Source organism: Anas acuta, chromosome 1 (assembly GCF_963932015.1).
Source record: "Anas acuta chromosome 1, bAnaAcu1.1, whole genome shotgun sequence".
Classification (NCBI taxonomy): Eukaryota; Metazoa; Chordata; class Aves; order Anseriformes; family Anatidae; genus Anas; species Anas acuta.
In genome coordinates this window covers 174,932,950-175,005,038 of record NC_088979.1, presented here as the reverse complement: position 1 = coordinate 175,005,038, position 72,089 = coordinate 174,932,950, and the positions used below count along the sequence as shown (strand labels likewise).

At 37.7% G+C, this 72,089-nt stretch overlaps 2 protein-coding genes across 10 annotated transcripts; one reads left to right on the top strand and one right to left on the bottom strand.

The window, feature by feature from the left end:
- Nucleotides 1-8,202: 8,202 nt before the first annotated feature.
- LOC137849636 (arg8-vasotocin receptor-like) lies at nt 8,203-19,579 on the bottom strand. Of its 2 annotated transcripts, XR_011091997.1 has the most exons (3): nt 19,461-19,579; nt 15,480-15,607; nt 11,492-11,619 (listed from the first exon to the last, which is right to left on the bottom strand). XR_011091997.1 is itself a non-coding variant. In XM_068669467.1 (2 exons), the coding sequence occupies exons 1-2, from the start codon at nt 13,605-13,607 to the stop codon at nt 11,420-11,422; spliced, it is 1,116 nt and encodes a 371-aa protein (XP_068525568.1). In that variant the 5' UTR covers nt 13,608-14,201; the 3' UTR covers nt 8,203-11,419. The 2 variants fall into 2 exon arrangements, 1 of the variants encoding a protein (XP_068525568.1); XM_068669467.1 differs by lacking the exons at nt 15,480-15,607; nt 19,461-19,579 and adding an exon at nt 12,692-14,201 and having other exon boundaries at nt 8,203-11,619.
- An 8,229-nt stretch (nt 19,580-27,808) lies between these two features.
- PNPLA8 (patatin like phospholipase domain containing 8) lies at nt 27,809-64,270 on the top strand. Of its 8 annotated transcripts, none has more exons than XM_068669463.1 (11): nt 27,811-27,993; nt 28,149-28,243; nt 29,038-29,891; nt 30,326-30,475; nt 31,695-31,846; nt 33,478-33,572; nt 38,931-39,102; nt 42,416-42,473; nt 44,799-44,993; nt 62,852-63,047; nt 63,394-64,270. In XM_068669463.1, exons 3-11 carry the CDS (start codon nt 29,061-29,063, stop codon nt 63,666-63,668), a joined length of 2,124 nt encoding a protein of 707 aa, XP_068525564.1. In that variant the 5' UTR covers nt 27,811-27,993; nt 28,149-28,243; nt 29,038-29,060; the 3' UTR covers nt 63,669-64,270. The 8 variants fall into 8 exon arrangements, with proteins under 8 accessions (XP_068525567.1, XP_068525565.1, XP_068525564.1 ...); XM_068669460.1 differs by having other exon boundaries at nt 28,678-29,891; XM_068669461.1 differs by having other exon boundaries at nt 27,811-27,997.
- The last annotated feature ends 7,819 nt before the right edge of the window (nt 64,271-72,089 follow it).

The following is a 72,089-nucleotide window of genomic DNA, read 5'->3' as shown; positions in this document are numbered from 1 at the left end:
CTTTGAATGAAAAAATGATCATTTTGACATTTCAGAGTTCTATTTCATACTTTTTTAGCTGAAACCTTTCACCGAATGTGAACCAAATGGTCTCATGAATGCTTACTGAAGCCTTCTTATTTCTTCAAGTAACCACATGCTTGACCTGCTTGACCACAAACACAGCAAATATTCAGTTCTGTCTTGTTTGGACAGTTCATCTGAACTCCACCTGCATCCAAGTCCCAGAAATACACATTGCAGGTATGACTGGTGTTTTACAAAGCTACTTCCCAGCTCCATTTTCTGCCTACCAGACATCTCTCAGGCTTCCAGCAGACTCTGCCTCTCTGCCTGGCTTCTCTGCCTTCACAGTACCTAACTGAGCTGGCTTCTAACTTCCACCATTACTTATTCTTCCTTTTTGAAGCTCTCCTTTGTAGCTGAACTGGGGCAAACACCACTTGCAATCTACCATGTTATTACCAAAAGCAATCTAGCACATTTGTAACCAAACTCAGGGATGAAACAAGTTTCTACAGTTCACCTTCTTCAAACAAAGAACAGAGACAAATCCTCAAAGAGCAAAGACAAATCCTAGTTTGAGGAGCCTCTTTTCATTTAATTGACATTCAATAAAACAAATATGGCATGTTCAGTGAAAAAAAAAAAAAAAGGTGTTATATTGGCATCCTTATTTACTATCCAGTTACTTTGATGTAGTCTGGCTTGTTATAACATTAAAAGTAGAACTAAGACAACCTTACAAGCTTCATGCTCTTGAAATTTGCTGTAGTTTCCATTTAAGAACATTTTATAAAAGAATTCATATTCTTGTTATATAACAAATTTCTCACAAAAATGATTGTTCAAATAGACATGTACAAAAAAAAAATGAGATTTGTAAGAAAGCTCATACCTGAAGCTGTTAAACTAGGTTAAATTTCTGAGGATATGCAGTCACTGGTGTCCTTGGTACCATTTCTTTTTATTCTCCATGATCATTGTATACTTTTCTTTATTTAAAGCAAATTTTCCTTTTCCCACCTGCATCAGTCCCATTGTTTTCAAGTTCAGGAAGACAAACACAACTCTAAGAATAAAAATATAGTATATATGAATTATATTTAAAAATTATGCCTGTAATTATTCTCTAGGCTTTAATAAATAAGCTGTTCTTTTAGAGACTTACATCTTAAAGGTTATGTTTTGATAATATTACATATATCTTGGCCTCTGTCTGTAACCATTTAACCATGGATATCTAAAATACACATTGTACTTCACACTGCAATGTGACTTGAAAATAGAGGAAACCTTCATGGCGTTATTTGTTCCATGGCTAGCTGATGAAGGCAGAAAGAAATGCACTCTCGTTTACTTGCTAGCATTAATTCTCAGTGTAGTGTTACTCTTTAGGAGTCATAGTTTGGTATCTTGGCTGTGACTGCTGAAAGCACAGCCTAGAAGCCTCTGCATTCAATAGCTGGTGTACATTGTGAAAATACGACAATCTATGTTAGGCAAACATTCACTCTTTCAGATTATTGCATAACAGAAAAGGATTCACAATGTCTATCAGAATATCAGATTTCATTCTGATAATGGCATGTTTAGTATTGAATAAGAAAGTGAATATTTTATGGAAGAAATAGTGTTTATCTATCCATTATATAGCACTCAATATAATCGACTTTAAAGGACTGTTTTAAAGGTCTTTTTCATAAAATGACTGATAGGGCAATAATGAAGAGAAGATATGGTGTATTTAATATTCTCCCCCTGTTAGACAAGCTAATAAATCAGTAAGGACCAGAAATCCAGTTATATGGTTGTATACCCCTTGCAGAAGAATATCTTCTGCATATGATGTATAGTGTTCCAGAGATCAGGGCAGACCCTGAGGTCTGCTCACAAGGGTTTTTCTAGATCCTTGCATTATTTGAATCCTCATGTCTTCAGCCAGACCTCAGACTAGGAATCCCAAAAAGTAGGAGTTTGATATCACCCACTAAGTACTCATTAGCTTTGAGAGTGTGATTTAGTCTTTACAATCTTATTTCTAACAGAACACTCTCAAAATTCATTAAAGAAAAAAAAAAAAGGCTCAGGACAAAAGAATTGCTAGATTATTCAAGCAACAAGTGATTTCAAACCACAGACATGAAAAAAAAAAAAAAGTATGTAAGCAGCTTAAAATTTGAATTCTCCATATGCCAAGGAACAAATTGCAAACTTTAATAGTTACTAAACAGTCTGTAGATGTTCTCAGGGGGTAGGAAAAAATTAGCACAAATGCTTCTGTAATTATGTCATACAAATTGGCATTGTTCACTGACCCTCAAACCTATTCTGCTACATTTTGCTGTTCCATAGCATATGTGTTGCAGAAAACTTGCTTGGTAACTGACTGTTTTCTACAGTCTATGCTTCCTTAAATGTATTTACTTGGTATCAAGGCAGGCTGCAAATGTGCTGCTCAATTACACAGCAACCAAAAATCTGGCAGCACACATGAGAGTTAGGTTGATATTGGCATGGAAGTGGTTCTAAGACTTACATAAACATAGTTTGGCATATGTGACACATTAAGGTGTTTGTTAATACTGTTCTAAAGACTACCCAGGATGAAATATTACCATTTTCTCCACAGACACCAAAGGAAACCACAGGTACTAATACTGACACCCCTTTGCCAAACATCAATTTGAAACAGAGATATGATAGAACTGTTGTTAATAGGGATTTTGTAGGATTCAGCAATAATCATTTTTGCACTTTATTGGATTTTTAGTCTTGTAATAAGTTGTCCACTGTAGAATAGCCTTGGACTTGAAAAAGCTTTATGAGACCCTTCCCCTCCAACTTGTCTTTATGTTGAATGTAGAATTTGTGTGTCTGTAGTTGGTTTCAGATTTTGGTTCATATTAATTTTTATTTTACTTTATTTTACTTTCTGAGCAAGGCCCATTTTCTAATTTAATTTGTCCATCACATGATACACTAAGCATTTTAATTTCTCAGTGATCATTCAATTTCTAATCATGCAGCATGCCTTGAGGGAGCACATTCGAGTGTGAAAGTTGGTGCCAGTAATGAACACTCATTTAAATCATTTTCATTCCCTTTTACACCAGAGGGGTGTGACATTTTGAAATAACTGGAATTAATAAAACTAATATTAATTTTTAGAGTTCTGAGGCATTCTGTGAAGAGTAGAATTTAAATTAGCAGAGTTTCAGATTATTTTAAGTGGAAAATTTGAAGTATTTCCATTTCTATTTTCTCATTCTCATGTAAGATATCAAGATAAATCATCATTTAACAATGATGTAAAAGTACACGGTGCTAAAGCATTAATTTTCAAGGTTAAGAAAAGGTAGATTCTACCTGTTACACTGTGACATTGTCTTCTAGCTACACAGCATAGTCTTAATATATTACCATAATATTTGGTATTAACAAAAATTTTGAAATTCCTGGAAAAAAATGATACTTTTGCACAATTTCTTTCCCTTACAAATGCAGGAGGTTGATGAGCAATTTGAATGTAGCACAATTAGCATATTTTTGTCTGAATCAACCATAAATTTCCATCCAGGACAAAAATGCATGTACAAACTTGTAATTCATTGATTTCTTAGCCTGGGAACGGAGACTATATTCTATTTATGGAGGCAAGTATGGGAAATAGCAATGTTACAACTTATGCAGTTTATATCAAATGACAAAATTAAATCAACATGTAAACATCGATTTTACATACTTGTGTAGTGTTTTTTTTTCTTTTAATTACAGAATGATGGACTTACATTAGAAACACACACCAGTATTCAATAGCATTCAAGGGACAGTCCTTTTATACCTCCAGATATAGTATAGATAATGCATATAAAACACTGTATTTCTTTTGATCAAAGTCTCAGGTTAACTCTTTGTCCTATATCAATGAATTAATTCTATCAGCCTCAACACAGCTTAAAATTCAATAGGATTAACCTCATTTTACATTTATGATATTCCTCTCATCTGCTTTGATTTACAGGAAAGAATCTTTATTAAAGGAAATTCTGAATCTAATGAATTAATACATAAGTCAGGTTTTCAGTCAGCTCAGTTCCTGCATTTCAGTGACTTAAAATGTATTTTTTATGATATTCCAGGGTAATTAAAAACAGAATTCAATAGTTTGTAGCTTAGAGACAGTCATTGATTAAACTATGAGTAAGATGAGCTTAACTGCCTCATTTTCAGCAGAACAAAATCTCTGTCATATGGTAGCTTCTACCATATGTTATAGGGAGCTTCTACTAAAAGTATCAGACAAAGGTGACAATTGTGGCAAAAAGGAGTCAAAAGATACAGACAGTAACAGTTGAATACATGTTTTGAGTGGATATCAGAGAGGTGCTTGTACTATGTTCCTATTAATTAACGTGGGATATTTATGTGCATTTAGGTTTCCAGAATGCCAGGCACTAAACTGCCTCTATCCACAAACATTCTGTGTTGTTTTCTTGGTTAGACAATGTTTGCCTTGTGTTGTGTTGGCAAAACAAAGGCAAAAGGAGCCTCTGTAAGTTATTGTCTGAAAATATTTGCATCTCCAGAAAATAACAAACCCAGAACCTGAGTTGCAACAAAGTGTTTTCTTCTCTTCTTAGTCTCACAAAATGAAGAGGGGGAGACAGGGAAGTGAAGTAGCTCGTGGCACCCAATAGGACCCCTGTATATGCTAAGGGGTCAACTTTCCATGTGTTAATCCCTTGCTTTACTTTGTTCACAACCAGTCAGATATTCAGTGCACTGTTTCATCAAAAAAGTACAATAGTTAAGGTTTTGCTTGTGCTAGTGCCTTCACTATGGGCATTCCCTGAGATAATCTGTGGTCACTTTGCCTGTTTGAGTGCATATGTCTACAGGCAGACATCCTCATTAGTAACACACGTGGTCCATTTCCAATCATCTGTTGTTGTCACTGTTAGCAGTCTAAATAAACACAATATGCTTCCAACATCCACTGTGTACCATTCGTGCATGTGCACTTTTTCTGCACCCTGAGGGGGACTTTTATACCACATCTTACTCCTTTTTGATCTCACACATCCTCATCAGAGAGAAACAGCCAGGATATTCTCCATGCTGGGCATACTTCATCTAGAATCTGCAGGAGCAGCAGCCAAGCAACCTAACAGCAGCTCCATGTGATTAAGCAATGCATTAAGCCTGTGCATACTGACATTCAGGCACTTCTGGAGCTCTAAGTGTTAGATTTTCCATCATCTCATTCCTTTAATACAGTCTACGTGTGCGTGTCATACAATCCAGTATTACTACTCTGTGGGAATGGAAAAACATATCAAGCTCAAATGTTACGGTGGAGTTTTTAATCTCTTCTTCTACAGCAAATGCAATAAACTCCAAGACACCCAGGTGCTGAGAAAAAAATGTGGATTTCTTTCCTGAGGTTTTGCTAATATTTTTTGTGAACAGATAGTTACAGCTGAACACATGCCACCTCGGAACATGAGATTGTATCAATCTTGTCAACAGAGGATTGGGAATATGAATCACATCACCAGCAGACTGGAATTTGTATTAAATGTATCAATAAGCAGCATGTTCACATCATGACTGCTTGCCAGAAGGCTTGTATTCTCTATGATGAAGTACAATTTTTCCCATCAGTAAGTCAAAAGCTGGAGCCACTTAGCATTAAATCATCTGAGGCCAGACATCTATTAACACACTTAGAGACATGGGCAAACACTTCCAGGAGACTGTGATAGCTAGCAGATAATTTATTCCTAGTCTCCCTTCAAAGGTGATGATATAGATAAAAACTGAACTCAAAAATAAGCTAAGGAATGCAAGACCAGTATCTATAAGCAACAATTTTGGTTTAATGTATACATGACCAAGTATAAAAACATGGAGAAAATTTTTAGTGTTTTGTGACAAAACTTCTCTTTGTGTAGCTTCATGGAATTCAATGGCTAGAACATTAATCTTGGAACAGAATAAACTATCCATGCTTTATTATCGAAATAAAGTAGCAACATCAGAAATAAAAGTTGTGTTTGTGATTGAAATAATGTATTCCATACTACTGCAGCTTCTGAACTGCTCTAAGTATGTTGTACCTGTCAAGTCTGTATTTTATTTAAAACTGAATGTAGGTTATATGCTGATTTCATTTAAATAATAGTTATGATAATGCTGATGCTGATGCTGATGATTACAATCATATCAGATCTTTCTCATATCTGTTATTTCTCTCTGTTACTACATCAGTTCTCTTGAAAAATAGTTACTGGGATACACGGTGATGCATCCTGTCATTAATAGCACCTATTTTCCCAGCCAAAAATTCCATAGAGCTTCAGGACAATTTTTTTTTTTTTTTCCAAAACTTCTTTTCAGGACCGTATTGAAATGTTTCCTCCACAAGGTCCCACTGATTCCTGGGTTGTTGCATCAGAATTTAGATTTGCTGCTCAAATATGAGTAATGTACAATTTTAAATATTAATCATAAGTGCTACTGAGTGCAGAACAAGGGATGCAAGAAGCATAAATCCCCAATTCTGAAGCTCTTTCAGAGTGTCACACATGATATAAAAAGCATTTGATGACTACTATAGCACTTGGGTATGTTTGCACTGCATCTCTAGGGCAACACTTGGATGGAAATTCAAGAAGTTTTAGAGTTTCATTACATCCAAAGTTCATTATGGACTGGATGATAGAATAGGCTAGTTGCTGTCACTTAATGGTAGAAGGCATATGCTTCATCTGCTGTGCTGGAAGTAAAAGAAAGCAGGAGGGGAGGGGGTGTTAGTGCTTGCTTGGTTTCACTCAAAGCCCATTATCTCTTTTGTTCCTGTAAAAATGAAGCACAAATTAATATTGATTTTACAGAGAACTTGTAAAGATGACCAGAATTTGCTTTCTTAGTGAATTGACCCTCAGAAAGCCCTCAAGTGGCAACAGCAGAAGCCTCGTACAAACCCAAAAATAAGATGCAGTGTTTATCATTTTGTTTCAGAGATGTCAAGTGAAAGCAGCCCAAGCACCTTTACAAGAGATTCAGGCAGGTAGAGTTTGGGCACAGTACTGCATATCAGGAGGCCCTGCCTGAGACTATGAGGGCACAGAGAAGCCTGTGGTTGGCACACATTCAACCAGGGATGAGAGTTCTAGGATGTCAGCTGGAATTTTGGTGTCGTAGCATAGATTATGCCAGGTTTTACTTCTGATTTTCTAACAGTGCAATTCGTCTTTGGTTCAAATCTGTATGGATCAGCCAATACAGTAGTAGATAAATTTGTGACCACTTACTCTCGTACAATTACCATTTGAAGTTTTTTCCTTTGCAATCCCATTTCACTGCATGTCTGATTCGTCTGGTTTGCAATCATGTATGCTTTCCGTAGATACCCAGGCTATTCAGGGCCAAGTTCTTAGCTTATGAAGACAAAAGAAAGTGGCTTACTCACTTATTCTTTTTTGTTTGTTTGCTTTATTTTGAATAATCCAACACTAATTGGATTTTAAGAACTGAATAACTGGATCTTCTTCCTTTCCCTTTGTCTGCTCATGATGCTATTCAGCCAAGAATAGCTAACTTGTGCCTGCTCCTCAGGATACTTTTATCCCAGCCATGTGTTTGGGAATTAGCCAATACAGCCATGTCTGCATGCCACGTCTGCCTCACATAACAAACTCTGCCAATTCTAGCTTGGGTCTGCACATTAAGCCGCCAGTCTTCCCTCAGTAACACGGAGAAAGGAAAACTTTATTTGACCTGACAATCAGCTGTTATTGTCAGAACTACACGATCAAAGTGAAATTGGCAGGACATTGCTTTGGCACGACCCTTAAAATTTGTCAGCATCATTTTATTGCAAGATTAAAGATAAATATTAATGTCCAAAACCTCTGACTTCAGTATTCACCACTTACAAGTATCTAAGTATCTGAACTGAGACAGGCAATGAAAACACAGCTGTGGTTCTGTAGAATAATAGAATTATCAAAATATACCATGAAGACAGCAAAATATGCTGTTGTGTGTTTTTTTGTTGTTTGTTTGTTTGTTTTTTTTTCCTGTAGTAAATGCACACATAATTGATAGATCACATTGTCTTGGATTCTTGTTACCTGTGTAACAAAACACAATCATTCTTAGGAATGAACTTGAGTATTTTACTGAACTGTGCCTTTCCTCATTGGTAGCAAAACCCTGACAAGTTAAAAAATAAAACAAAACAACAACAAAATAAAAAATAGATAACCAGAAGCTATACCGCACTGCATGTATCAAAAACATAGCAATTTACGTCAAGGGTATGAACTTGCAAACTTTGCATTTCTCTTTTGGAAATTATTTACACAAGAAATTGTAATGTAAGCATTGATGAGGAATGCTTTCATCTGATAACTGGCTTTTTTCATTTGCATGTGCTTCCACTGTGCCTGCAGAGACTTGTATATTCAAGTCTCTGATTCTCCTGTATGGATTAAACACCCTGGCCAGACTACAGGTATGTCTCAGAGTCATCCCTCATAATGAGACACTGTGATTCTTATTGGAAATCTGTGACATTGAATTAGAAAAGATACAGTCCAGCTAAAGAATCAAAACACAAAGAAAAATGAGAGCACAAGACAATCAAAATATAACTCCTAAGAAAACGTTTGTGCAAAAATTTGCAAAAGGAATTTTTTTTTGATATTTTAAAATGTCTTCTTTAAAAAGTAAAGAAATAACTTAATCAGGGGAAAAATAAATGGGGAAAAAAAAAAAAAAAAAAAAAGCTATCACTATGGAATTTCCATCATGGCAAGGCAAGCCATGGGGGCAGCCTGTGTCTTCTGAGGGGTTCTTCCTTGTAGAGTTCATTTTAGTTTATCTTCCCCCAAGCATAGACAAATAGGAAAGGAGTGGATAATGATCAGGATCCAGAAAATGCAGCCCAATACGCTTCGCTATAAATAAATAAATAAATAAGCAGGAATACCTGCTGTTCAAATACATCTTGATGGAATAAATGTAGAAGTGTTTATATCCTGTAGTTTGACACTATGGTACAATAACCTTTGTTTTTATTCTTAGCAGCTGGACTGATCCTTGGGAAGGGAGAGGGGGTGAAGGGGGGAAAAAGATTTAAAAAATGAGAAATAAAGCACTTGAAGGCCTAAAATATCATTGTTTTAAGTATTACAGACAGTGATCCTTCATTGATTGTTTTAAAGAAGCTGTGGCATTTCATTCAGTACATGATCAAGATAACTGAAATGTTGACGTCTAATATTGCTCTAAGAGTTTTGTAGAACACATTGAGCTAGTTATTTGAGAAATCAAGCTCTACCAAAATATTTATAAATCTAATAACAACTATATGAGCAACACAGAAATGTAAGCAGCAGAAGTTACATTTTTTCACTTTCAGAAACCAGATAGGCTGGTGTAAACTGAAATGGCTCCATGGCAGTCTGTGGATAGTACTGTGACTTATGTCAGTTCTGGATCTGGATGACTATTTGCACATAATCCGAATACCTGTTTCCATGAAAATATATACCTTTTGAGGCTTTCAATGAATTTTGCTGCAAATTCAGTGGAACTAGAACACAGGTCATTCCTTGAAGCATTTCTATTTAACCACTGGATTAAGTCAACAGGATCAACCTATCTGAGAGCTTATTTGAAATAAAGTCTTGGAAAGGGAATGGTTTAATGCAACAAATATCCCATCAGTAGTATGGATTAAATTTTGGACCTTGGTACCCCAAATAAGGAAACTGTGACTTAAGTTTGGTAATTGATCTAACTGGGAACATGTTGAGGGGTAGAATTAGTAAACATTAATTAAAGGGGGGGGGGGGGGGGCGGAATGGTGAATAAAAAATAAAAAATTTAAATTATAACAGAGTCTTTATACAGATTCATCCCATTCCTGTCTGACTCTGGCGCTATCTTCACCCAGCCTCTTTCTCTTCCTTCTTGCTGGAGACTTTTTTAGCCATCTGGACTAGGATATACCAGCTTTTTCCACCCTAAAGAACAGCAGTACCCCTTTCTGGCCTATGTGGGAACTAGAAATGAGAGGATATTCAATCATATCAGCACACATTAACCTGAAGTGTAACTATTATTATACATTGCTGTTTCTCACAATTCAATCAGTATTTACGCAGTATTAGTTTGAGTACAACTTAAAGGCTATTAAAAAAATCTTTTGCTTTTCCATTTAAATACAAGATTGAGAATGCTAGTAGTCATAAAAATGATGCTTGAATAGCACTGATATAGCATCGATATAATGTGGGCAGATGATATGCAAGCATCACCAAGAATCTCTGTGCATGCAGCTCTGGTCTCACCTGAAAGAGCCTTGCTAATATTCCTTCCTTTCTGCTCTGATTACATTGTAGACATTGGGAGGGGAATAAATAGCTACCTGCATAAACACCCACACACTAGCAAGCAAATGGTGTTTTGAAATAAAGATATGCAGATTTATTTTTACCAGAAAGGTGAAATGATTGAATTTGAACCTGAAGGGGTTCTGAGCACATTCTGTCAATGAATCACATGCCAGAACAAATAGATCTGAATACAACCTGCATAAAAATACGCAGAATGCCAAATGGGAGTGTACACTCCTAGTGCATATTTTTATTTAAGGCATTTATACATATATATATGTGTGGAGAGTTTCAGCTAACTGCTTGCACATCAAGAAATGCATGGGAGATAAAATCCCGTGTTGATGGCTTTGTAATAGGAAGCCACAAACCTGGAACGTCACTGTGCTGCTGACCTTCTGTGATTCACAACAGCATCAGACACTGAAGTAGGTGGTCAGTGTCACAAGGAAACTGAAATCTTTTTTATAAAAGGACAGTAAGCTGCTCAGAATTTTATACATGTGTATAAGGAGTTAATAAAAACAGGTATTAAAAAAAAAAAAAAAAAGACTTTCTGCTTATTTCTCAAGATTTGTCAAGCTGTCCCCCAATCACATTGGAATCACAAACAATTCAAAGTTCAATTTTAAAACATATTCAAGTCTAATTATGTCAGATTCCTTTCCAACTATGTCTCAATTTGTTGGGTTAAGTTATAGAAAATTGCTACTTAAAAACCCAGAATCACAGAAGTAGTTTATGACACAAAATATCTGAAATATTTAACGTATCTTTCTCAGTCTTTGCAAGAATTCATTTTGATAACACAGTGGTGATGGAAGTATTGATTCAAGTTTGCACAACACAGAAACTTCTGCATATGCTACAGAACTGCAGAAAAATACATTTATACAACAAAAGGCAATTTTCCAGCTTCCTTATCCACAAAACAAATACAATGGTAAAATATTGATATGTCCTGCAAACATGGCAAATGTAACAAAACAAGAAAAAACATTCAACATTTATGCAGAAGTAATGTTTTCCTCAGGGTCTCTGTCTACAAGATGAATGCTTCCTGTGATCACCGACTCTTCTTGAGCTGAGGTGTTCTCAAGCTGCTTATTTGTGCAATATGGGATGTGGCCACAAAAATACATGTAAATCCACGGGTTGGTACAACTATTTAAATTCCCAAGAAGCATGATAATGGTGAATGCTGAACCTGGAATGAAGTAGTTAAAGGAATAACAGTAAATAAAGCATTCATACAAGTAAGTAACATTTTCACAATCTGCTGCTTTCTGGTGTACCTCCTCATATATTAATATTACAGTAATACTGGGAAAATACCAGTTTTTCAATGCCATTTGTAACTGTCTAGGGTATAAAGCATATTGCACTGTATGCATTTCAGAGTTAAATAGTTCTATATAGCTCTTTTTTGATAGCTGCATTACATTTAAAAGCTATTGCTAACCTGCTACACAGACACAGACAAACACATACATTGATATAACTATATGTAGGGTAATACTCAAATTCACACTGACAGAAAGAATTCTTAAAACAAAGATCAGATTTTTTTTTTATCAGACAGAGCTATTATTTATATATTTTAGGCTAATATCTTTAAATTTTCAATAGGTGAACTTAAATAATCTCACCTACAGAGATCCTGCCTTCCACAAAGAGGCAAGTATAAGTTTGACATGATTAATCTTGTTTCCAGCATGATGTTCTTTGATATATCCACTAGGCTTTTATATACATACATATATATATATATATATATATATATATATGTATAAAGAGCTGTTTCATGACTTTGAATTGTCTTGTACTGTACTACAGAGACTCATCAACATGATTTCAATATTCAAAAAAAAATCAGATTTCTTAGAACACCACTGTTCTATACATTAAATAAAAATATTTATTTTATTACATTGAATAATTAGCTACTTCTTTTCATCTCAAGAGCCCCAAATACTGCTGCTATACCATCTGAAACCTCCAAAAGTCTGAACTAAACCCTTGTCAGAGCATTACTTTCACTGCTGTTTGTTAATCACAGAATCATTCACCACACAAAACACACTTACTTACATTGTTTTCATCACATAATATATGACGTTCTCTGTATCTAATTCGATACAGTAGATAAATAATACAGTAATTTATTTTTAATCATACCCAAATGATCACAGGTAACTTTTACACAAAAACAAAGTCCACATGTAAAGCTATGTGCTAGCCTGCTATGAAATTATTAATGAGGATGGAGAGTATCTTACCTTCAGTAATGACACTTGGGAACCACACAGACCACAGTTGTGCAATGAAGAAAGGTGACCAGCAGAGAACATACGCAACAACTGTCACCACTGTCATTTTTACAGTCTTGATCATAGCCTTTGAAATACAGTTCACACTGCTTGCTCGGGATGGCAGGACTTGCTTCTGATTTGTTACTTCATATTCATTCTGTTTTTTCACATATATATTTCTTTTGATTATTTTGCAAATCTTAACCTGGCATGTGATAAGGACAGCTGAGGGAATGAAGAATATAACTACAAAAATCCAAGTCACGTATGCCCTAGGGCCCCATGGTTGAATAAATTCAGCCCAACATTCAAAGATGCCTGGAGATATCTCAGTCTTAGAAAAGATAAATACCTGTGGTAGGCTAAGAATCAAGGATATAGACCAGCTGGTGCAAATGGGAATGTTCCACAGAGCTCTCTTCTTTTGGAAAGTGACCATAGGGTAGCAAACTGCTTGATATCTGTCCACTGTCATGACCACTATCATGTAAGTGGAGGCAAACATGCCCAGCAATTGTAGATACTTGATAATTCTGCACAAGAAATCTGGCCCTATGAAAACATCTGTAATATCCCATATAAGCTGAGGCAGTACCTGAAAAAAGGCTACCACTAAGTCAGCTATGCTGAGGTGAAGCATGAATACATACATCCTAGAGAGCTTCTTTCTTCTTCTCCACAGCACCAAAATGAGAATAAAATTGCCCACAGACGCTGTCAGAAATATCACCCCCAGTACAGCAATCTCTACTTGAGCTAATTGCTCATCTCTCTCTGGTCTTCCAACAGGATCTGACTTATTTGTCAAACTCAGGAATCTGTGAGTAGAAGGACTTTCAGTCTGATGTGTGCTATCCTGCATAGGAAATGAAAAATTCTTCATAGTGCACGGAAGCTACTCACAGTAGCTGCTACTTGCGACTCAGGTTGACAGCTGTGAAGTGCTGGCTGGCGAATAAACCAGCACAGGTTCAGGTTTCAGGATATCTTCGAGCGAATCTCTTCCTGCTTGTGTGAACCAAAGCACTGGACTTGTGTCTCGATAAAATTCTGCCTTTGCTGGAGTGCAAAAAGGCTTTATATAGGCTCCGAGTTGAGCCTTATGTAACTCCAGAGTCATCTGGTAGGCTGCAGGGACCCGAGCCAATAGCAACGCGAGCCACACAATTGGGTGAAATACATAAATAAAAGGAGAACTTCACAGGCTCGACATAATTAAATTACTCACTTCAGTCAAAAGCCGAACTTGTAAATAGCTGCGGCCAAAATCATGCTCAAATGATATTACTCATGAGAGTTCGCTCGGATATTTTTTACGCAACCCAGGAGTGTGTGCTTCAGCTTAATCAGAAGGAATGTTTGGACGTAGACGGAAAGTTGGGCCCCTGAGCTCAGATGCATCGTAACTGCACTTCTCTGGGCTCCTGGGGCAAGACCACATCCTAAATGCAGCACAGACAAAGAGATATATTTTTCCATAGCTTTTTTTTTTTTTCCTTTTGGAGGAGGGGTATCTAAGTCACCTTATAGTGAGGGGGAAGAAAAAATAATAATAATAAAAAAATAAAAGCTTTTAACTGCCCTAAAAATAATCTTATTATTTCAAGAAGGGGGTCAAGCCTTGGATGTTTTGTTTTTTTTTTTTCTCTGCAAAATGAGAAATAACACGTGAAATAAATTACTTTTACTGGGACTGTGAGTCTACTGAGAATTTAATAGGAAAATAAGTAAAATTCAGTGGGAAATCCAACTGAGGAAAAGGTTTGTACAAGGAAACAGTTTCCTAGGGTCTCTATACTACTAGTGCTAAAGGCTGAGAGGTCATTTTTCACTATCTGATCCTTTTTATCTTTGTGGAGTAAGGCATATCATGACCACAAGAATTCCATTGTTCTTCGATCTTCCAGTGTAACTTTTGCATATTGGTAGTGGCAGATAAGAATGACAATTTTGATTTAATTTCATTTGTTCTTCCCTCAGTCTGTCCTCTTAATCACAAAAAGATGGATTTAATAAAAGGAATTAATTCAATATGAAAGATAACACATATTGGTTCGCAACCTTGTCTGAAGCTAGAGCACTCATATCCTTTTGGATAAGGTCAGGGGACTGGTAATTTGAAGTTCTTCTGAAGAGGAAACTGATAAGGTTAAAAGTATACACGCTGTATGTATAGTACACTATACATCTACACTGATTTATCTTTGTGATCATGACTATGTTATAAAAGCAGCTGAAAGATGAATAGACATCTTGAAACCGAATGTGTTCACATATCAACAAGGGTAGGGCAAAATTCATAAACAGGATGCTGAACTACAAAGGTTTATAAGAGCAGTGAGATCCCTTTTCTCTCTGTCTTTTTGCCCCTTCCATCCCAGCACGGGACTGATGTTAATATCTCAAGCAAGAGTATGAGAGCAGGCAACAGACAAGCAGAACAGCTTTGGTAAACTTCGCCACTGGCGGCAGCTATTACAATCCTTATCCCAAATCTATCTGAACACTGCTGCAGCTGCGTGAGTCTACAACAGCTTTTTTTTATGACCATGTTGTAAAGGCTATGAATCGTAACAACTTAATCTAATATACTTGATTTATTATTATTATTTTTTCATAACTGGAAGCCTGTTTGTAACAAACTCGGATTGCTAAGGTTGCTTCTTTTTAGTTCCCCCCCCCGGTCTGTAATTCATCCCAATTAGCAGAGAACAGCATGGCAAGAGAGTAAGGGAACAAATGTTCTTGCACTTACCCTCACACTCCCTCCACTCGGTAACTTCCAGGAGAATAACTGAGTTGGCCACAGCCCAAGAATCCCTGGCAATTATTCTGGTTGCAGACACTGTGCTGCAGAGCAGGCTGGCTGATCTCCAACTCTGCCTTCAGATGGAAACAAAATTTCAGGTGTGTGCTTCAAAATCATTTACCCTGGCATCCTCACTCCATGAGTTAACAAAAAGCCAGGTGTGATCTTTGTTCTTCTAGCAGCAGACAGGGTAAACATCTACATCCAGGCAGTGCTGGGACTAAGTGGGTTGAAGCAGGAACACGCTGAATAAAAACTAAGCCCAGGGTCAGGCATGGAAGTTAAATTTACACTTTGTGATCTGAAAGATGATGAAGGAATCATACGTAAAAAGACTACGGTATGAAACACGAGTCACTTCTGGGATAGTATCAAAAGACTAACCAGCATACAGTACCAGAATCAAATCTGTATGATTTTCACAGGTCTTAGTGTACGGGTAGATGTATTTCGAGCAAATGTGCTTTATCAACTACACCTAAAACAAGATCCCTGGGAACACGCAGCTCTTCAGAGGTGTGCACACAGCCACAGCACACACCGTCTGGGCAGCACATGTGCTGTAATGGGTGTCAGTACGTGGACATGGGCTGAAGGGCAAGCACACTGCAACACGTCGGCCTTTGCTGTGTTTATAGAAAGGGAGGTGGTGCTCCTCGGACAAACTGTCCTAGTGATGTAAGACTCCACTCCATCTTGCATATAATTAGTTCAATATATGTTAATGGTTTCATAACTTTATAATTGTGCCCTTTCCAGTTTTTTCATCCATGCTAGCTGACATTTAGGATAATGTTATACTGAAATTGATTCCACTCTGGGAATATAACTCTCTGAGAAAAGGAAAACAGAATAACAGATGAAAGTGTTTAAGCAGTCTTAGCTGTTCTTTTACTCCGATAGTTCCTTCTCCCATTGCCCAGCTTTGCTTCATTCCCAACCATATCTGTCCAAGTTAAATTCTTTCCCTAAATTATTTACTTTCAGTAGTCTGGGAAGACACATTTTAATTAACTTCTGCTGATTTTCTCAGTATGGGCTCTCATCTAATGTTTGTCAGCTAGCTTGTTTGGAGGGATTCAGCTCACAGACTAATGCACTTAAATGAGGTGTCTGCTTAGAACTCCAGAATCACACGGCTGAAGTGTGTCCTTCAGACTGGAAGGCCTCTCGGTCCTCTTGTCCAACCTCCTGCTCGAAGCAGGGTCAACACTGAATTCAGACCAGTTCAATCAGGTCTTAAAAACCTCCAAGAGCACAGATCCCACAACCTCCCTGAGTACCCTGTTCTAAACAATTATTGTCACTGTGGAAAATCTTTCCTTATATGCTCTACTGGGCCCTGCACTTAAGGCCCATGCTTTAGTGGTAAATGGTATGATGCAGACGATGTTCCAGCCTGTCAGAAGATATATGATTATTTGCTACATAAAATATGAGGCTCCATGGCATGAAGGAGAGGAGGGACCTCTTCACAGACAGGATGTGTGCAGCATGCTGGGGGAAGATCTCTCTGGTACTACACAAAAGAGGGATTCCCAACATCTGAAGGGACTAAGATTTAAGATTTACTTGCTACCTGTAGTCTCTTTTATCCTACCTTACTAAAACAGCTATTTGACCACATCCATTACTGTTGGGCTTTACTCAAGAGAGGAGCCAGCATCACCTCTCTCCTCCTCACCCCCATGCAGAGAACAAGCCCAGCACACTCAGCCTCCCCTAACAAGTTACGTTTTCCAGACCTCCAAACATCTTCATGGCCCTATGCCAAGCTCACTCAAACTCATCGGCATCTTTCCTGTACTGGGACTCCAAAACTGGTGGCAGTATTCAAGGCACAGAATAAAAAGTGTTAATTAAAGGTGAATAACTACTTCCTCTGACCTACAGATTACATGTGAGCTATGTTTCTCAACTCCCATCACAGACAAAAAACATATCAAGCCTTCAGCTAAGTGCTTAAACATAGGTATCGAGTACCCTTTAAGTTTCCTTAGTGACATTGCCCAAGATTCATCTAGCATAGAATTTACCCTACCATTGTGTAAGGACTGTGGAAAAAAATAACTTCTAAAATCTTTTCATGGACTTTCTTCAGTGTATTGGTTCTCAAATTTATCTTGGAAATGATATATAGCCCACTGTTTTGTTATTTCTGTGATTTGCAAAATTCCAACATTATTCAAACAATCCTTCCTTTATCTTTCCTCTAGCATTTGATACTTTATATCTGTGGTACTGTCAGGTAATCCATCCTAATTTATTGAGGCTATATAAGATGTTAAGTCAGGTAAACATTTTTTTTCTGTACCTGTAGCTGGGTAATGACTTCAAGACACTTTGGTTTTCAAGAAGATATTTTCAAAGGTAGCATTAGGCAAACCTCAGCCATAACTTCTCCTATGGCAACAATACTGATTGTATTAGCCTGAGTACCTTAATCATAAAATCATAGAATTACAGAAATATTGGTTGGAAGGGACATCCTGAGGTCTTCCTCCAGCGTATAACTACCTATTGAAGTGGCCCTATCACTCGTTCAGGTCCGACACAGTTTTCAGTCAAGTCTTGAATTCCATTAAGTACAGAAAATCTACCTCTATGGGAAGCTTCTTCCAGTGCTCTTGGTGAAGAATTATTTCATAATGCTCATTCAGAGACTCATTCATTGGCTGCTGTTGCATCATCTGCCACCATTGAGAAGAATTTTGTTCCATTAATTCTGTAGCTGTTCTTAAAGCATTTATAGGCTGGTATAAGCTCACTCCTGAAAAACGTCTTTGCCAGAATAAATAATATCTGTCTTCCAAAAACTGCATGAATTGCTCAATGTATTGCAGATATTCTTTGCCAAGCCAGGCATGAAATATATGCTGAAGTAGAATTACATGCATTTCAGTGTTAAAAGCAACAACAACAACAGCAAAAGCCTTCTAAAGATCATCAGCTGTTTCATCTCATGGCAGACATTATTTATTAAATACAACTTCTGAATATTATAGGATTGCACTCTTTTATTCTGGAATCCATAAACAAGTTATAAAAACTTCCTATTTAAGAAAAGATCAAGTGGAAAACACCGTTGTCTGCTTTTGATTTAAGAAATACAGGTATGGCTCTTTTCCCTGTGATATTCTGTAAATCTAAAGAGCTACTAGATACTACTGTACTCATTAAATCACAAAGAACAATTACATAAGAAATGTAAATTTTTGCGTAGTTGGCTACATCACCAAAGGATTTTGGAGAAATCAAAACTGATTTCCTAAGTGATGATGTGATTCCATTTCTTTTAAAACCTCCAAATCTAAAAAACAACTACCTTAGATCATGTAAGGTGGAAAAGACAAGTGTGCAGTGAAAGATTCAGTTATCAAAAATATAGTAGAAATATTGACTTCTTAATATATTTTTATATAAAACATTTACTTAGTAATATAGGGGACATAAACAGATTTAGCATAGTGTTGCATGAAATTGCTGTAGTGACAGAGAATACATTCTAGAAAATGCATTAAGTAGTGTAAATGTATAAATGTATACTAGTAGCAAAAAAAAAAAAAAAAAAAAAAAAGAAAGAAACTCCTTTTGGAAGTAGTACAATTTCTAGCACATGGATTCTTTCACTTACAAGATGAGTGAAAATTGCATAAGTACTGTTCAAGGATTTAGCCTGTAGTATGGATGTGTTTAGAACAAGGTAAATTAATATTTTTCAATATTAAAACATGGTTTATTTCTAGATTCTTTCTAGCATATAAACTACTTCATTTTAAGTCATCTTTACCAGACTAAAATTTTGTACACCATTTTGCTGCTGTATTGTTACATCCTCCTACAGTTCTGGTTTCTTTTTAAAACAAACAAGTGAAAACCAAACAAAACCAAACAAACAAAGAAAAACACCACTAATTTAATACTTACATAACACACAAGGTTCTTTGGACCAGGCATAATGATTCACTCCAGCCCTACATAGTCAGGAAGTTATTAGAGAGGGACTATGGAAGTAAAGCAGCCTCAAACGCAACAGAGAAATCAAAGGTGCCAACTAAAGACAGAGAAAAATATACTGAAAACAATATTGCAGAAAGAATGCATTCAGTTATGCAATACAGGCAGCTGCTAACGCTTGTCACAACAGGATAAGACACAAAATGAGGAATAGTGTCAATAACTCTATTCCTCAGAAAGAATTAAGCTTTGATTTGGACAAAAGAACTTTTGAGCAAGAAGCAGAACTTTTAGGAAAGCCAAAAGACTATTAGAAAATACATCTGAACAACCCAAAATCTCATCAATTTTCAATCCAGATAGACTACAAACTACCTTAAATTTTCAAATTAACATTGTAGTGAACATAGGAAAATATTCTGTCCTGCTAAACTTGTTTATATGGTGAAATTGAAATTCAAACCCTTCAAAGTGGACCAGGCTCTTAGTTGTGCACATGCCTATGTTTCGTGTGCATGTGTGTGCCTATAAATGTATGTGTGTGCAAAAGCTGCTCCCCTATACACAGCCTGGATGCCTTTCATTTGTGAAACTGTGTTCAGATGAGTGTGCTAATGCTGTATTTAAAGGAAAGAAGAGTTACTTCAGTAAGACCAAAAGCTACATAACAAAAAAAAAAAAAAAAAAAAAGTCTTTAAATCCTCAAAATGTTGGACTGAAACACATCAAATTACTATTATTACTCTTAGGCAATATTTTGGACCAAGACTCTCCTAAACTAAATGCAGTAGAAATTTGCCATGGGCATTAAAGCTGGAGAAAAAACAATAGGTATTGACCTCCTCTGACTTGTAACTCGTATATTGTAGGTACTCGTCACAGAACAGTAACACTAACTACGTAAATTACTACGTGCCTCTTTTTAATCCCTGAGGACATTATGTTCGAAAGAATAACTTTTTAACCTGTTTCAAAAAAACTTTAAACTTTATTATTCACAGTGCTGACCTCATCCTTTGTGCATGTTTCTGATTTCAAAGCTGTTACTGACAGCAGTGTGAGTCCCACTTGGCCTGAAGACTATAACCGGTTTGCTTAATTCACGTAATTGAATTGCTGTGGTAGAATTGTTTTCCACAGCTTGTAGATCATTCTCTAAATAACACCTTCTTCTCATAGCAGCTGTAAAAATTTGTGCAACTTCAATAAATAGTGTTTAGTGGTACAATACTAAGCTTTTACTAGTATTTCGACAACTTTCATCAGGCTACTTTAAGTTGAGACATAAATAAATCATTATAAATTAGGTACGTAGGCTTCTTCCAAAACCTATCTTTTTCATTTGCTGCATTCCAGACAGTCTGGATTCTTCATTAAGATACTAAATGGCCTGCCAGCTCACCTGCCACCAGTGCTGTGGAAAACAATTGACAGATACGGATACCCACAGGAACCTTACTGAGGCTCTCGACAGAGCTAAGAAAAACGGAGAAATAATGTGTAACTTCAGGAGAAGGAGCTCTGGTTTACAGATGGAATGGTTTTGAAGAAGACTGACAAAGTACTTCTTCCATAGATGAGAAGTTATAAACAAATTTTTTGAACAAAGGGAGAAATGCTAAGATGGAACCCGGTATAGTACTTCGTGGCCTGGTGCAAAGGTCAGACATTTCAATGTTTGAATTAAAAATAAAGTAAATAGCAGTGAGTCTGTTTCTCATTGTCTGATTCAGACAATACTGAATCAGCAATAGCAAACAATGAGGACAGTGAATTAATTCCAGTGTACCTAAAGAGACTGTGTGCTTTGACCTCTTACATTCATGCCAAGAGTGTTGTCTGACACTTACACAATCTCTCAACCAGATGCTGCAGTAATGAAATTCACTTCTATCAGTTCACGAGTGCTGAAAAATAACAGAGCAACTATTATAGTAATCACAGTGGGCTGGAAAGGATTTGTAATATGACCTCTAGCATGGGACTGAATTACAAATTCTAAGTAATCTCCTGCATTATTCATAATTACAATATAATTATTTGATTACTACATTCTTATTTTTAGCGGCTTGATTTGTAGAATGCACAAAAGCTCTGGTCAAGGCCAGAGACCATTGACTATGAGCTGTGGAGACACAGGAAATCAAAGATGGCTATAAAGAACTTTATATATCAATAGAATTGCAAACCCTGATTTAGGGATCCAAACTCCTTATATTGTGTGGGAAGCAGGAAACTGCTTGGAAGTAGCAAAGTACGAAAATGAACAGGAGGAGGCATAGCTGAAATCCTATATCCAGACTATAATCTAGAGTCTTAACTCCCAACAAGAGTCTAGTATCTTTACCTACTGAAAACACAGAGGCTGTAATTCTAAAGGTGTCTTACAACTATTCCTTCAAGGAACACACTGGGACTCATCCAATTCCTTTAAATGGGGTAAAAAAAATGAAGATCCCTGGGTAGAGAGAGGAGGAATGGCAGGAATAGGAGAAAAGAGGAAAAGGAATAAGGGCACTGACAATATCTAGTCTAACACTATTCTGAATAGAATACTTGTCCAGGTGATGCAAGAGAATAGGTTCAGTGCTATTTTCAGCCTGAAAAGGCTTAAATACATACTTCTGATTCCCTAAGATAATTTCTTGTTTATTGTTTTATTTGCAATGTGGAACATAAAATGCTTTCTTCACCTCTTGTTGAAACTAGATGACTATGCAGAAAAGAATGGAAGGTTCATGGAACCAAGAAGAAACCATGGAAACCAGAGAGAATCTTTAACAGTCCCTTCCAACTCAAACCATTCCATAATTCTATGAAAAAGGGACACAACTCTACAGCCTTGTGGCTAACACACTCTGATGGGAAGGGGAAGGCCATGCTGGTGTTTGGTCTTGTATGTGCATTTTATACCACAAATTATTGTGTAAGAATCTGAAGAACCAAGACCAGAAGCTATGGCCATCCTTGTAGGTAACTTCCTAAATGTGAGGCAGAAAAGCCATGTTTAGTTTTGCACTTACCTTCTGCTCCAGTACATTTACTTTTCTCATTTGGAACAACCCCAATAGGAAAGACACAATGAGAATAACTAAAGTCTTCTCTGATTATAGTTTATTTGGTTGCATGCACTGCACGCTGCATCACTGAAGGCAGCTAGGCTGGCATGAAACCTGTGCAGCTACAGCAACAGGACGAAGAGGGAAAGATCAGGTTTGACTTGGTGTGACCTGTCACAGCTCTAGTACTGTACATGCACACCAAGATGAAGCCTGTACTGGTTACCCGTCCTACAAATGCACCACCCATCTATGCATAACAGGCAATGCAAAGCAGGTTTCTGTACAGCAATCTGGGACTCTCACCTTAGCTAACAGAACCTGGTGCATGCACAGAGAGCAAATGCTGTCTCCATGGTACAGACAGCAGCCCACAGCCTGCGAGCAGTTGCACTCATGTGGTGCTACAGCTAGATGAATTTACATTTTGACAAATGGTTGAGCATGGACGTACTCTCAGGGACTCTGATCCTCGTGCTAAAGGAATTGCCAAACACTTCTTTTGGAAGACACATCTGGGAGAGGAATGGGGTAACAGCCCAAAATATTAACTGGCTGATAGGTGAACTGATGACATGGTATTTATGACAGCAATTTCCATGAAATTGAGCTGCCTCCTTAATAAATGTCACTTCTGTATTACTTTCTGAGATTCAATAAGGAGCAAAGCAGCCTATTTAGTTTAGAAAAATTATGTAAGATTAAAAATACTAGGTTTTATATAAGGTTTTATATTGCCTCCTTCCTGAATACACTGAAGGCAATTACACAACCATGAGACCACCTGGCAGGGACAGTTGTCTCTGAAAGTTTCTCTTCTGGTTGAGTTGTTTAAGCCTTCTTAAGGTTTCAAGATTTTTTTGTCATTCTTTGAAAAGATAAAAATATTGAAGGGATGTAACTGAGATAAAAAAAGCAATAAGAAAATAATGTAGAAATGTTCCACTTGATTTTTTGCAGTATTTGTGCCAAAAAAAAATATATCCAAATGAAAGGCTGCAGGAAGTGTCCAAGCTGTCATAAGTATCTGTGTCCCATAGTCTTCATTCTTATTATTTTGAGAACTCTCAGTGTATGCTCAGTCAAGTCACAAATTATTTTTTCAATATTGTATCTCCAAAAAAAAGGGGAAATGTTTTCTCATTTTTGTCTGCCATCTAGTGTTTAAAAGCAGAATGCCTGTGTTCTGCGTTTAGAAAGCTGAAAAAATTGGAGCACTACACAGCTTCTGCCTGTCATGCTACGTTGATGAAAACAAAAAACTGCATTTTCCCTAAGGCTTAATTAAGATGTTACATTTAAGCAGTTATCTTGGATACCATTACTAGTAGAATACTACTCTAACAATTTATGTTAATTTGTCCTAGTGCTTTGAAATCCTTGGGATATTTTTTTTTTTCAGTTTGTTTGAGTGTCTTAGATGATTGTGCTGCATTTCCAGGATACCATCCATAATCGACTCAGCAAGTGATTAAAAAAAAAAGTCTGTATATGCCCAAATGGCATATAATAGGGGTCCAAAGTAATGGGCAGAGCCTCACTTTGGCGCTGATCCATGCCACAGGATGTGGAGTGTCATGGAGTTGAGGAATCAGTCCAATAGTTAGGAGTCAATCCAATGGTTCAGTGAAGCTTCAACTTGCTTAGGATAAGAAAGAAGTGCAGCACTGGAGGAGGGAGATAGGTGAAGATGGAGGAGAGGGAAAGGGAGGGAGAGGGAGAGGGAGAGGGAGAGGGAGAGGGAGAGGGAGAGGGAGAGGGAGAGGGAGAGGGAGAGGGAGAGGGAGAGGGAGAGGGAGAGGGAGAGGGAGAGGGAGAGGGAGAGGGAGAGGGAGAGGGAGAGGGAGAGGGAGAGGGAGAGGGAGAGCTCCATCTGGGGTAAAAATCAGACCCTTTTTATATCCTTGAGATAGTCTCAGGTTACCTATGTAAATGCCCGTCAAATAGCAATGAAGAGTAAAATTTAATTTTGTAAGGAATTCCAGAATGTATTCATTTCAGTGTATCTGTTCCACCTTTTATAGTGAAGGAGACTGTAAGGAAACAGAAAACTTTCATATATCGTAGATCAGAAAAGAGAACCCTAGAAAGACAAAGTTTGGAACAATTACTTCTGGTAAATACCCATTTCTTATCCAACTGCCTCACGATGCAATGCATGATGACTTTCTTCACAACCAGCAGTCCAAGGCATACATATAATTGTGAATGCTATAAATAATTCTTGAAATTTAAAAGTATAGTGTAACTATAAATGGGCACAGAATGGACACAATAGTCTGGCTTTGAAATGTCAGAAATCACGTACATCAAAGAACAATTCTTCTTTCATTAAAGCAGGAAGATTTACCACAATTTTTGAGCTATAATTTGATTTACAGTTTGCATCTTATCTACAAAAACATGCATGAGCATATACATTGGGAAAACATTTTGAAAACTTTATTTAAAAAACCATAAAAATAAATTACAGGAACAGCACTAATTAAAATCAAACTACTTTAAGTATTATCCTAAACTGGAAACAGTCACAATTTAAGTGACCATTCTGACAAAGTTTAAGCATTGGGAATGCAATCTAATAGAGATCAGCAAACAAAATTTTGATAATCACAACAAATCCTTCTTTGAGGCTTTTCATAGAAAGTATTGAAGCAAAAGTAATTTTTAAATAGCTAATGTGCATCCTATTAAAATTAAAATACATCTCAAAATGTGATAAATGTGTTCATATACTTATTATATGAAAAGTACTGTAAGTGGAGATAGCCACTTGCATGCTTCAGATAGACTCACCTTTCTCACCTAAAAAGCAGGCAGTTAGTCAAACGGGATGAATCAACTCTCCTTTAACTATAAGGAGAACTCACAAAATTAGCCTAGTGGAGCTGTCTATCTTTTAGATAAATGAATTTAAATCAACTCTTCTTAAGGTCCCCTCCACAGCAAAGAAAAGTCTAAGCTCTCAAACTGTTTGAGAAGGTGTGGACGCAGAATTTGTACATGGGAATACATGAATGTATGCCTTTTTGTCCAGTGTTTTCTTAGTTCTTTTGCTGATTTGTGTGGTTGTTTTGCAAACCTGATGAATCACAGGCCTCTGAACGCATCAGATCAGACAGGTACAGCCATCCTCAGGGAGACCTGTGTGGCAAGAATGTCTGGGTTTGCAATTAGACTTGAAATGTGAAATCCCTGAATCTTTTCCTTAGGAGAGGTATGAATCACAGTGGTATATACATGTGGTACATATCTCTGTGGTAAAATGAACGCCTGAGCAAGCACAGAAAGGAATTTTACAAAGACCTTATGGGAAAAAGGTGACTGTTCAGAGCTATGTAAAGGTAAAAGGGACCGCATTATAAACCACATAATTTGCCAGTCAAAGAAAGGCAGGATATGCATGGGCAGCCTGTGGCCAAACTTCCTTCTTACTGAAGTTGTTGGTCTTGTTTTGCGTAATTCTTTGTTACCATAAGAATGCAATTTATCCTACTAAATGCCAGCTCAGACTCTTGCTTTAGATGGGCAACTGCTTCTTAAGCCATGGTACAAGATCCACCCTGATTCACCAGGCAGCCAAACAAGGAGGAGTCCTGGGGCATGCAGACCGGCAGGTGCAGCAAGGGAAGCTGCTTAGCCTAACACCCCTGGCAAAGAAACTACTCCTGTACCATAGCCTAAAATCTACCAGTACTGTGTTGTTCTCATAGCAATAAGTGGCCTTTACCTAAAGAAACTCACAAAACAATGGGCTACCTGCTACCTGCATTACAACTACCTGAAAGCAGGCTGCAGCAAGGAGGGTGTCAGTCTCTTTTCTCAAGTGACAAGTGTCAGGAAAAAAATTCTTAGTGGAGAGGGTGGTCAAGCACTGGAAAAGGCTGCCCGGGGAATTGGTGGAGCCCCTATCCTTAGATGGATGGATGCAGTGCTGAGGGACATGGTTCAGTGATGGGACTCAGTAGGTCAGGCTGAGAGTTAGACTCGATGACCTTTAAGTCATTCCCAACCTAGATGATTCAATGATTCATTTGGTTTAAAAACAAACCTTAGAATATATAGTGAAATCACACAACAAACTAAAGAATAGCCCACAGGTCTTAAAAACATTTGCCAGCAGTAGGCCATCACTAAATAATACAGAAAGGTATTCATCTATGGACAGGGAGTGCAGACCACACCTGCAGAAGACTGACACAGTCCAGAAAGCAGCAATGTGGAGAAGACCTTGGAGAGAAGATCTGAGTAATTGGGTGCGACCTGTTGGTGTGCTGTGCCATGGAGATTCTGGACAACAAGCAGCTCCCAGAGCCAACAAGCAGCTCTCAGAGCCACTGAGCACTTCACTGAGGTGAAGTGCTTTGGGAGAACTGCCTCTGTGTCTTGCCCTGGTACTCTTTAAGATTCATAAAAATCTGAGAGGGGGCAAAAAAAGGGGGCAAAACTACAAATTATTCAGTGTGTTATAATCCCCTGCAAACAGAGGGGCAGGCGCTGAGCTCTGCTCTCTGGGGACAGCGACAGGACCCGAGGGAACGGCATGGAGCTGGGACAGGGGAGGGTCAGGCTGGGGGTTAGGGAAAGGTTCTGCACCCAGAGGGTGGTCGGGCACTGGGACAGGCTTCCCAGGGCAGTGGGCACAGCACTGAGCCTGCTGGAGCTTAAAGAAGTGTTTGGACAGTGCTCTGAGACATAGGGTCTGATTTTTGGGTGGTCCTGTGTGGAGCCAGGAGTTGGACTTTATGATCTTTCTGGGTCCCTTCCAACTTGGGATATTCTGTGATTCATCCAGTATTCAGGAGCTGGAGGACGATGTGATGGAGGAAGTTCAATCCATTTGATTCTGACACTAACTGCAACACACAAGTGACACAAATTCTCCCGTGGAAAGAAAACACCAGGAAAGGAAATTCACTTTATTCTTTTTAATCAGTAAGAGCAGAGACAGGCGACTGGAATCCAGACCCCTATAAGAACCGCTGCCTGACGACCAGGGCAAGGATCCCACGACCCACCCCAGGCATTCACCGCCCTCCCCTACCACCGCCATTAGCTCCGGGCACCCCGGGCGGAGCCCCGTTACAGCGCCCCCTCCCCTCACGACGCCGCCCCCCCCGCCCGTGACGGCCGTGCCGCCCCGCACGTCGCCGCCCCGCGCATGCGCACCACCCCTCCCCGCCACCGCCCTGCCCTTTCCCCGCCTGGCACCGCCCCGCCCACCCTGGCCTCGGCCGCTTCCGGCGGGCTGCGCACGGCGCATGCGCAGCGGCGCGGCCCAGCTGCTTCCTGCGCTGCCGCGGTGGGGGGCGGCCGGCGGGGGGCAGGGGGCCGGGCCTGGCAGGAGCACGGCGGGTCCGGCCTCGCTGCGAGGGGAGGGGTGAAAACAATAAATAAATAAACCCCGCTGCCCGCCCCGGGGGTGTACAGCAGCCCGGGACAACGTGGGTGAGGGAGCGCCGGGCTGGGCTGGGGCTGAGGTGGGCAACGGGGTGTGGGGCTGGGGCCTGAGGGGGCTCTGAGGGGCCTGAGTGGGCTCTGAGGGGGCTCTGAGGGGGGTAAAGGCCGCGCCCAGCCTAACTGCGGTTCTGTACCGAAGGGTCGCGCAGGGAACCGGTGCCCGCTCACCCTCGGAGGAGTCCTTCATGGCAGTGTAATGTCATCGCCGCTTGGAAGGCAGTCTCTTGGCACGAGGTAAGGTGCCAAGGAGAGGTGCAGCTCGTTGGGAGGGCTGTCGAGCAGTTTGCTCTGTGCCACCAAGTGAATTTTAGCTTTCTGCTTACTGGGAGGACCAATGAGGCAGTTTGCGATATGCTAATAAGCGTTTTTGACAGCTGTTACATCTTGAAGGTCTTTTCCAACCTTAATGACTCTGTGATTCCTCAAAATGAACATAAACTGGCCTTTTAGGGAGATTGTGTTAAAATTAAATAGCTGGAATGACACTACCGAATGTCCTGAGCACTCGGTATCACAAGATTACGTAATTTCAATGTTTGTCTGTCTTTATTGGAGCAATGAATAAGCTGTACTTACTTTAAACAACTATGAGATTGCAGTCTAACTTGTTGCTGGTTTGGAGTTGCCATTGTTTAGTTTCTGTTTTATTTTGTTTTTGTTTTTTCTAGGTAACACCATGATATGGGACTTATTTATTGAAATATATTTTCTGGAATGAAGTAGACAAGCAACGTAGGAAAGGTGTAATTATTTATAAGTAATGACAGTTCATTTGTCTTTAGATACATATTTGTTCTTTGTGATTAACCCAAAAAGTCTTTGGTGGAAGCAAAGAACCGAGTACCTGTGTTTGTATAGACCTAAAGCCTTCTGGAGGATAAATCATGGAGTTCATCTTAGAGTTTTCCATACAAGCGAGCCTCAGTGTAAATGGGCCAGAAGCAGGACATTTTGGTATAACAAGCAAATTTACAGCCATGACTTCTTATACTACAGAGTTTCTAAACTGTTGACTTCTTCTTCCAAAGGACTTACAAAAGTGAACAATCGCATGTCACGAATTAAGAATACCATAGAGTCTGTTTCGAAGGCTGTGTCTGGCACTCACAGTGAACTGGTGTCGCGGATAGCTCGGTTAAAGTCACACTCAGGTACTCTAGGAAAAACAACTAAAAGTAATGCAGATGAAAATAACCTCAGTGCCAGTCTGGAAAATGGTAAACAAATTTCAGATGCCAGAACTCAGGAGGATTGCAACAGAGGCCTAGCTGCCAGGAAATGCACTGATGCAAACGAAAACTTGGAGTCTATGCTAAAAAACTCAAGTGGGGCTCATCAAGATACTCCAGAAGATTCAGCCTCTAAAACCCAACTTTTTCATATAAGCTACCTTTCTACAAGTTTTGGAGAGACTTACAACTTTGTAGCTGACCATATCAACTGGTACTTCAGTAATAATTCCGTTATGGATCAAGAGAAAAAGAGGAATGCTTTGTTACAGGACTCTAAAAGTGAAGTGACAAATAAGCTTGGTTCATCAGAAAATACTGTAATTGCTGAAGAAAAGACAGTGGCTTCAACAGCTACTTTGTCTCCTGAAACAGAGACTCAGGATGCTGAAAAGACAAGTACTGCTCTTCCAATTTCCACTAAGAAAAGTATTGCAAACTTTCTTTCTTATCCCAGTAACAGCGTACAAGCTTTTGTAGACAGTTACATTGGTGGGTTGGTGCCCAAGTTAAGGTCAGAAACAAAAGTTGCTGCACCAGAAAAGAGTAAACAGATAGAGCAAGAAGGGTCTGAGAAGGATGAGGAAGACAAAGCAAAAGAGAGTAAGACAGCAGAAGACCGGGAAAAGCATCTGTCCATTCAGAGAGAAAAGGCAAGTCTTTGTTTACTGTTTTTACATATATTATTTCTGTGCATAGGTATATTTTATGTAAGAATGTGTCTGTATAGATGTATTTACATGTATATACATATAGTTCATATTTATATACATTGTAGCTCTAGTTGTTTTTTTTTGGCTGCAGTGACAGTAACATACTGTTTCGTGGTCCAATCATTTTGGAGTTGCCCTGACAATTCTCCCAGTCAGAAATCCTGACGCCAGTTTGTTTGGTGTCTGGTTGTTCTAAGAATTCTTTATTTATTTCCTTGTAAACAAGGCCTGCTTCTGTTTAAGACATGCTTGTACGACATGCTGTCCAGGACTTCTGTGAAATCTTAAAATAACCTTTTGGAATTAGTCTTGACAAATTGTATACATATTTTAGAGTAGCTTTATGTTCTTTGTATAACTCTTATCTGTTTTAGATCATTGCACGAGTGAGTATTGATAACAGGACTCGAGCTTTAGTTCAAGCCCTACGAAGATCCTCTAATCGAAGAATCTGTATCAGCAGGGTTGAAGAACTGACTTACCATCTTCTGGAATTTCCAGAGAGCAGAGGAGTTGCAATTAAGGTGCAAATAATCTTTATGCTTAGACAAGCAATAAATATCTGACAGAGGTATTCTTATAGAATGACATAAAACTTTCTTCTGTGCTTTTGTGGGCTAGGCATATTTTCTTCTTGTAAAGATTATGGTGTGAATATCTTTTAGCTTTTTATTTAGCTGGTTCAAGCAGATTCATTATGCAAACTATCAGTAGTCTAGCCTAAGGCTGTTAAGATTGCTATGTTTAATTTAGAAGCATACAGCATTGTCATGTGGGTAGATAATATAGCTTATTCTAGTGGTAGATGAAGGTCGTACGCTGTGTTCTCTTTCGCAATTGACCAGACGGGAATGTACTGTACGGTTGATCTACATATGTGTAACAGTTTTGATGCTTCTTTGCATGCTCCCTTCAAAGAAAGGACAGGAGTGGAGTGTAGAAATCAAAGAACTTTACGTAATCTAGTTCTGTTCGTTGTCTTTCCTGCATGCAGTGAGGACAGGAGGTGGGTGGTAGGCTGTTCTAGCCCAATCAGGTGTTTGTCAGTTCCATGTGTTTTTCCACAAGATGTGACAGTTGGGTGACATGGATTGTAAAATTGCTGGATGGAGTTCAGGCCAGGAGAATTACCCTGGCTGGGCACTGGTCAGACGTGCACATGAATAGTTGTGAAATATTTTATTTTGAGAGAGTGCACTCACTACTCCCATGTTGATTATAATATATCTTTGTGATAATAATTCCAAATTTAACAGTCAGTGTGAAGAATTTTAAGTTTTGTTTTGATATTAATATGCTTTGAAGGCACTTCCTACTTTGAATCAGTGTGATATTTAATAATTAAAATCTGTGCTTTGAGTTGTACTTCATGTGCTCAATACTGGAGTTTCTATTTGGGAAATGTGACATTAATGTCCACAAAACTAAACTGCTGGTTAAATAATTAAAAAAAATAAAACAACAGTAAGCTTAGCTTTTATAGTTATTAGAAGGATTTTAATTTCAGCTTGATTGATGAGTTGTGAGAGCTGGTTATTTTTAACAAAAAGGGATGTACAACATAATATTGGAGTCATTTCTTCCCCTTGGTAGATATAGAGATGGGTAAATACAGGCTTAAAGAAGTTTTCTTGTAACTCATATACTACTTTAATTCTAAAATGTGAAACTAGTGAATATGAGTGTGAATTCCTTTGGTATAAGCATTTTGATAACTACAAACATCTTTTATCATAACTATAGGAAAAAGTAATTCCATGCCTCCTGCGACTGAGACAAGCAAATGACGAAAGTCTTCAGGCTGCTGTTAGAGAGACTTTAGCAATAATTGGATATACAGACCCTGTGAAAGGCTGGGGAATTCGAGTCCTTGCTATTGATGGAGGAGGAACAAGGTAAAACTTGTTTTTAATATATGCTTGTATATCTCTTCATAGTGTAACTGTAAATAGAATTTCAGTTTCTCTTTGACAGTTTTGTGCCTAAACATGCAAAGTCTGATTTACAGTTCTGTTGCATTTGACTATTCAAGTCATAGGTACTTACTTCTGTATTCATTTTTACTTAAATTTCCATGGATTAATAGTCCTGGGACTCTGAAATTACTTTGTTGGCTACATGCATCAGTGGTTCTTGGACTGACCCTTTCTTGTTTTGGAAATGAGTAAATTAAATGGTCATTTTACTTAGTGCTCATCTCCATAATTCAAAATTGGCAGGAATTGCTGGTAGTATTTTGTACTTTAATGTTTATGTCAGCTTAATAAGACAAAACCTGTTCTTGTACCCTTCTAGAGGACAATGTGCCTTAGCAGGACTAGTCACATGAAAGAATGAATAGGCTAATGGTGAAAGCCCTTCTCGCAGAGCTTTTTGTTTATATTTCTTTACCTACTACCAACATCTGCTTTTATTAAATGGATGTATCACGTGTCCTCTGTTACTTGTGCTCTAGTTTTGCATGAATTTATTCACCTACCACAATTTGTAAAGAGTAGCAGCGAAAGCATATGCAGTGTTTAAAATCTGATATTTATTAAGAGCTATGTTTTCAGGCACATTTGAAGAAATTTTCTTGTCAAATGTTTACTGGTTCACAACTCTTTGTTGATAGAGAGTGGGAGTCATAGCAGAAATAGTTTTGCTGACTTTGTTTCTCCGTGGTATTTATTTACATCAAAATCAGTTGCCTTCAGTAAGGAGTAAGCATGTGACAATGTCAGCTTGGGTGTTTCTGAAAGTTCAGTGTAGACTACAAAGTAGAAAGAAAGATAGTTCACAGATAACAGCACAGGATCAAAGATGTTTTCTGTCACATAATTTCACTTAAAAGTGCAGGCTCATGTGAGCTGTAAAACTCAATGTTGGGCAAATAAGTAAATGCAGTTGATTATAATTATACTTACGGCAGAAGTATAAAGCATGTTTGCCTGTTTACTTTTCAATAAAAATGTGAATGCTTGCCTACATGTATAAATAAAGTTGTAAAGTTTCTGTTAGATTTCTAGGTCAGTGATATTATAAGGACTTTTTTTTCAATTTGCTGCCTTCGTGTTGGCATCCTGCCAACAAATAATTCTGAAGTAGAGTTGCCTTCAAGCATTGTATGATTTTCTCATTAATTGTAATTTTTTGTAAACCTGGTGTTTGCACTAGATAGCAGTATCTTAAACATATGGGGCTAGTATGTTAATACAATGTATAATTATCATAATATTTAAACTGTAAGTGCTTGTGGAAAAGTTTACAAGTTTAAACTTGTATTAAGGGAAATAATTTGTAGCAAGGAGGGGCTGATCTCAGGAGGATGTGTTGGCAAGGTGATGCTTGGTTTGATGCAGCTTTAGCCATACGCAGCTCTTTAGCATAGGCCTGGAAAATATAGATACCAATACTTTTTCATTCCCTGAAATATCCAGGCTTCTTGTTATTGCAGTTATCAGTTCTGATTAATCAAAGGGATGCATAATTAAACCTGCATAAGATAAAACTGCCATTATATGTATGTTTTTTTTCTGTGTTTCAGGGGTTTAGTTGCACTTCAAACACTGCGGAAACTAGAAGAACTTACTGGAAAGCCAGTTCATCATCTTTTTGACTACATTTGTGGTGTAAGCACAGGTAACTGTTAATCCTCAAGTTGGAATTTTGCTATAAATATAGCAAGAACATCTGAAGATAAATGTAGATTTTGCAATATTTGCCAGGTTTCTGACTTTGAGTGTAAGCTGGGAAAGTACAGGTGTAATTTTAAAGTTGTTTTTTTTCTTGTAAGTAAAAACATTGGGTTATTCATGACATGCTGGTTGCTTTTGATTGAAACTTCAAACTGATTTGTCATTTTTTCAGTGAATATAAAACCTCAATTTTTTGCACAGAGTTACAAATGTCTTAAAATGTTTATGGCATTTACAGAAAAATGTGATATTCCCTGTGGATTAATAGTGGGTCAGTAATGTTTCCTGTCTTTATTAATGACCTCCACAATGGCACAGAGTACATTTGTATGAAGACCATGGATGATACCGTATTAGGGGGTCAATACAGTGATGGACACTGCCCAGATCAGCCTTCATAGGCTGGAGAAATGGTTTAACAGGAACTGCCTGAGGTTCAGCAAAGGCAAACACAGAGTCATCCATCTAGGGTGGAATAGCCTCATCTGGTATACGTGCTGTGGGCTGACTGGCTAGAAAACAGCTCAGCAGAAAAAGACCTGGTCTGTTGGGAACTGGTTGAACATGAATCATCAGTGTGTCCTTGCAGCAAAAAAAGCCAATCACATATTAGCTTGTGATGTACCTAGCAGATTAAAGGTCTCTGGCCCCTTTATGTTTTCTTTCGGCTCCCCATTTGCAGATGTTGACATCCTGATTGTGTCTGACAGGCACACCTAGACGGTTGGGGGTCTGGAGGTCACAATGTGTGAGGAGAGGCTGGAAGAATTGGGTTTGTTCAGCCTTAAGAAGAGAAGGCTAAGGGAGGCCTTATTGCTGTTTCAGCTAACGTGAAAATACAGAGAAGCTAGCCTATACTTGAAGGTGCACAGTGGTAGGAAAAAAGCCAGCAGGCACAAGCTGCAGTACAGGAAACAATGATTAGGTACATGGAATTGCATTTTCCTTGCAAGGATGGGAAGAGTTGCCTGAACAGACTGGAATATCCATCCTTGGAGTCGCTCAAAACTTGGATGAACAAGTCCTGAGCAACCTGCTCTAGCTGAAACTCCTGTTTGACCAGGAGTTTGGACTGGACAATCTCTAGAGGTCCCTCCCAGCCTTAATTACTCTGTGACTCAATGATAAGTTGCTTCTCCTTCGGAAGTAGGAAACTGTAAACATAAGTTTATTTTAGGAAGACTATCATTGCTTTTTAGATGTTATGCTAGACCAGTGGCAGCAAATTACTGTTTTAAAACATGAGGTATGCTCTAGTTCAATAACTCAGTTTCCTTTTGAAATCCAAATTCTTTTTCAATATACTTATTCTCCAGTACAATTCAGTTCTAAAATGTATTAAATGCAGATCACTGTGGGTAAATACATTGTCCATGTTTCCAAAGATGTGTTTAGTAGGTTCAAAATAGTAGAGAAGGGGTGAATGGTTAGGACTGCTAGACAGAATTTGTTTGCAGACACGCTATCGTTTGCCTGGTTTACTTTTTTTTGACAGTCTGAAAAAATTCTTAATAAATTTATTTAGCAGTGTGAGGGGTTGTTTCTTTTGGAAGGTATTAGAAAAGTTCTGTTAGTGAAACTGTCATCTTCAATCACGATAAAAATGTTTTATCTTTGCTAGAGAAGCCTGGTGTTCTTACTCAATTCAATCCCACTACTGATTAGAACTAACTTTATTCTGAATCCTTCTCACCGGATCTTGGGGTTTGTAACTGCTAATACTTAACTCTTTCTGTTAAGCTTTGTTTCTACAAGCAAGTTTGTCTGCACCAGTCCCACATGCAATAGGTGACAGTACCTGGCTGGGAGAGGATGTGCATGTTTGTCAGCACGTGCTAGCTGTGTACGTTACCACTGCAGTTTGTGTTGACAGCTCGTGTACCGATAGGATTTGCAGAAGCTTGCAGCTGGATGAATGATGGTTTACAGAAGTGATGTATTAAGTGATAAATGCTATACCCCTTGTGCATTACAGTTCTTTTTTTTTTTTTTCTGCTGTGCTTTTCACGTCTCTTATAATCCCTTACCTGTTTTGCCTTTGAGGTTAAGAAATCAGTGTGCTGTGACTTCAACATCAATCTGTCTTTGTAGTTAGTTTCTCTGTGCTTCTCTACGCTGTTGGTTATAGGGTGTAAAAGTGGCAGCCACACAGAAAGATCGCTGAAATGATGCTGTAATGAGCCCTGCACGCTTAGGTCACTTACTGCTGAGCACAGTACCTGGGTAGGGAAGCACCAGAAAATCCACGAGCCTGTGAAACAGAGAGAGCCACTGAATGTTGTTCTATGGAGGAAAAGTTAACGTAAATCCTGTGCAATGTAGAATTCACAAGAAAAACATGGGGCTGGTTCCCCTATGCGTTCTCCCAGCCATTGGTGATTTGCAAGTTAGGAGCCTCCTGGAACAAAGTTGGCATGTCTCTATATTAAAGTCTTTTTTTCCTCATATTTTCTTTCCAGTTTTGAAATGCTTTTTAAACACCTTTCTGACAGAAATCTAGTTTCAGGAAAACTCATAAATAAGTCAAGTCATGGTATTATAGAGCTGACATTGACCTTAGGCTATCTCATTTCCCAGGGGATGGATCAGCTATGAATGTTTCACTGCTGACAGTTGTCAGACTCTGAATCATAACAGATGTCTTCAGAAAACTTGTGCTCTGCTGTCTTTAGACAACAAAACTTCCAAATGTAATGTCAATCTACTGTTGCAGTTCAAATGTTTCTTCTTGTCCCGACTCCCCAGGGACATTGTTTTTCTTTCTCTTTGCATTAGCCTCTTATGTATATGAAGGCTTTTGTTATACCCAGTTTATTCAGGCTTTCCTTGTCAACAGACTTCCTTGATGTGTGGTTGTGCTTTTTTTTTTTGTGGATTTTTTTTCAGTTTGTCCATTTGTTTTTTGAAGAACATAGTGCAAGTCAACATAGAGCATTTCAGTTGAACTCTTATTACTGCTGAATAAGGAAGAAATACTACTTCATTCAGGTTATATTCTTATCTGTCTTGTGTCTTATTAGTGACCCATGTCCTTCACGATATGCTTCTTAGCCTCCCAGGCTTTAATTTTTTTTTTTTTTTTCCCTGAAGTGTTGACAGTCGAGACTGAGAGTGTGAGCTGCTCTTTCACTAGGCCATCAGATAGAGCCTGGACTCTGATTTTAAGCTTGCTCTCCTGTGAGTGTCTTGTTACCATGCAGCAGGTTTCAGCAAAGCCCTTTATCATGTAACCTGACTCTGATAATACGTACTGCCACTTGTGTGCTGACACAGAGTGAGGGTTTTGGTGCTCTTTCTCAGGTGGTGGTGAGGACAATGAGCTTGTATTTGGCATGAAGTTTGCCCTTCAGTTTGAAACTATTCATGAAAATAGTAAGTACATGATATTGTAGAATTAGTGCTAGAGACTAAAGAGGAAAATAAGGTAGCAGAGAGCTTGCATTATTTTGGAAAACTTTGCTGATAGATGTTTGGTCTGAGTTGAATTTTGTGATATGACAGTCAAGTAAGTTTCTCTTGACACAACTTTAATGTGACAGGTAGCCCCAGGTTAAATTAAGGATGTGTGCTACACTTAAGAATTGGGAGACTGTTGATACATTGACACTGCTATCATGATTGGGGGGTCTGAGAAGGGAAGAAGCTTGGAAGTGGTGTTTCCTTTAAAGCCATCTGTGGCTGTATGTAGTTCTTTCTGCATGTGTGTTTTATTCTTAATCCATTTCAAGAATTTACTTTTGGATTGAACTTTATTCAAATGTATTGCATTCATTTCCAGATTTGAAAGACCTTAGTCCTATTTTTTCTTAATACTTTAGTTATATCTCAGCGTTGCACAATTAGATTCAGAGGTTGTATACACCCCTTTCGGTTTAACATTCCTAAGAATTTTAGCAATGTATTGATTGTAAATTTCAAAAGTCTTTTTAATGATATTCTGCAGTCTTGCTTTTTGGAAATTGTTTTGTTCCTACAGAGGTAGGTCATGCCTTTTTTAGGCACACACTAGATGGCAGTATGTATGAATAGAAAAAATCTTTTGGAAGGGACCTTCAAAGATCCAGTGCCTCTGCCTGAACACTTCAGGGCTAAACCAGAAGTTAAAGCCTATTATTGAGAGCATTCTCCAAATGTCTCTTGAACACTTAGGACAGGCTTAGGGCAGCAACCACCTCTCTAGGAAGCCCATTACAGTGTCTGACCACCCTCATGGTAAGAAATTTTCCTAATACCTAGTCTGAACCTCCTCTGGCACAGCTTTGTGCCATTCCTGCATATCCCATTGTTGGTTATGAGGGCAAAAAGACCGCCACCTGCCTCTGCGCTTCCCCTCCTCAGCAAGTTGTAGGGCAACGAGGACGCCTCAGCCTCTAGAGTGGACGACCCAAGTGTTTTCAGCCTCTCCTCACAGCCTTGCAGCCCTTTTACCACCTTTGGTGCTCTCCTCTGGATGCTTTCAAGACCCTTAACATGGTTTTTATATTGTGGAGACCAGAACTATATGCAATCTTCAAGGTGGGGCCATGTTAATGCTACTTGTAAGGGAGAATCACCTCATGGACTGACTGGTCATGCTGTGCTTAAAGCATCATAAAATGAGATTTACCCACTTGGCTGCCAGGACACACTGCTGGCTCACGTTGAGCCTGCTGTCGACCAGCACCCCCAGATCCCTTTCTGCTGAGCTGCTCGCCAGCCACTCATCTCCCAGCCTGTGTCTGGCATTGCTGTGTCTCAGGTGCAGAACCCAGCATTTTCCTTTGTTGAACTTCATGCTGTTGATGATCATTCAATGCTCCTAACTATCTAGATCCCTCTGCAAGGTCTCTCTGAGTGATTGATTTTAAATGGTTGCCACCAAATGTATTCAAGAACAGGCAAAATTTCTGTTGTCTTAAAGAATTTTCCTAGATTTTTTCTTCAGTCAATCAAGGAGTTTGGAAGATTGCAAGCAATGCTCCAAATACTTCTAAATACTACAGCATAGATTATTCTTCCTCATTTCTCTTTCCAAATAAAGCAGTGGAATTAATTTCCTATCAGCCATGTATGTTTTTGCAATGATGAAATCTGCAAAACAAAATAATGTCATTTGTCAATTTCTCTACGTTCTGTTTATGAAAGATAGGTCCTTCTAAAGCACGGTTTATGATGTTTGAACAGTAATTTGGTGATATAAATGTCAGTTAATCTTCCCTTTTCAAGATAGATGTTCTGCTAACCTATGAACTATGTTAATGGTAATCCATCATTGTAATCTTATTCCATGTTATATTTAACACTTCAAAATACTTCTTTTCAGGAGCTATATTAGCTTTTATGTTGGGGTTGTTCCATATTCCTCTGGATGATTGTGAAGAACTGTATCGCAAGTTAGGATCAGACGTTTTTAAGCAGAATGTAATTGTTGGAACAGTCAAAATGGGTTGGAGCCATGCCTTTTATGACAGCGATATCTGGGAAAAAATGCTCAAGTAAGTAAAAATAAATTATTTTTAACCTGATTTTTAATGCAAGTTTGAGAGCTTTCATTTTTGTTATTGTTTCCATGGTAAGCAAATTCTTAAAACAAAGAAAAAAGATTAGCCTATATTCTCATTCTTCTGAAATAACTGTTTTCTATTTACCAAAACATTTAAAGCCTTTAATGTAATGGTTTCTGTTTCTGGGGAATAAAGCAAGCTTTAGTGCACTGATTTCTGATTATATTCCTGTCTGTTTGCCAACTCTGCTTCATCTGACTCATTACAAATCTGCTACAGATTTTACTAGCCACATGCTGTGCCTTTTTATTTTTTAAGGAGACATAGCAAGAACTGAAATAATGTGCTGTAGTAGGCATTTTTAATTTTAGATGCTCTATTGAGTTTTCTTGCCTCCTTCCCCTTCCTTTAAAAAGCGAAAAGAGCTGTAAGGACTGCAGTGAAAAAATATCCAATTTGTTAGAGTTAGCAATGAGAAGATACTTGTTCAGAGATATGTATACAGGTGTGTTAATAAATATATGGGGGGGAGGGGGAAATCAGTGGAAGAAATTGCTAATGCTTATTAAAAATTCTGTTACTTTTATTCATTTGTAGTCATGTTGATAGTTGCTGTGGTTTAACCCTGGCAGGCAGCTCAGCACCACACAGCCACTTGTTGTGTGGTCTCCCCAGGAATGATGGGGGGAGATTCAGAAAGTTAAAAGTGAAAGAACTCCTGGGTTGAGATAAAGACAGTTTCCTAGGTAAAGCAAAAGCTGTGCAAGAAAGCAAAGCAAGGAATTTATTTGCTGCTTCCCATCAGCAGGCAGGTGTTCAGCCACTTCCAGGAAAGCAGGGCTCATCACACGTAATGGTTTCTTGGAAAGACAAACACCATCACTCTGAATGTCCCTGTCTCCCTCCTTATTTACTCCAGCTTTTATTGCTGAGCATGGTACCACATGGTATGGGATGTTCCTGTAGCCAGTTTGGGTCAGCTGTCCTGGTTCTGTCCCTTGTGCACCCCCAGCCTCCTCACTGGCAGGGCAGCACGAGAAGCTGCAAAGTCCTTGGCTCTGTGTAAGCCTTGCTCTGCAACAATTAAAAACATTGGTGTGTTATCACCAGTGTTTTCATCAAAAATCCAAAGCAATATTGTGTGAGCCTCTACAAAGAAAATTAACTCCATCCTGGCCAGAGCCATGACAATAGCTCAGTTATTTATAATTTTTAGTGGAAGCTAATAATGATTCTGAAAGAACAGAAACAACTTACTCTGAGAGCAAATGTAAAATGGTAAAAAGCTTCTCTGGATAAGAAGTGACAGGTTTATTTGGAAATGTGGTTAATGCGTTTTATGGGATTGAAAGTGTTTCTTCTGGACATTACAGTGACTTCTGCTGCCTGAGGTTTAAGAATATTGATGGTTTGTTGAAGTGAAGATAGGCTTCCAAGCACTTTTTCTTTGTGATTTTACAAATTTTTAGGAAAGTTAAATGTTAATGATACCAATATCATGTATCTTTTCTTCTAAGATATCTGGAGGTCCTCTTTCTTCCAGAAAAGAGGCAAGGCAAATAAATACCTCTTTTTCTTCCCCTGCCCAACTGGAACAGTCTTACAAAGACCAGGATTACCTCGTGTGGAAGTATTTCATGTGCCTTTAATTAAAATGCTCTTATTCTTTGTAGCTGCATATAACACGAGGGAGGTAAAGGACTCTATTCATGGACAGTGGACAAAAGTGAGGCAATTATATTATTCATAGATTAAAAATAAAATCTAGTGATTAACAAATTACTCTTCTTTGACCCAGTTCTGCAGTGTTGAATGGAGATGCTATACCTACACAACACTTCACTGAAACAGTAGGATTTCATGCAGGTTTCCTCACAGCCTAGAACTAAGAAAGAAATTGAAAGGTCTTACAGCATCTCTTTATGGAAATAAGCTCAGATCTAACTTTAAGTAATTGCATGGGAAAACTACTTTGTATTTTCTTTAAATATAAGTCTTAGCAATGCTGAGGTGTTTTTTTTTTTCCTGTTTAAATGGTAGTTAGGTTTGTCAGTGTTGCCTGAAATAGAGTATAAATTTCCAATGTATAGACATGCAACTTACATTTAGCATTTGATGGGATTACTTCCAGGAGAAGTATTCTTGCTGAAAATAATTCAGCTAGTGTTGCATTAGGCTAAGGCTAATATTGAATTCATTCATGGGGTACATCATAAATTCCATTTCTGAAAATTACAACTAATTTTGTTTAACTTCTTATTCAGTGTAGTAGGGAATTGATTGTCTTAGATATTATTGTAACTTATTTTAACGTTTCTTATTGACTCCTTCTGTTACAATTTGAAGAATGGTTTTAATCAGTTATTTTAATTACTTTGTGAAGAAAATTATACCTACTGTATAATCTGTACATCAGTCTATGTAATGCTGTATTGAATTGCATTTACAAGGAGAATCTGGTGTATAGTTCCAGTTTTTGTTTTCTTTTGTCTTTTCACATTTTTTCCTCTCATACTATCTTGACAAACAACTGGAGAAATTTTTCTCATACTGAGAAAAAAAAACAAAACAAAACAAACAACTTGCTGATTTAAATGAAAGCCTCCTGAATTGTTATGGATGAGCACCCGCTCTATAGGCTTTTATATCTTGATTCTAAGCAAATGGAAGTTGAAATAGATGCTGCTATGAGATTAACTAGTATGCTGATATTCTCCAGTGTCCTGCATTATGCAGGAGGGCTACCTTTTAATTAGTGATTAGAAAACTGAATAGGAAAAAATTCCACCTGAAAAACGAGTACTAAATGTATATCGAATTATTATCATGGAAAATAAGCTTACAACTTTCTTCTAAATCATGCAGAACAGTGCATATCTTCTATCTTTGCATAACGTAAAACAGTTCAGGAGAGTTTCATTCCTGTAAAACTGCCTAATGAGGTTATTGATTTTTGGATTCTTAAATGCTGCAAAGTACTTTACTGTCCTCTCAAAGTAGTTGAGTAATGCAAAAATGCACTGACTTTTTGTTTAAGTATGTAGCGAAGTGAGTAACTGAATCAAGACTTCAGTCACTCTTCAGACTTACTTCCGACAGCCTAGTAGGTATGAAGTACTGGTTAACTGAAGTTAACTTCATTAACTCTTGAAATTTGTTGTGGAATTCTGATTATTAAAGTGAAATCCAAGCATTGTTTCTTCTAAATGCAAAATTCTTAGAGAAGTTGGGGGTTATAAAAATGTATGTCTTTTGTTCATGCTAAGCTGATGGAGCACTTTCAATTTTTTACATTTATTTGCAGAGAAAAAATGGGCTCAAATCTTTTGATTGAAACGGCAAGAAATTCCAAATGTCCGAAGGTACGTACAATGTTCTGAGGTCAATACAACCTGTATGCTTCGCAAGTACTTAACAGGATTCGAGTATCATCACTAGAAGAATATTGGATAAATACTAAGGGTATTGATAAGCTCTGCAAGCATCTGTATAAGACAACCTGTGCTTATAAAGAATAAAAATTAACTAGACACTTTAATTTCTTTAGCAGTTTCTCATGTTTTTAGGTAACACTGTAAGATAGAGTATGTTTCAGGTTTGTAAGCAGAGGGGTACTTAGGTCAGCCTCTTGAAGTTGTGCAAAATTTGTTTTTGGATACAAGAAAATTCTAGTATCTGGAGATCAAATGGAGATCTGGAGATGATGTCAAACGCAGTATCTTACTGTGTAGTAACAGGAAGGAGTCTCTTTTCAGTTTATCTGGGCTACCAGGTTTTCTCCATTCACATTTGCAGGCCTTAAGTTCTCTGTTCTTTCTGTATCATCTAAAAGGCACCATTTAGTTGGAGGGGTTTTATATTCAGCAGCACAAGAGTGAAAGATGAGAAAGCATTGGTATTTTTGGTGAAGGATAGGGTGTGAAGAAAGAAGGGAAATATAATAGCACATTTCAGAACAATCTGCAATTAACAGGTGTTTTGGTGTCATAGCAGTATATTCAATGCTTTACTGTTAAATGGAAGACATTCACATTTTTCTAAACATAGAAACATGTGCTTGACTGATCGCGTTCCTACTCCATGCCTAAAACAAGGACATGAAAAGGCTGGAGTGGTATGTTACTTTCTGAGAGAGAAGTTATTCTATGTTGACTTGAAAGTTATCTTTGAACTGGGATCTTTGGCTTCCTTCCATGTTCTTCAGTAATAAAACATGAATATAAATAGAGTTGAAACTAGTTATTCACAGTAATCACTTTGTAGTGCTGGCACTCTTTGCAGGGCCAGTAAAATCAAAATACACGGTTGTGTGTTCTGTGATGCTGTTAAATTCAGGAAGAGATGGATTTTTCCAAAAGATGCCCGGCATTTTACAAGTTACACTTTCGCTTCAAGAAACGGGGAATATGGGTGTTACAAAAAAAAAAAAAAAAAAAAAGGCATCGGTTTGGAAAACTTAATAGAAAACTTATCAAAGTGTTTCCTTCTGTGGTGATGAGAACCAGGCTTTTCTTTTGACAAAACAGGAAACTTTTTTCTCCATCAAATGATATAATATAAATCATGCACTCATTTTCCTTCTCATTTTTATTTAGAAGTTATACTTTTGTTTTCTTTTTTTAAGGAGGTGAACTTGCTGTGTATTAAATGATTTACTTACGTAGCTGAATAATGGAAATGGATACAGCGATATCACAGTATCAGCTGCTAGCGTTGTTGAGTAATGTTTCACATACAAAAAAATATTCAGTAAAACAGTACACAAAATAGAATTGAACACCCACTTGTCTGCTATAGAGTATTGTTCTAAACAGGGCCAGGCAGTCTGGGTACATCCTCACAAAAAGGTCTTGCAAATTCTAACACTCACCCATAATTATAGGTACTCCCACCTCATGCATTTATATCTGTAAAATGTGCTGAATTCTGCAGTCATGCATTTTATGGAAATGCAGTTGTGGCCTTTCTCTTAAACTTATGTATGTGGCTTAATGATGTTTACATGTCCTTACAAAAAAACTTGAAAGAAAGTCTTTCAAAGATTTTTTTTCCCCCTTTGGAAGAGATTTTTCCTGCAATCCTTTAACAGAGGTTGCAATGGTAAGTAATTGTTTCTTAGGAGAAAGTAATTGATTGATGTTTCTTACATATGTATTTCATATCTAAGTTACTGTTTGCTCGTTACTGTGTGAGAATTGTACAGGCCTACTTCTAGTGCGCTTTTCACTTCCATTAGGATTTTTCTTTTAGAGCAGTTTGAATTACGTGGAGTTTGAAATAGTAGTTCAACAAAATAAATATGCAGGGATTATTTTTTTATGTGTATCTAGCAAACAAAGAATTGGCTTTGTTTTCTAGTGTTAGCATTAACTGCTACTCATGAAGGTGGAACTTTTTTTAATTGCATATATGACACTAGCTTTTGTTTAAATGTCAGTGGATAGATACTAGTAGAAACAAAATAGTGGAAACAATATTAGGTTTAAAAAAGCTTTCTCTTTAGGGAGATTGTTGTTTTTTTTTTAAGTTCTTAAATTTTAAATAAGTATTGTAAAAAAGTTGATAAAATATGTACAAAGGATGACAGAGACTCATTAGATTTATAAATTGAACTTCATAGTTTGTGAAATTGTCATTATCATATTATTATGTAATATAACTCAGTTTTGTTCCTTCTGACTCCCTAGGTAGCAGCAGTAAGCACCATTGTAAACAGAGGAACACCACTCAAAGCATTTGTTTTTAGAAACTACAATCACTTTCCTGGGGTTAAGTCTCATTATATTGGAGGCTGTCAATATAAATTATGGCAGGCCATCAGAGCATCATCTGCTGCACCAGGTTACTTCCAGGAATATGTCTTGGGCAATGATCTTCATCAGGTAAGTTGAAATCTCATCCTTTAGTAAATATTTTCCAGTATTATTTCTGGAAAAGAAAGTTGCCTGAGTTTCTGAATCAGAACTAAGCAAATACCTTCATAGCAGAAAGAAAATGTAGGGCGGGTTAGGAGTAAGAAAGGAAACTTTTGATTTGCATAGCCCTTATAGAACTAGAAGGGTATTGGCTTAAAAATCTTTATGCTATTAATGTGAACTTAAGTTCTTCTGCTGTTCCTTTCTTTTCTGCCTGGAAGGAAACTTTATATGGGTTGTAAATGCCTCTGACTTCCTGCTTACAACTGGTATTTCATTGAGCGTTATTTCACTAAACAGATGGTATGGCTTACTATCTAACGATACTGTAAGGTGTGAAAAATTCAAGTTGTGTGTTTCAGTGTTCCTTTTATTAGTGAACTTCTGCTTATGAGCTACTTCTAATTCCTTTTGTACTGATAGTTAAAGCTCTACGCTGATTCTGAGTTTAACAGCAAAAAGTAGGAGATGCTCTGGCAGTTAGATTAAAATCATAAGACAATTGCAAAAGAAATTCCCTTGAGGATAAAGCAGTGTCTCCTGTTAATAGTGAATGGGAGGAGTATTTTCTGAAGACTTGATAAATTGACTAGAATGAGGGGGAGACTGGGACACACTGCATCTGTGGTTCAAGAATTAAATTGCCAGTGCAGGGCCCAGAGGCAGACAGGACTGTTCTTTATGGACACGAATTGTTAAAACATTCCTCACATTACTTTATTATAGCTCGTGTTGGTGACCCTGAGTGGTGAAGAGTGAAGCAAATTAACTTTACTTACTAGATGTTTTTTTAATCTTTCTGTTCTTGTCCTCCAGTGCCCCTTGATTGTTCCATAAGTCTGAGTTTAAAGGAATTGTTTTTACAATACATAACTTATTTAAAAATATTAGTGTTTATTTGCGAAAAGATAATTTCAGGTCTGTCGCAGAAAGGACTGTAATAGATGACTGAACCCCAGACCTTTGACAAAGACAGCGTAGGATTCTATCACTTAAATCTAAAGAAAACATCCATTACATTCCTATCATACTAATTCATATGATGGCTTTAGCATTAATGGGAAGCAATATTAGCATATTTTCAGTAATAAGTGTACCTGTATCACATCCACAATTTCTCATGGTGTTCATTAAAAGGTTTTGTAATCTCATTAACATAGTAGTGTGCATAAGTATTACTAAAGTTTAGCGGATAAATAAGGAATGTAAATAAAAGTTTCATTATATTAACAGTCAATAAACAGAAGAGCTGATACAAAAGCAAACCAGGTAGAATTTAACCTGAAAAAATCAGCATACCTGGGAGAACAGTTCTGCAAAACTTATCTGCAATTGTCCTCTTAAGAAAGTGAAAGCAAGTCTGCATATTTTCTGCCTAGACTGATAAAGCAAGAGAGCTAAATCGCCAGATGAGAGGGTAAAAATACTTTAAGGTGTAGGACACTGCTTTTAGACTCATAAGTAGCATGAGGCATGTATTTAATAGTCATACATCATACTAAGGTTTGAGGGTACCCAACATGTTATTTATATATATATTTTTTTCCAGTGCTCAGTTTCTTTTTGTTCCATACATTGTTGCAGTTGCTGAGGCTTTTGGAAAGGATAACAAGAGAGCTTATTGTAGGCCTTTGTATGTTTCTTTTCATATAAGACAGCTTTTTACTATGTAATGTAGTTTTCTTAAATTACTTAGATTTGATGAATTTGTCTAGTTTTAAATGTTAATTAATGGAAACTGTTCATATGTTGGCAATTTTGTGTGTGCATTCCAAAACCATTAAATACTCATTAAATACCATGTTTGAAAACAGTAATTTCAAAAGTTAAGCTATATGTTGAATGAACCTCTAGAAGGAGATGGAATAATTGCATTCAGCTATGTAAAAAGTCCATACAACTTGTGGGACAAGGGTTCCCATGAAGGGCAGGATAGTTCTACTGCGACAACCAGATTGAGAGCACTTCCATTTTCTTCATCTTCTCTTTTTCCGTTTTGTTTAGAGCCCTTTTCTTTCTCTTTTTTCTGCCTTGTTTAGAGCATTTTAATCAAAACTGGCTTTGAAAAAAGCAAATAAGTTGTTTTATTTTTGTAAAGCTAAACAGGGAGTTTCACACCCTCAAACATGGTTATCAGATACTCTGAAACCCTGAAATACGGTTATCTTCCATCTGTCCAAGCAGAACTAGAAAGGGAGCTGCTTTAGTCTTTGGAGTTGTTCCAAGCTGCTCCTTAACTGCTGGAATGGGTCAGGGTTAAGCTATGTGAGGCACTTTTCTTTCTCTTCTCACCCTTCTGCCTCCTCTTTCTTTGAATTGAGAGCACATCAAAGTTTGTGTGTGCTGCTATATGAAGAGCCACTAAACAGTATGATGTTTAACTTCTACAGATTGCTTAGATAACTACTTGCTTTAATATTTTTTTTTGAATTGCCAAACTTGTGAAATGCAATGAAGTGGATATTTGATACCACCTGTATTCACTTTAAGTCCAATTTACTACACCAGAGAACATCAAGTTATGACTAATGTTAGTAGAGGACAGGTACGGTATTCTTAGGTACACAGAGGTAGAAGGACATCTAGTTCACTTTTTCTTACTCGAGATTCTGGACAAAGCCATTCCAAGCCTTCCCAACACTGTTTCACAAGCTTGATGTTCTTTTGTTAAAACGCTATTTGATGTATTTTAATTGCTAGAAAACAAGGACTTAGGACATGATTAAATTAATTCTACAAAATTCACACCTATGAGTTCCCAAGGTTTTGTATTTTTGAGGTGTTGACCTTTTAAACTATAGAGAACTGAGTATGATTTCAGTATTAAACCTGCTTATTGTAGTAGAACTATATGCTAAATTTTCTATTTAGTATCATCTGAAAAATCTATCTTCCACCTGAGCATGATATTTTAATGCGTTTGAATTCTTGTAGAGTCCAAAGGATGTCATCTTCCATGCCTTCCTGGGTTTGTTTCCTCAGATTGCATTTTTATTAGCACATGGGATGTGCTTGTTGTTTAATGGGGGACAGGCTAGCAAGGTGCTTTACTACAATTTGCCACATAACAGTTTGTGTGCAGATTTGTATCTCAAATTTCATTTCCACCAGCGCACAATCAAGGTACCTTGAATTACTGTTTTTACCCTGGGGGAAGAGCTTCCATACCTTTAGCAGACTGTTACACTTATGTTCTTGGATTTAATGGTACCTCAATAGAAAATATAAGTTAACCAAGGGTTTTATCTCTAATAAGAACCCAAGATGAATTGAAAGGATTATGTGTACGTTCAATAGGTCACGTGGAAATACTTTTTTTGCACTACAGAAATAAAGGAAGCATACCTGTGTTAGGCATTCTGAATGGTACCATGACTCTTGTAACGTGCATCATCATAGTGTGCATTAATTGTATGCCAGAGGATTCAATGCTGTACTATGGTATCAGAAAGGTGATGGTACTTCTGTGGATTTTTTAATGGATTGGAAACTTGCATTAATTCATCAGTGTAATCTCTTCTGAATATAAACTATGCTAGTTCCTTATTAATCTATATATAATCTACTTCTGCCATGATGATATTTCTACATGTTTTAAAGAATAGAGGAAGGTAAAAATACTGGTAAAAGTCTGTGAAAACCCAGAATGGTAAATATGATGGGGTTTCTTACTTTGAAGTTTGGGACTCTAAAGGATTTTATATGGATGCCAAGCTTTGTATTGACTTACCACTCAGTTGTATGTTTATATATGAATGAAAGGCACTGTGGCAGTTGACCTGACTCTTCAAACGTATGAAAATACTTACTTTGATAATGGGAACTAAGTGGTTTATTTTTTTTATGGTAAGTCTGCATATTCTCTTTTATGCTATCTAACTTTTGTTGAAATTGGTGTCCTTCCTGAAACTGCACAAAGAGGATGCGTAAGAGTTGTGTAGGGTTGAGATGCATCAACTCCTGAAGAACTAGTAACCAGCCAGATATGCTGGAATCATGCCTGAGCTGAACTGTGGCTGTTCACTTTAACGCTGATGTTCCCATACCTATATATATTTATACATGCATGCGTATTTGTGTACGCACATGCATGCCCTTTCTCTGGGAACATTCCAGTCTGACGTCCTGTATCAGCCACTCTAAATGTTTGACAGAATTCAGTGTTAATTTATTAATAAGTTAATTATTTCTATAACTGCTTTGGATCTAATTGCTAAGAAATGCATTTCTAGGTGCCTAAACTGTCTTCTTGTTCATGCTGTTGAGAACCTGATGGCAAATTAGTTAAATTTCCACAACAAGTAAGCAGTTCAAAAAACAAATAGCAATATTTACATTCAGGTCAATCATGCCATGCTATCTTGTTCCACCCTGTCAAGAAGGAAAACCAGTGCAGCTGTTGGTAGATGAGGGGAGGAGGATTAATATTCTTTGTGGTTCAAAAGAGGAACACATTAGTATTCAAAGGGATTTAATCCCTGTAACATGCTTCTCCAGAAACCGTGCAAGTCAAGAGAGACCAAGTCATGATGTCACAGTATTGAAGCTGCATTGCCACATGTCAGCCTTTTTTATATTAAAATCTACTTAAGAAGTATTGAGGGAGTCTAAACCTCTCCCCAGTCCCATTAAAACAAGTCATTTTTTTCCCTACTTCTCACAGAGGGATGATGTTTCTTAGATTCCCCTTTTCTTCTGTAGTGTAAAAAGCATTTCCTTTTTAGCTATTCAATAGTGTCACTTCAGTAGACTGTGGTATGCTGAGCAAATTGCCAATTAATTAATAGAGCAGTTTTAAGATTTAACAAAATCATTATGCACACTTCATTTACTTGGTTTTACAGCAAAAACTAAATTTGCACTGCAGGATTAATTAAAAGGGCAATGAGGAGGAGGGGGAGGAATTTAACAAAGACATGTATTTCTCTAATAATAAAATATACTCAGTTTAACACAAACGACTTTTTCTTGGTGCGTTCCCATGATTTCATTGCTGCAATGCAATTCCATTTAATGAAACACTGGTGTTGACTTACAGGAGTGTTCAAACAATCGCGTTTTCTGACCTTCGAGCAAATCGAATACTGAAGTGGTTAACAAATTGGCAGCTAGTCTGTTAGTGGAGCTTTAGTACGAGGGTAACAGTATGTATGGTGAGAATATGACCTACAAATATATATATGTATATATATATATATACACACACACACACAATACAATGACATGTAACTAAAATTTCAAGTTTCGCCTTGTCTGAAAAATAAGAAGCTGCATTTTTTCATCTTCTCCCCTCCTTTTATGAGATGGTAAATCTGCCAAGCCGTTTCATCTTTGTAGCTTGTTACAGGAGAGGCTTCAAAAGTGATTCGCTTAGTGGATCCTGCCCTAATTGGTTTTACATGGTAGCTTTTAAAATTAGATTCAAGGGTACTTCCCAGGCTCTAAGAAGACATAGAATATAGGTCACATTGGAGTTCTTTTCATTCTTAGGATATGCCACGGTGATCAGTATGCACCAGAGCTTACACAGGCTGTGGTTTAATAGGTGTATCTTGTTCTCACAATGATAGAAACAAGTATTTCTTTGTTTCTCTGTCTACTTGTTGCCATACATATTTTTTCCTACAGCCTTTGAGGTAATATCTCCTACTGGTTAAGGATGGAGGAATTTACTGGAATGCGTTAGCTACATGGATACATGCAATTCTTCTTCTCTTACGGATTCTGTAGGGTTGGTTAGCAGCTCTTAGGGTGGATGCTGATGATGCAGTTTGCCAGCCTTCATGAAAATGCTGTTTACTGTGCCAGTGTTACTCTGCAGAGCAGACTCCCCACAGGATTCCCTGCAGGGACTTGCTAAGTGGCTTGGTTTTGGAAGATTTGTTTAGTGAAACAAAATTGAGAGGGTATTTCGTTTAGGCATTTAACTTGGAAGCATTGTAATTTTATTCTATCATGGTTCAGTGATACTTTGTTATTGTAAATGTAATTCTCAGAGTGCTTTTTAAAGAAAATACAGTCACTCTCAAAGAAGCTGTATTAGGTTTAAATATTTTTGTTTAGACTTGTGAGTCTATATACCTTTACTGACACAGTTTACCAGCTAACATTGACTGTACCTAAACCTTATAAAATCAGAGGAGACTGTTATAATGAAATACTAAGAGCTGAGTCAGTTCAGAAACTTGTCCAGTCAATTTAGGTTGCTCTTCATAGTTCTGATGCTGCTGACCACCGTTTCTTAGGAGATCATACAGGACAACTTGCTGTCAGTTTTTATCACTTGTAATTTTTACTTTGCCAGGCTGAATATTCATCTAATGCTGACTTGAAGGGGGGCGTATTTCCATCTGAAATAGCCTCCTGATAATCATTGAAAGGAAAGCCTGACAAGGTAGTGTTACACGATAACTTCTTTTACACGATAACTTCTTTCCTTACGGAGAGTTTGTTTATGATATATGGCAGTCTGATGTGTACTGCAAGCAATCACTTCATGCTTTGTAACTTGCCATGCGCTGTTACTTGCCTTCTATAGAGTAGTTTAGGATACTGCCCTCTGATAGTCATGGGTGCAGGTCTTACCACTGTGATGGTGATAATTTGTAAAGTGTAGAAAATGCGCATGAAGTTGGTCAATACCAAGCCCCTTAACATTAGCTGTGTGGGGTACCCAGAGCCCTATTTCCTGTGCTGAGTTTCTCTTCCATTGTAAGGATTAATCTGTAGTGCTAATTTTGCAAATCCCAAACCGGCTGGAAATCTCTTCAAAGATTGTTTATCTTCCAATCTTTATCTTTTTTTTTTACTGGGTGTATGTATAAACACTGTTTTTAGTAGCATATATATTTTAGATTTGGGGCTTCAGAACCCTTTAGATTTATTTCAGCTGGCATTTCCTCAGGAGGGAAAAAAAAAAAAGATAAGAGTATAGAACAAAACAGTTTCCCTTGGGTCAAATCCAGCCCTTTGTCATAGTTGCCAAGTATATGGACTGCATTTGATGACTGTAGTTCATAAACATGTAAAGCTGTCTTTGCTGTTGATGCCCTAGCAGAAAGTTATTTAGAGAATGATATTTCTTCATCTTTAAATGGCCAGCAAAATTCTGGTTTTCACTCTCTGTTCATAGCAAGTGTACACAAGTTCTCCTTGTGCCAGTACTGTTTTCCAGATTAATTTACTGTTCTTTTAGTAGTATTTACACTTCTGATGTGTATATGGAAAGTTCTCTTATCCTTTTTTTATTTTGCTAGTCTATGTATGCCAAGCTGTCTCACTCTTGCAAAATAGGCTCTATGTTCCCTTGATCATTCTCATAGTCCTTCATTGCACCTGCTGCAGTTGGGGTAATGTTTCTTGAAACTGGACTGCTCAGTGTGTTTTGGCGTGACCTAAGACATACTGTGAAAAGTCGAATGATACACCAGATTCAAAATCAGCATTTCTAAACTAGAAGCAAAATTTAGAGAAGCTAATTTGATCAGCTGGAACACTGTATTCTAAGTGAAGTTTTAGCTGTGTCATGAAATTCTTCTTTTCAAAGGAAGATAGAGCATAGAATTACAACTTAAGATTCCAATTTAGTTCTGAAGAGCACAGCTTTGTGTTTATGAACACTTTTCGTGTCATCTCATTTGGGTTTTCCTAGACCTCAGAATCATTCAGTATTTATTCCAAAGCCTTTGTATTTACAAAGCCTCTAATTTTGTAGTAGCAGATTTGATTAGTGGTTACGTACTTCTGAGAAAACGGTGAAGAGGATGAGACCCAGACCAGCCTTCGAGTACTTCTGATAGAAAGCAGTCCCCAGCCAAAGAGATCCTCACTCATGTAGACTCTTGTCCCATCTGGTTATTCTCCACTGTAGTCTCTTTAATCACTTTACAGTGGTCTGGTATGTAAGGTGCTTGATAAAACAAGATTTTTTTAATTTAAAAATTCTGATTAAATTTCGGTATCAAGCCTTCAATGAATCCATGGTATGTTTCATCATTCAGGCATTTACTTCTTAATTTAGGGAGTAAATTCCTACAGGACTCAGGAAACTGTTGGTTAGCTGCCAAAAAAAAAAAAAAAAAAAAAAAACAAAAACAACAACAAAAAACAACACTTCATTTAAAAAAGTATTGTATCATCCCTTTATTTATAGTGAACATAATACTTCCACAGCACAGGGAAGGAAAGTGACCCTTAACACTCTCCAGCCTTTGCAACGTGCCCATCTCTATAGAAATGAATCAAGAAAAGAACAGTTGAAATAAATCAGCATAGTGTGAATTATAGGCACTTTAAAATTGTTCCCTGTTCTGTCTTTAGATTACTCATAAAAACTTCTCGATGTTTTTACAAGTTCTAACATGAATCTTTCATTCCTTCTCATTTTCTGACCCTCAATTCTTTCCCCTCTCCATAGGATTTCTCTGTGATTCTATTATTCAAAGGAGTTATTCCTTTGTTTGGGTGCAGAACCTTTCCTGCAGTTCTTTCTCCCTTCTCTCCCTCATTGGGGATACAAATACTGAGTAGTTGATATCCAAATCCTGATCCATCTCAATTATCTCCAATAATTAGTGCACTTTTCTTCTTAAATTTTGTACAGTTCAGGATCAAATCCTTTAGTTATGAACCTGCTTTGTTCCAGTTGTAATGAAATGAAATCTAATGTTTGAGTCAACAAAGAATAAAGTTGTATTAAATAAATATCTACCATAGTTTTCTGTAATAAAATTTTGGGAAACCCAATCTCAGTTTGGAGTTACAGTATGAAAGAAAGGTAAAACTCATCTTGAACACTGCCTGTGCTTCTCAAGCTGGGGTATGTGTTTAAGGCTAGTATAGATTCAACCACAGGCCAGCATTTTTTTTTCCTTCTTCGGTTGTATGATCCTCTGTTCATTGTTTGGGAACCAGCTTAAATACATACTATCCTAGTGACATTGCTAAATTAGTACAATTAAATGTGGTACATGGCTTATGCTTTTAATGAAATATCTGATTATTTTATTTCTTCTTTCATGATGTCTGCCAATATCTAGTAAATCTTTATCAGTACAATGCAAGTACATTTTCTTTATCTGACACAAAAACATTAATTCAATAATGTCTTCAGCACAGCTGGTCACCTTCTGTGAATTAATGACTAGCTGGGATGAGTTAATAATTTAAGATAATCACCTAGTAGTCTCCCTCAGAAAACCATTTATTCCAAAGAAATGTCAAGAGCAAACGTGGGTAATGTAGGGGGAAAAACTGTGTGATACATTAATAAATATTTAGTGATGGCAATAGTACTGGTAGCTCTCAGAAGCATTTAGCATGACATTTGTCTGTATACAAAGTGTTGTCTGGCATTGATAATTTTTAGAAAACTTACATACTGTATGGGAGAACAGTTGTATCGAAAAGTAACCTTTTCAATAAACTTTCAATCTTTATTAGACATTTGTATATTTTATGTGATGTGATCTCTCAATCTAGGGTATTCTTTTTTTTATGACTGGAGTAGTAAAAGTACAAATGAAGCTTTTAAATTCTTTTTAATTGTCAAAGAGCCATTTAACAATATAAATGCAAATGCTTTTAATTTTCTGTATGAGCACCTTCTAAAGATTTTTTCTATTAGCCAATTCAAGTGGAATAAGACATTTATTTGAGGAAATTTAAGGGAACATTTCTGCCTCTTCTTAAGTAATGGAATCTGTTCATTCTGAAATAGTTAGAAATTCGGTGTATAAGAGGAGTGCATTAAACGTCCATCACCAAGTAAGGCCTCTGTTAGGAAGCAGCATTATGCAGAAGACATTATAAATTGTACACAGATGACCTAGTGGCATCTCTGTTAGCATGGCTATGAGGCAAGGGTGGTTCTTTTTAAATAAAGTGTGTGAGATACTCGTATAAAGAGCTAACGTTAGGTCATTGTGTGCTGTACAGGAGATAATCTGATTTATTTAAAAAAAAAATGTTGTCTCACTCATCTTTCATGTATGAAAGTAAACCAGACCCACCATTAGAAGGAACCTAAAACAAATTGTTCTGGTACGCTGTACATTTTAGAGATGTCTTAGAAATATTGGCACTGCCTTCCATTGTTACCACCAAGATTGAAAGAAAACAGTGCTACTAATGCACTGTTTGCTGCTTATAACAATATTGGTAGGGTCAAAATAGTTTGTGCAGGGACATAAAGATGTCCTGTGCTTTCTGCGAGTCATCCTCAGTAGTGCCATGACTGACTACTCACCAAAGGAAAGCCGTAATACAAAAATTTTGCGATATTAGATTAATGTTTAACAAACCAGGGTAATCATGGAACTTTTGTATTGAGGATTATTTGTATTCAGTATTTTGTACTGAACGCTGTGGGAGCTGGCATATTGTCCAGCTAAATCTGATACACACACTCTCCTTTTTCACAGTGTATATATTGAGAACTGTTATTTGGTAGCCCAGTGACCTTTGCCTAAGCAAGCCATGAAGCTCTGTCTAGTGTCATGCCAGCACTGGATGCCCAGTGCAATCAGAGGACTGACTGGGATCTGAATCTCGAAGATATCAGTATGGGAGATCTTACAAATAGTCAAACAAACCTCCTGTTTCTATCTCTTGTTTTCTACTCTGGGAACGTTTGCTGCTGCTCATGTAAACATACTGAATTTGTTATTGCCTCAGCAAGACATACCTTTTTATCTATGGAAACTCCAGTAAATGCTTTTGGAATATGTATTTTAATTTTTCAGCCAAGTAATCGCTTGCAAAAGTTCAGACTCTTCAAACTCCTCATTTGAAACAACAAGCCCCAGCCTTAATCTGTGCCTGTTCATGATTTTTATGTTGGTTTTAAACATAGAGTTTGAAAAATACTTGTCAAAACTCTGTTGAGAATCTTTGCCTGTCTTGTCTTACCCTCTGATGGCTTTGTACTAATTCTGTCTCCAGTTCTTCCACAAATACAATGAAAGTAAACAACAGAGCAAGTCTGTAAAAGTGAACTAAAATGCAAAGCATGTCTGCATAGGCAGTGAGGTGAAATGGTTACTATGGAGCCAACAAACTCAGCTTCCAAATATCAGACTTGGCTTTCCTAAGTCATATATCCTTCACCCAATGCTAAATTATTTTCTCCACAAAGCTTAACATCACTTAAGCGAAACTTCAGCACACAGGATGTTACACGGAGCAATTGCAAGGCACAACTTGAATCTGACACAATTAAGAAGTGTAATGATAGCTTATGAACATGCAGTGTATTCTGAACTTCAATTAAAGTCCATGGTAAAGTATGGTTCAAACTTTTTTCAACATCAGTTTAACAACTGGTTTAAATTATTGAAATAAATATCTGAGTGGTGATTTTATGTGCTTTCACCATACTTATTTATATGGGACAGGATTTTCAGCAGGTTCTGTGTTACCAGGCTCCAGGTGGTCTGGAGCACTTGCCTTCTTTGAGACCTCCCTTCTGATTATGAAATAAATAAGGAAAATTTGACAGTATTTAACCAGGATTTATCTTATCACTAGAACCATGTAAGCCTTGTATCTTCAGCAAAGAGATTTCCATGGAGCACATGCCTACAAAAAGTGAATTTTGGGGGCTTTAAATAATTAGATCTGGTAGACAAATGACAAGGGAGCCTTCCCTGGCTATTTTGTAACTTTAAATACACTTGTAGAAAATATTAGCTTATAGCTTTAGACTCCAGCTGACCAATGCTAGGCCCTAAAAATAAGGTTATGTTTGCATTGGGCAAGTTCTAGAAAAATCTGTATGGGGCAGGGAAAACATTTCATAAACTTCACTTAGGAATTACTTGATTAAAGGTTGAGTAAAGCATAACAATTGTATGTTTGCCACTTGGAAAGCCTTTGGCAAAAGACTGAAAGTAATGTCTGAGTGACTTTATTGCTTTGCTAGCACAAACAAGCTTGTTTATACATGTCTCTGTTTTAAGATTTTATTCTTAAATATTCCTCAATTATTTTTTACTGTATTTTTAAAGCCTTCTCTACTGCTAACTGTCATTAGGAAAATTATAAACCCTTCTTCAGCACTTGCTTGCTGTGGCACTTTGTGCTCAGTGTGCTGCCAGCAAATGAAGTTGCCTTAAGCGTGGATTGGTTTTGCAGAGTTCAGAACACGAAGAAGTGGACAGGAGATGCCAGCGCACTGACCGTAGCAGCACAGAACACAAAGGGAAGGGGTGACTCATGTATGTTTGGGAAGTGAAAAAGATTGCAATTACACTGAGAACTAATGAAACGAGAGAAGACGGTGAAATGTAGTCAAGGACAGGCGATCTAAGAATGGGAGAACAAAGAGTGAGGCACTGCTCTACTCTGGCTGTTTGCCTAGCACATAGTCAGAACTTCAGATAATTGCACATTTTTGGGGATATTGGTCAGCACTTCAGTCATTTAAAGAGTTCCTGCAAGTTTCAGTTCATTTCCAAACGAAGAGCAGCAAGTGGGAAAAGCATATTTGCATATATATTGTTTTTATAAGACTTCTGATAGTACTGACAAAGTTCAATTTCTTGTAAGAATGGCTTTTAAAATGGGTTCATTTTACAGCTAAAATAACATGCCTTTACAATGTTTCGTGTGCTATTTTTTTAAGTAGAGTAGAACTTCAGGAAAATTGAGAGGTTGAGGACCCAGGAGGTAGTCTTGTCCAGCCTCCTGTTCCAAAGCAGGTAAACTTCACAGTTAGGGCAGCTTTCTCAGGACAGGGCCTCACCCAGCTGAATTTTGAAAATATCCCAGAATGGAGATGCTACAGCTTTCTCTATCTGTGCTCTGTTCTGCACTTCTTAAAAAGAGTCTGGCTGTGTATTCTCCCATTTTTAATAGTAAAAGACTGATTAGATTCTTCCTTGGCTTTCTCTTTTTCCAGGCAGAGCAAACCCATATTTCTGCCTATCTTCTCACTTATGTTCAGCCCCCAAAGCATCTTAGTGGTTCTTCACTGTCCACATTCCAGTTTCTCAGTGTCTTGTAACTGGGTGTCTAAAACTGGATGCAGTATTCCCAGTGTGACCTCATGAGAACTTAATAAAAGGGAATAATCACTTCACTTGACCTACAGGTTATGCTTTTAACCTAACATGTCATTAATATTCATTCATGCAAATGTGTGTTGATAATATAGTATTGTGTCTAATAAACGGTTCATATTGTTTTTTTCTATATGTACACAGATTACTGCTGTGGTATGGCTCTTATCTAGTAATGTAGGTAAAAGGGGCTCCACAGTACTTGGAAATGCTTTACTCTATCAAAAAGAAACCAAATTTATTAGGAACTGAAAAGGTTTAGGGCCACACAAAGCATTGCTTTCTAGAACTGGAATTGCATCTGAAGCTTATAGTGTAATTTAAACTATCACTTTATGTCAACAAGATTTTTGTGATGCTGTGTGTCGTATAAAAATGCTTTTTTGTTTATTTTGTTTATATGAAGGCTTTAGGAGAGCAGAATTGTGCTACCCTAGCATGGATCCATTACATGTTTGCTCTTCCACTATAAATAATGTTGTGAAAATATATTTAATTTAAAAAAGATAATGGACACAAGGGATGCAACAATTTTCAGACACTTTGAAGGTTGCATTCTGTCAGTGCCTTTTGCATGTCTTACTATCAGCATTTGTTAATCATCATACTTTCAAATATTGTAAAATGCATTATTTTGTAAACAGTTTTATTTGTGAAGAGTCGGGCACACAGAAGTTGTCATTCCGTGACATATTAAGTGCAGCTTGTCACTAGGATACCTACTTTCCCATATCTTTTCAGTGATTCATATTTTTCCCCATAGCACATCACAACTACCCAGTTTGTAGAAAAACAACACAGTATTTTACTGATGTTTGGTTTGTATGTTCCCCAGCCATGACTGTCCTTCATCAATACATTTAAATGCCTCGGTGAAACTTCTTCCTTCTGGATTGCCATGCTTGGTTTGTCATTCCTCCCTGGTGCAGAAGCGTCTTGTGTAGATCCTAGTTCTTCCATCCTACTAAGTAGAGCACTTAAATCTAAGCTTGAAAAATAGGCAGATTAAAGACGAGAGATAGTACCAAGAAAGTATAGCATTTGAAATGGAATCAACTCCCAGACTGAATTACTTCCTTCTGGAAACAGAGACAAGAATCAGATTTTGGCCAACAGGCACCTCTGTACCCATAGACAAGATAAACAAGGCCAATTTATTTTATCACTTATCTCCGGCTATTTAACTGTATGAAACTTTTCAAAGTGGCAAGAAAGCTCATAGAAAGTAATAATGGAAGAGGAAGCTATTGTGTTATTCAAGGGACGTTGCATACTACTAGCAGTCACTCGGTCTCTTGGTTATACTGCACATTCGTTAACCGATCTTTAAAAAGCTAAGCACTTAAAATAGAAATGCTTTAATTGGTAAGTTATAAATAATTTATATCACTTCGTATAAAATTATATAACTATTGAATAACTTAAACGAAATCAGGAAAAAAAAGTAAAGATACCAAATAAATTGTTGTTCTCCAAAATAAATTGATAGGCTGAACGCAGGGGAATTCCTAAGCAATGATTGGTGAAAATCCCGGTGATCTCAGTGTATCTTATATACGAAAGTGCAGACTGACTCACTTGGAATTGGATTCCAGTGTCCCAAGGATGAACATGAAGAATCACATGTCATGATTTCTTTGCATTATTACTTTTTTAAGAATTAGATCTTTCATGTTGATAGTCAATATTTTTCAATATCGATAGTCAATTTATTTCTCAGGGAAGAGTTTTTGTGCAATTTCATGAAGATCAAGAAAGCAAGCAATTATTCAGAATCAAAAAAGTCACTTTTTTAAACTTATACCTTGATTTTTTGTTTGTTTATAGTTTTCCTCACAATTCACCTACATGTGAGATCACTGAAACCAATTTTACAACTTGTACAATATTTTTTACATGAAGATTTCATTCCTGTGACATAATTTGTTCTAAGCTTTCTGGAGCTTTCTGAGATAAATTATTGAAGTATTTTCCTCATTGATTCCTGAGAAGTCCAGTTTATTGTAACATTATTTGCTGCTTCAGTAGTCGATCATTGTAAGCAGAAAAGCAATGTGATAAACATCTTTGTTTAACAGACTAAGCTGATTTGAAGCACAATATTGATTATCAATTGTAATCTGTTTGCAGGTGAAGAAAAAGAAATCACTTCCTTATTGAGTCCTAACTTGCCAAAAATTACATATAGCTTTATAAATGCTTTAATTATATTAAAGGTGTCCAAAAAGTACTAGGAGTGGATATTTACTGTTAGTCCAACAAACCTAAATTGGAGAATGTTGAAGTATGGAAATAGTTGCATGAAGCTGGTAATGTCATCGTAGTGCACATTTGATATGTGTAGTTTACATTCCTTTGGTCTTCTATTTGTCAAATTGACAAAAATGCAGTAATCTAGTATTAACTACATCATGTATTTTGATAACTCTAATCTTTCCCATGGTGGAAAAAATCATGTTTAATTAAATTATATTGACAAGATCAGTGGAAATTATTTGGTAAGCATTTTTTCATTTAGGATACAAAGAAAGTAAGCACCACAAAGATAAGTATTAAGATTTCAGATTAAGATTCATGGGGAATTTTATCAAGGACAAAAACATCCTTGTATTTAGTTTTCTTCATCAAATCTAATTTAAACATAAGGATAATAGGCACTGAAAAGGCTATTCATTTTAGCAGTGTTTTGAGCAAAGTGGACAGTAGTCCAGAAGCAGTTCAAAGATCTTTTTGTAGTTTGAAATGGAAGCTTAATTAAAAAAAAATATCAAAGCTCAGTAATCCTGTTTTTACTTATCTAGCACAGCTGTAGTTAAAAGGAGCTTCAGTAAAGCGTGTATTGACTCCAAAACAGTTTTTATTCCAAACTCTCCTTGAGCTAAGTTGATTTGTTTATTTCCTTTTCTTGTAATGTGGTTGTCAGGTATAGGCTGTAGGGAGTTCAGGGAGCTTTTGCATAATGCTTATAGTAGTCCATATTCTTTCTCTTCTATATTTTGAAGGTTTTTTTGCATAGATTTTTGAATAGCTAAAAAAAAAATCTTGGTCTCTGCTATTATTTACTACAGAAATTTTGAAACCAAAATCCTCTGCATGTTCATGAGTAGTCAGCATGGCTGTACAAAGGGCATCTCATGATTGACCAACCTGATAGCCTTCTACGATGAAGTGACTAGCTTCATGGGCAAGAGGAGAGCACTGGATATTGTTTACCTTAATGATAAAAAAAAAAAAAAAAAAAAAAAGCCTTTGACATCATTTCCCATAACACTGTAGACAGTGAGGTGGAATGCAGATGAGCTGAATGGCCAGGCCAAGAGGTTTGTGTCTCAAAGGCCAGTTGAAAGCAAGTCACCAGAGATGTATCCCAGAAGCCGGTACCAGTGGCAGTAAGGTTTAACATCTTCAGTAATGACCTTGATGATGGAACAGAGTGCACCTGCAGGAAGCTTGCAGATCATGCATTACCTGGGTGGAGTCACTAGTACATCAGGTGGTTGTGCCTCTGCTCAGGGGGACCTCAGCAGGCTGGAGAATTCTCACGAAGTTCAAAAAGGAGAAACGCAACCCTGTGTATGGAGTGGAATATCCCCAGGCACCAACCCATGCTGGGACAGACTGGTTGTAAAGCAGCTGGGCAGAGGGACCTTGGGGTCCTACTGGACAAGCTGAACGTGAACCAGCAATGCACTCTTGTGGCAAAGAAGGCCAACAGCATCCTGGGCTGCATTAAGAACAGTGCTGCAAGCAGGTCAGGGGAGATAATCTTTACTTGCCACACTGGTGAGGCTGCATCTGGAGTACTGTATCCAGTTCCCCAGAAATAGAGCGCATACAGGAGCAAGTTCAGTGTGGGGCCACAAAGCTGATGAAGGGACTGGAGCGTCTCTTACAGGAGGAGAGACTGAGAGAGCTGGGAATGTTCAGCCTAGAGTGGCTTATGTGGGGTATCTTGCCCATGTGTACAAATAAAAGGGATCCACATTCTTCCCAGTAGTACCCTCTGAAAGGACATCAGGCAATGGCATAAATTAAAATACATTAAATTCCATCTGAACAGAAGAAGACTTAGGGTGGTCAAACACTGGAACAGGTTGTCTGGAGAGGTTTGGAGTCTCCATTTGTGGAGATGTTTAAAACCCAACTGGATGTGGCCCTCAGCAACATTCTCCAGCCGACCCTGCTTGAGGAGCGGGGTTGGACTAGATGATCTCAATAGGTCCCTTCTAACCTAAACTGTTCTGTCATTTTTCCAAGTCTTAAATCTAGGCTATAGCATCCTGTGTAATTACTGTGCCTATAGAGCATCCTTAGCTCTTGTAATTTATTTGTTTTTATTTTAGGATCTGCAGGTTTGAATTTTGTTACAGAATATAACCTTGTAATAGAAGTAATAAACGTTTTCAGATGCAGACTTCTGGGTTGTTTAAAGAATTCTCTATAGCTTGTCTATCTTAGCTTAAAGATCTTCTGAAGATGAACTCATGACTTCATTCAGATTTTCCAGTGAATGCTACTGTTTCAACCTACCTCTTCCACACAACACTGACACCAGCAGAACTGACCAGAGACCTGAGAGGTGCTCCAGAAGCGCAGGAAACCTGCTGCATAGCACAAACAGAACAGTTGCACGGAAGTTGGAAATCACTGCCTATTTCACTGACATAGTCTTGTATATTAATGCTATTGCAAGTTTAGTTTATCATTGTGATTTCTTTCATGACTATGTATTATATATAATGCTAAAGCTTTACTTTTAATTTACAGGATGGAGGTTTGCTTCTAAACAATCCTTCTGCACTGGCAGTTCACGAGTGCAAGTGTCTTTGGCCAAATGTTCCATTGCAGTGTCTGATATCGCTGGGTACTGGTCGATATGAAAGTGAAGGAAAGACAAATGTCACATACACCAGTCTGAAAGCCAAACTCACAAATGTTATCAGCAGCGCAACTGATACAGAAGGTTAGTGTCTTAAGGTGCATTTGTACTGTGATTATTTTTTTTAAGATTCTTAGAATTATCATTCTCGATTATCGTAACTGAGGTTGTCTTAGAATACAAGATAAACATTTTCCAGAGAAAAAAACATGTATAGTGTTGTTTGCAAACTTCTAATGAGAAAGGTGGTTTTTTATGTTTTGTGTTTTTTTTTTTTTTTTTGATAAGACAATGGTGGAAAGATGTTTACTTAGCAAAGCAGTACATACTTAAAATCATTGTGTCACTCCAAAGCACTTGGTGTTCAGATTGTAGGACTGTCTCTCTCTCCTGTAAATGTAACAGTTTCGTACATTTGTTTTAAATACAGAAGTTCACACCATGCTGGATGCACTGTTACCACCAGATACTTACTTCAGATTTAACCCTCTTATGAATGAAGACATACCTCTGGATGAAAGTCGGAAAGAGAAACTCAATCAGCTGCAGACAGATGGAATTCGCTATTTAGAACGAAATGAAGAAAAACTGAAAAAAGCTGCAAAAATATTAACACAAGAAAAATCGACTTTGCAGAAATTTCATGATTGGATAAGGTTAAAGGCTGACATGTATGAAGGCCTTCCCTTTATTTCCAAATTGTGAATATGTAATGCATGAAAGATTGTAAATGTAAATCCTATTCCAGAAAACTCCTCCAGTACTGTAAAGGAAGAATGTTTATTGTGGGTAAATAACATCTCTGGAAAGCTGTCCGTAGAGTTCTGGTGAAAGCAGTTCAGGATGGCTGTTTTGTGCACACTTAACTTGATATAAAGTTTTATGGTGTTAATTATTTTTTGAACTTTAGGGATCTTAATGTTGTTCTACTTAAATTTGTTAAAGTTGGTAAAAACTGAAAATTATGAAAACAATTGTGCTGTACATTTTTCAATGTATGTACCATAATTATGGTGGCAGTGAGCCTTTATTCATCAACTACCAGGCTTGTTCAAAATTAACAAAAAATAAAATCTTCTTTCGCTTTAGAGTAGGCAATATACCTGTTGAGGCTCTTATGCAGCCAGTTAATATAAAGAAATGTAACATCTTGGAAACACTTTTCCTGTGTTAATTGCACTTTTACATTTGAAAGATAACATCTAAGTTCTTTTTTTATTATTTCCAATGTTTTTGTATATAACCGTATTCAGTAAGATGTTTAGATGACTATAAATGGCATATTAAATTATCAAAATTAACTGATATTCTGGGGACTTGCTGCTTATTGTTTTCACTGGAATGACTTCACATTGGTTCATTCATTATTTGAAAATAATTCCAAGCCCCCAGACTTCATTTGAGCTGCTATTCCTGTCAGAGGATAAAGGAAATAACTAGTGAACTGTTTGAAAATGTTATGCGAGTTGAGAAGCTTATTATAGAAGCTTCAGTTTTGGATGCCAAACTTCGCGTGTTTCTAGGCAAGAGAAATTTAGCAGTTGATACCTGAATAATAAATTATGCATTTCCTTTTATCTTTTAACTTTCATATGTGAATCCTCTCAAAGTTGTTCAAGTTGCGAAGTATTATTTACAGCATGCTACAATCTTACTACTCATTTCTGTGCAACTTCTTGCCTATGTCAAGCAGAGGGGTGTGGTAAGCAATGGCAATACTGGACATCAGTAAAGTGACATTTTCAACAACAGGAAGGTACAAGTGAATTCTTAGAAACAATATCATAGGACAGACAAGAAGTGTCTGTGTTTAAATGAGGTTCATTCTGTGAAAAGATTTGGTTCATTTTAAAAGGCAAAAAACTGCCAATTTTTGTACATATGGCTGTCTTGAGGAAAGGGAAGGAGGTGCTTATTTCAGAGGAAGATCTGGATTTGCAATTACACTCTTTTTTTGTTGGAAACCCTTTTTCCTCTATTGTTTATTGCTGTAACTACTTTTTCCTAGGTGTAGGGTTTTTTTACAAATACACTTAGAATTGAATTTAGCTACAGAGTAATTAATTCAGACTGTTTTAGGCCATGTTGTATAAATTCACAGGATGCATGTATGATGAATCCTTTCAAAATAAACTCTTTGATCCTCAGCATTGCCAGTGCTGCACTATCAGGCACTAATTAGGAGTCTGTGCTCCCTTCAAAACCACTTTAAAATGCGCAGGCACAACAGATTTATCACTCTAACTGTAATTAGTTTTCAGTTACTTTAAAAATATCAGCAACTTGCGAGGATTCCCAACTATCACGGATGTGTTCGCTACAGCACAGAGTATAAAAGTAAAATTATTTTCAGGAAGTTTATTGAGGCATTAGGTGTGGAGTCCCACGTGATACTCTAAAACAGAAGAAAATGAAATAGGGAAATTGGAACTGGACAGACAAGGAAAAAATCTTTTAAATTGAGGGGGGGTGGGTTATTGATAGCAGATGGTTTGGTTGTGGGTCAAATACTAGGATATGCTAAATAATCAATGGGCTGAAGAACGTGATAATTAACAGGTGAATCTAGGAGGGATCATGAATATTTTGAATAATGGGAGTTCAGGGCAGCATGAATGCAAGCAGAAAACAGGCTAGAATGAAAAAAAAAAAAATGCCCCTGAAGAATACAAATATAACAACAATGGAAGGAATAATAATATAATGCAGAAAATCAAGTTAAAGGAATCTTACTGCTTTGAAGAAGTCCCCGTGGGAATGATGTGCATTTATCCAGTTTCCAAACAAATTGAGTCAGCAAATTCACAGCTACAAAAATCAGTATGTGTATTGATGCACCACAGAAAATTCCATGGACAGGGAAATGGGAGTGAGCCTGAAAAATGAGGCATTGGAGTGAATTTGGAATCTAAAATTAAGAAAATAAAAAGTCAGAAGATACTACATAACCATACCAGGTTACTCATTGTCAGAGAAGACAGCAAAGTCTGTCTGCCCAGGTGAATGTTCACATCTGAATGTGACAGGTTTGCATGCTGGAAAAAAAATAATCAAGAAGTTCATACTTTAATTTAGGAAGTGATAATGTCAATCTTTGCAAAATTGATGTAGTGTCCTTGCTCTGATTTTAAAGGGCAGGAGGAAAGAGACCAGACCAGGAAATGAAAAGGTAAAGACATAAAATAATCTCCCTTTGTGCAATATCAAAAAGAAATCACCCCTACGCCATGTCTTAGTTTCTAATTATCTGTGCAGAAGGGGATCTCAATTGAAAGATGATTCATTACCAAAGGAAAGAAAATAAAACTTTTAAATGTTGTAATGTGAGGCATTGATTTTAAGGTATTTCCTGCCAGTGGCAATTCCAGTAGCAATCTGAAAATACCAATTCTTTTGCACAGGGCGCAGACAGCAACAGTCGAATATAATTATAGTTTTGGTCACTGCTGTTAGAGAAAGAGATATTCAGACTAAAACAGATGCAAAGGAGGGCTGCCAAAGGGAAGATGAAGAGAGCATGGTTTGTTTCATCACAGTAAACAAGGACTGGAAGGAGGATATGTGCTCTTGTTCAAAAATACTTCAAGAAGGAAGAGGTGATAAACTAAGGGACAACACTTGCATAAAACCAAGGGTGTTTAAACTGCCCAGAATTAAATTTAGACAGAAAACAAAAAGGTTCCAAGAATTTTGCAGAGCTATGCAGAGAATGAGGCAAAAGTGGCTGTATTAGTGTAAGTTTTAAAAACAATCCATGGATGGGGTTTTCTATAATGCAATATTAGAAGGGCTGCAGGCTCCATGGCCAGCAGAAACCCTTCTAACCCTTGGGGTAAGAAAGAGCTCATTAACCCCTCACATACAGCAGAATCCGTAGGCTAATGGAAGTGTGCATGAGGGGGGAAGGTGTGCTGTACAGCTACCCTGTAAAGCCCAGAAAAAAGGGGCAGCAAGGGGAGGAATCACCTCCCTCTGTCTCCGTGGTGCACCCATGCTCTGGGTGCCATGGATGTGCTTAAAGCACAGCGGTAGCAAAGCCGATGGAGGGAGCCGTGCTTCCTTCGGCCTCTTCTAGCAGTTGTCCTGGGCTATATTCCCTTGTGCAAAAGCAGTTTAATGCCTAGACATTGAAAAGGCAATTAATTTTAGAAGAAGCAATGCTGCCTAATAGAAAGAAGTAAATCTGGATGTTCTGCACCCTATATGCCTCCAAACTACTCTGTCTCAGAAAAGGCCCCTCAGCAGCTCCTTCTCATTAGGCCTAATAGGTGAGGATTACGTCTTATCTTTGATCCATCGCTTACAGAGCATTTCATTTATCCTGCTTTCCCTGCCTCGCTGGTAAAGGGAGCTGACAGAGGCTGAAGTAATACAAGGCACATGACAGGTGAAGGAAAAAATCTGGCAAGTGCTTATTACTGATTACCATCATTAATTTTTCATCAGAGATTAGAGTATTTACATGCTGCTGGGTCAACAAATAGTCCTGATTTTCTTCCATTAAAAACCTGTTCTCAAAATGACCAGTATTAAATATAAGCTTAATCGTCTGCAGGAGGGGCTGTGTTAAGGCTCCCTGTTCTTGCTAAGGGCTGGACTCCCAGGCACAGCTGTGATACAAGCCTGGAGCCTTTCACATTCAGCTAGATAAGGCACAAAGCAAAACAAAAACACTTTTTTTTTTTTTTCACTGCTGCCACTTAGCCACAAAAGTCAAAGTTTCAGACCTTGCAGCACTGCTCCATTTGAAGGACAGTTTAATGCCAAAATTAAGGTATATTCATAGTGTAATCACATCATTTACAAAGAAAAATAAGCATGCCAAGTCCCTCCTCATACACTGCAGAAGCAAGGTGAGCAGGCTCTTTCCTTGCCCCAGCCCCACCAAAAGGCCACATCACTGAGGTGTCATCTCAGGGGGCTGCTGTCCCCTGAGAATTTTTAAAAAAATGTCAGAAATAAACATCTTGGCTAATTAAATGCAACTGAAATCATATCCTAGAATCACGTCCTAGCTGTTTGCAGCTCAGCCTCCTCGTCCCCAGCCTCCTCATTCCTGCGCTTGCAGTCACGCATCTCCAGGTACGCACCTTTTAGTCCTTGTGTGCCACCTGGTCCAAAACCTTGCTGATGGCCTTCACTCTTTGCAGCTACTTGTGCAACAAAAGACTTTTTTTTTTTTTTTTCCAAGCTTTTAATAGCTTTAATGAAGTGAATTCTATCATTTATTTTAATAAAGTTGGCAGACTTCACAAAGGGGAAACCACTAACATAAGATTTCAGCATAACAATATAAAAATAAAACAAGCACTGTAACAGCCTAGTACTTATATCCCTGGTAATGTATATTTAATCTGTAGTAGTAACGCAATTTTGCTTTTTATTTATGGTTTCATTTAATTTAAGCAGTTTCTCCTAAGACTATCATCTCTGGCTATCTCACCACATAGTTGCAATAGCATTAAAAATACACACCAATATCCCCAAATACTTATCTTTCAGGACGAAGCTGCAATACAGTATTTTCATATTAAACCATGAAAGCAAACTAAACAGATAACTGAGACCATTGAAATGCAATGCCTGAGCTCAGCAAACTTATGATTTTAACAATTAAAAGCTTTCTTGGTTTTCAAAACCTTGTAAATTGAAAAGGGAACAGCTTTTTGTGCTCACAGCATTATTTCATTATTGAATGAGACTAAAATTATCACAGCATTATTTATTGTTGGTTAGCATGCTTCCAGAATGTCTCAAAATTTTGATAGCAAACTCCCCAAAGTAATTTCTTAAAAACCTGCTCTATGTCCACTCTCAGGCATAATCTCAGAAAAACTGCTATTGCTTCATGCTTCCTCGCTGGCTGCTCTGTAGAAATCAGAAATATGTCCTGTCCTGCCTGGAAATATGTTCTGTATGTACACTCATTTGAATACTTTTCCAGGCAGGAAGACATGGAGTACTGTTAATAATAAAACAAGATGACAGATATTGTAGAGAAAAAAAAATAATCACAAATATTGGAGAGCTTAAAAATCAGGTAGGGAGTATTTCTTTCCCACTACAAGGAAAGGCAGATGTATCGAGTTCTGGTTAGATGCAGAGTCACAGGACAAAACCATGGTACTACTAAATCTAACCCTAAAGGATTATTTTGCAGTTTACTGACATAAGCATGTCATAACTTCAAAACCTGAGCACTTTGTCCATTGTAGCTGATTTATTTCTTATTGCATATGTGACCTGAAGCCCTCACCAAGCAAATTGAACAAAGCTTTGAAAAATCGCTGGGTATAAATATAGCAGGAAAGACAATAAAATTTCTTTAGTAGACTGTGTTTTAATTAATTTACTCTAGATATGTCATAAATCCTTGGGAAGAGCTACAGATCAGTAGGAAAGCTTAGAAAAGATTAGTAGGAAGCAAGTGTGCTCTAAACAGCTGTTTATTGTGTGGGTTCTTATACAAACACACATATAAATGGTGGGGTATGTTAGAGAAAGTAAAGAAAAAAGCAAGATGAAGTATTTCCAGCGTGTTTGCTGTTTCTATGCACTTTACATCTAGCCTGTATACTTCAATTGGTCTTTGAGGAAAGGAAAGCTTTCCCTCATCTATTATGCAGTGCTCAGCTCACTGCAGCTTCTCAGGTAAATGTCATCTCTCTTCAAACCAATTCAGCAGGCTCATCGTATTTCAACTTAAAACAAACATTATTAAAAAAGAGAATAGTTTCCCCAACTGAAAATACCCAGCATGTGTTAGAGCAAAACTGAGGGGCTGCTACCATCTTTTGTCAGCAAACAGTGGGATTTTGCTGTAATGTACTCTCGCCGTGGCAGACCCAGAGAGCAGCATCACTTCCATGCAGTTTGTGCTGCGTGGTCACTCCGGGAACGGACGGGGGGGCTGCGGTGGCCGTGCTCAGGCAGCAAACAGTTATTCAGCAGCTACTCCCTTCCTCCACATTAGAGTCGTAGCTACTTCGTATTAGTAGCCAGTCCTTTTAAAAAGCAAGCCATGCAGAAAAATATTATTCTCTTCCTTCTGGAGATAATGAGGAAGAAGACTAAGATCATTACTGTTCAGGACACAATGCCTTTGCTTTCCTTGCTCACAATAGCTACTTGTGAAGAAGCAGCTTTTGCAGCCAGGCCTCAGAAAACAATACTCCATGGTCAGAACCGTTGTAACAGCCCAGAGGCAGCTAAAAGCCACTAAAAGTACCAGAAAGGACAATTTCTCAGGTCCCCAAGCTAGTTTGAAATGTCTGATTTCCAGTGGAGCTTAGACTGCCAAACTCTAAAGGCAATGTGAAAGACTGGCAGTGCCAAGAGTTCCCTCTGCAGACGGTCCCCATGGTCAGTTCTCCATCACAAAAGCACTTCAGGAGTGCAGAGTCCCCAGAACAAATTAACCTCCAGCTGGCAGTAGGTACCTTGTCCTGGTAACCTTATTCTACCAGGAGCACCCCTAACAGAGCTCATCCCTTGGCATCAAACGCCCAGCTGCGATGTAGGGCAAATGAGCAGAAAGTTGCTTTGCATGGAGCTGGTGACGAGCCTTCTGCTTTCTGCCCTGGGCAGTTCAGGAGTAAAAGACTCCCATGCCAACCTTCTGCCCTGGAGATACCTACTCTACAACGAGACAGCAAAGTTCCCCAGCTAGATTTAGCGTTGGGCTGGGGGATGTTAGAGAATGTTTTCAGGTGTGCTGAGGAGGAGAGTGTGTCCCCTGAGCAAGCCAAAAGAGAAGCACGGTGCTGCTCTGTTAAACCAACAAGCTCCTTGTATGACATGGGAGTGACATGGGGATAAGCCGGTTGCTATTCCAAATGTAACCACATTTTCTATAGCATGAGAGGGCACTGTCCCCTTAGTAGTGGAAAAACGTAACTGGTCACAAAATGTGCCTGTGCTGCCATGCTTTTGCAGAGAGGGACTATCTGTGTGGGCAAAAGCATGCACCATAGAGGTGGTGGCATGGAATATGTGCTGGCAGTCTCAAAGCACTGTGGACCACAAGAGGAGGTGACCTGCAAGGTGGTGTAAAAGTCCTATTCTGTGAAGAGCATGGTCCCAGGATATCAGCTGGGTCATTCTCCAGAACCACAAGTCTGTTTATGGGTGCTGCCAGAGGCATGCTAAGAGAAGACAACTTGTGCTCCTCATTGCAGAGAAGGACTCTGAAACTGCAAAGCAGATAGAGCCTGCACGAAGCAGCAAACAGAACTTCTAATTAGGTGCTCTTAGAGCTTTCTAAAATGCAGCTAAGAAGTATGTACTTTGTTTATCGTGACAGTTCCTGGACAGCTTTTCCTCCCCGGTTCCCTAAAACAAAACAAGAATAAAGAGTTTCTTCAGAAGCTAAGTCATCCTGTCAGACTATATTTGTAAAAGCAAACACACTGCATCTCATAAATCCCTTCTCCACAACAGTAAACAGCAGATTGGAAAACGACTGGATATTGCTTATTTTCTAATCAGATGCAGACATGCTCAAATAGCTTTATAGAGATACAGCACTGCAGCTTTAATTTAGCTCACATTAAACAAAACCTACTAGTCTGTATTGTAGTGTTAGCCTCTTTTCTGCAGTCACCTACTGTGAAGGTCACAAAATCAGATCACAGAAGGTTCACTGCGAGTATCTTACGTCTCTGAGCTTCTATGCAGGCCTGTGTGTCAGATCTGTGCATCTAATCTTGATGTATGTGTCTCTATCATTACGAAAACAAGATGTCATGGCACATGGTGGCAAGTAGTCAGCTGTGCACTCAGCCGCATCTGCTCCTCCTCATCTCTGCGAAGGTGTCTGGGATCTCATGGGATTGCTCAGACAAATCATCTTGCCTTGAAGGTGCGCTCACATCTTGCTTTGAAGGTCCAGAACAATATTGGTTGTGAATCAGGGTGTAGGTTTACTCCCATAGGAACAAAATGTATAATATCATTTCTGTATGAGTTCCTACTAGATTTCTGCTTCAAGCTCTTTCCTTTCTCATTTCCATGAAATATACATATATATATATATATATATTTTTTTTTTTTTCTGTTCCCCATTCTGAAGAGCTCCTTTTTATTTATTTATTTATTTATTTTCTTTAGCTTTGCTCCAGGGGATGT

What these genes read in the sequence shown, in the direction of transcription:
- LOC137849636 (XM_068669467.1), bottom strand. Translation starts at nt 13,607, where the DNA reads ATGAAGAATTTTTCATTTCCTATGCAGGATAGCACACATCAGACTGAA. An exon ending in CCCAAGTGTCATTACTGAAG is followed by an intron (nt 11,620 to 12,691) that starts GTAAGATACTCT and finishes ACTTCATTCCAG; the next exon opens with GTTCAGCATTCACCATTATC.
- PNPLA8 (XM_068669460.1), top strand. Translation starts at nt 28,770, where the DNA reads ATGACAGTTCATTTGTCTTTAGATACATATTTGTTCTTTGTGATTAAC. An exon ending in CATTTGTGGTGTAAGCACAG is followed by an intron (nt 33,573 to 38,930) that starts GTAACTGTTAAT and finishes ACTTCTTTTCAG; the next exon opens with GAGCTATATTAGCTTTTATG. An exon ending in TGGGCAATGATCTTCATCAG is followed by an intron (nt 44,994 to 62,851) that starts GTAAGTTGAAAT and finishes TTTAATTTACAG; the next exon opens with GATGGAGGTTTGCTTCTAAA.